This window comes from Lathyrus oleraceus, chromosome 6 (genome assembly GCF_024323335.1).
Source record: "Lathyrus oleraceus cultivar Zhongwan6 chromosome 6, CAAS_Psat_ZW6_1.0, whole genome shotgun sequence".
Classification (NCBI taxonomy): domain Eukaryota; kingdom Viridiplantae; phylum Streptophyta; class Magnoliopsida; order Fabales; family Fabaceae; genus Lathyrus; species Lathyrus oleraceus.
The window spans coordinates 320,136,683-320,208,771 of NC_066584.1; the positions used below are offsets into that span (position 1 = coordinate 320,136,683).

At 36.6% G+C, this 72,089-nt stretch overlaps 4 protein-coding genes and 1 pseudogene across 6 annotated transcripts; 3 read left to right on the forward strand and 2 right to left on the reverse strand.

Moving 5' to 3' along the window:
* Positions 1-4,129: 4,129 nt before the first annotated feature.
* LOC127097904 (guanosine deaminase) lies at positions 4,130-5,432 on the forward strand. Of its 2 annotated transcripts, none has more exons than XM_051036388.1 (4): positions 4,130-4,270; positions 4,571-4,761; positions 4,885-4,989; positions 5,085-5,432. In XM_051036388.1, the coding sequence occupies exons 1-4, from the start codon at positions 4,240-4,242 to the stop codon at positions 5,271-5,273; spliced, it is 516 nt and encodes a 171-aa protein (XP_050892345.1). In that variant the 5' UTR covers positions 4,130-4,239; the 3' UTR covers positions 5,274-5,432. The 2 variants fall into 2 exon arrangements, with proteins under 2 accessions (XP_050892345.1, XP_050892346.1); XM_051036389.1 differs by having other exon boundaries at positions 4,161-4,270; positions 4,577-4,761.
* Positions 5,433-5,472: 40 nt separating this feature from the next.
* On the reverse strand, positions 5,473-6,510 carry LOC127095443 (probable transcription factor At5g28040). Its single transcript, XM_051034130.1, has one exon. It carries the CDS (start codon positions 6,508-6,510, stop codon positions 5,473-5,475), a length of 1,038 nt encoding a protein of 345 aa, XP_050890087.1.
* Positions 6,511-16,167: 9,657 nt separating this feature from the next.
* On the forward strand, positions 16,168-17,637 carry LOC127097903 (probable transcription factor At5g28040). Its single transcript, XM_051036387.1, has one exon. It carries the CDS (start codon positions 16,282-16,284, stop codon positions 17,479-17,481), a length of 1,200 nt encoding a protein of 399 aa, XP_050892344.1. The 5' UTR covers positions 16,168-16,281; the 3' UTR covers positions 17,482-17,637.
* A 681-nt stretch (positions 17,638-18,318) lies between these two features.
* On the reverse strand, positions 18,319-32,079 carry LOC127097902 (5'-3' exoribonuclease 4). 2 transcript variants are annotated; one of them, XM_051036386.1, is made up of 22 exons: positions 31,702-32,079; positions 31,366-31,468; positions 30,456-30,532; positions 30,181-30,372; positions 29,876-29,995; positions 29,711-29,773; positions 29,448-29,594; positions 29,194-29,358; positions 28,918-28,995; positions 28,625-28,711; positions 28,429-28,509; positions 28,094-28,189; positions 27,149-27,219; positions 25,442-25,570; positions 25,214-25,290; positions 25,083-25,123; positions 24,916-24,990; positions 20,625-20,776; positions 20,418-20,522; positions 20,264-20,339; positions 19,949-20,031; positions 18,319-19,603 (listed from the first exon to the last, which is right to left on the reverse strand). In XM_051036386.1, exons 1-22 carry the CDS (start codon positions 31,906-31,908, stop codon positions 18,988-18,990), a joined length of 2,841 nt encoding a protein of 946 aa, XP_050892343.1. In that variant the 5' UTR covers positions 31,909-32,079; the 3' UTR covers positions 18,319-18,987. The 2 variants fall into 2 exon arrangements, with proteins under 2 accessions (XP_050892343.1, XP_050892342.1); XM_051036385.1 differs by having other exon boundaries at positions 20,625-20,782.
* Positions 32,080-57,656: 25,577 nt separating this feature from the next.
* On the forward strand, positions 57,657-57,756 carry LOC127099068 (uncharacterized; annotated as a pseudogene).
* The last annotated feature ends 14,333 nt before the right edge of the window (positions 57,757-72,089 follow it).

Sequence of the window (72,089 nt, forward strand, 5' to 3'; positions counted from 1 at the left end):
TTCAACATTGTAGTACAACAACTTAGTATGGTCCGTAGTGAAGCTGACCATTTTGTGTTTTATCGTCACTCATCCCAAGAGTGCATTTATCTTATTGTGTATGTAAATGATATTATCATAACTGGTAGTGATCAACATGGGATACTCCATTATTTTTTGGGTATTGAGGTAGCCAATCTGAAGATGGTTTGGTGATTTCTCAGCAAAAATATGCTATGAGTATTTTGGAAGAAACAAGTTTGTTGAACGCTAAACCAGTTGATACTCCTGTAGATCAAAGTGTCAAACTCCCACCTAAGGGGAGCCTCTTTTTGACTTTGAAAGGTATATGAGATTGGTTGGAAAGTTGAATTATTTCACAATCACTCGTCCGAACATTTCTTTTGCAATTAGTATGGTAAACCAGTTCTTAAATTCTTTTTCTCAAGAAGACATGTACAATGTTGTCCAGATTCTGAGATACATCAAATGTACTCCAGGAAAAGGTCTCGTGTATGAAGATAAAAGACATATCAAATAGTTGGATACTCTGATGCTAGTTGGACAGGGTCATCCATGGATAGACGATCCACCTCTGGGTATTGTGTACTTGTTAGAGGAAACCTTATATCCTAGAAAAGTAAGAAACAAAATGTAATCGCAAGATCAAGTGTCGAGGCTGAGTATAAGGTTATGGCAATGGCAACATGTGAACTCATTTGGTTAAAACAGTTGCAAAAGGAACTTCAAATTGAAGAAGAAAGACCAATGACACTTGTTTGTGATAATCAAGCTGCATTGCACATTGATTCAAATCCACTCTTTCATGAGAGGACCAAAAATATTGAGATAGACTGTCACTTTGTTAGATAAAAGATTGAATCAGGTGATATCGTCACAAACTTTGTCAACTCTAATGATAAATTGACAGAAATGTTTACAAAATCCTTGCGAAGTTCCATAACTAATTATATATGTGACAAGTTTGGTACATCTGACTTAAATGCTCAAGCTTGAGGAAGAATGTTGATATGTGTATATATATAATGTTAAGAATACTTGTATATAGAATAGTCCCACATAGACTATATCATATAATTAACTGTAATCTCTCTATATATAATAGTCTCCGTAGTGCTTTTGAAAATACACAATTTTGAATTCAAATGCTACTTAGTCTTCACATTTAAACACCATTAATGCAATTAATGAAGCAAACTCTGTTCTTGAACATTTTGGACATCATTCTAGAAGGCCTACCTCAAGAATTAGAGTCCAATATATCCTTAATCAATGGAAAATTTGGTTCAATATCCATTGAAGAAGTTGAGATATTGCTTCTGTAAGAACAAAAATTGTTCTACAACAGATTCCTTGATTTTGATGATAACAAAGGATGAAACCAAAAATGGCACCCTAACGAAAAGTTTCTAAGTGTGCATGATTCTAAAGAAAGAAGGAAGAAATATGATGATGTCATCAGATACAAAACCAGATCAGATACAAAATATCAAATGATCAGAAGCATCTGAAGTAGAAACAAGTTATAGAAAGTCTAACTCTGAGCATAACAGCAAAGTATCAGAAGCATCTGGACAAGTAGTAAGCTCTAGAAGTTTTGACTCTGAACAAAGGTTTGTCTAACTTCAGAAGCTCTTGGCACTATCTGAAGAATCCATCAGAACTCACAAGAAATTAACATCAGAAGCAAGATTCCAAGATTCTCAAATACTTGAAGACTCTGATCATGGAATTGCTAATCATGAAGGAGTAACGTTTAAGTCAAGAAAAGATTTGCAAATGGATTTCCTAATTGAGAAAGAGACGTTAATCTCCAACTTCAATAAAGAAAATACTACTTGTGGTAAGTAGTCATTTCAAGAAGAAAAAGTCATCCTGCAGAAGCTATTTATGTGATGGCGTAACTTCATCTCAATATCCACCAGTTTCAACTACTACCTCACTGATCTATATAAAGGATTGCAAATCAACATTCAGCAATACTACACATACAAGGAAAAATCATACTGAAACATCAACACAAGAAAACCTTCTTGCTCTCTAAGATCTTCACGAAGCTTTTGCTTATAACGTGAAAAACTCTTGTTCTTAACACTGTAATATTTGCTTTCTTAGAAGCACTCTAGATTACATAAATCTTTCATTTATTGTTTGTTAATTTCCTCAAGTGACTTAGTGTAGTCTGTAAACTTGAGAGGACTAAGAGATTTTTCTCTTAGGCGTTGTTTGTAATCTTTCAAGATTAGTGGATTAAGTCCTTGTTGAAGGCGAAATCACCTTGGCCGGGTGGACTGGAGTAGCTTTGTGTTATAAGCGAACCAGTATAAAATCCTTGTGTGATTTTCATTTTGAAAAGCGCTTATTTTTCCAAACAATTCAAACCCCCCCTTTCTTGTTTTTCTCACCTTCAGCTTCTTTGCCATGTAGCACGTCTAGATCATTTTCTTAAAAAACCATAATTTATTCGATGTTCTGATTGAGAGCTAGCATTCGACCAGGTCGAAGTAGCTAGTCGAAGTTGTAGTAGTCAGCTGTATTCAATAGAGTCAAATACAATATATAATAGTCTAGAAATGTAACTTGTAATTTTGTATTTAAAATTTTGTACATTTTGGGCTTGGGTCAATTTGTATAGTTTGGGCCTAGACTTTAGTTGCCTATATAAAGGGCTTTGTATGATGTAAACATATAACTTCACTCAATCATAATTTTCATAATTCAGTTTTATCTCTTTTCTCTCTTCTTCTTCAATGTCTTTAGTCTTTCTTGAAAATATTTGTTCCAATAATTTGATATCAAGGAGTCCGGTTCCGTTTCAGAGAGAATCTATAATGGAAAACGGAACAACAACATCAATATATTTTCCAGCAAATCTATCGATTTTCAAAGAGGAGAACTATGAACGGTGGGTTGCGCATATGAAGGTCATCTTTAGATTTCAAGATGTGTATGAAATTATGAACAATGAAGTACAAACATTGGAAGTGAATGCAGATGATGCTCGATAAGTTGCACACAAGGAACTAAGAAAGAAAGATGGAAAAGATCTGTTCTTGATTCACCATTGTGTGGATTCTAATGTGTTTGAGAAGATTATCGAAGAAGAAGCGACGAAAGGAGCATGGGACAAGTTGAAAAGCTTGTACGACGAAGATGAAAAACTAAAAAGAGTGAAGTTTCAGACGTTAAGAAAGCAATTCGAGATGACTCAAATAAAGGTAGATGAATTAGTCCCATGATATCTTTCATGTGTGGTACTGCTAATGAATCAGATGAAGTCGTGTGATGAATCAATCAATAATTTGCACAATATTGAGAAAGTATTGAGATCTCTGACTGCAAAGTTTGATTATATAATAGTGTCAATTGAAGAGTCCGAGAACCTAGCTGAGATGAAGTTATAAGAACTTTAAGCTTCATTAGAGGATCATAAGATGAGGCTAGAGCAGAGGAACTCAAAAAGGGAGAAGGTGATTGAACATGCACTACAAGCAAGAATCATTGAGAAATTTGAAAAAAAGAAGGGTAAGAATCTTGCTAATGATGAGAAATCAAGCAAAAACTCAAAGAACCATTCTGATTCAGTCAAGAAAGGCACGGGCAACAAGTATTCTGGAAAGAAAGTTGACATGAAGGAGGTGCAGTGTTACAACTGTCAAAAATTTGGTCACTATGCTCGAGACTATTGAAAAAAGAAGGAAACACGAGCAAAACATAATGATAAAGTGTAGTATGTACATGTTGAATATGCCCCAACCCATTTGCTCTCTTACAATATCTAAATCCAGATTGAAGTCCGGAGACTTTGCCTTCAAACATCACCCATAATAGATTTTCATATTTTAACAATATGGAATCTAGATGCTTTTTCGGTTCAAATTGTAAAAAAAAAAAATCTTTTTATGATAACCAAATACACGCCAATCAAATCACTTATAATATTTTCTTAAACACATTTGATTTGAAAAGGAGGCCACAATAATGAAAAGAATTATCATATGGATAGTTTGATATGACACAAGAAACTCCTAATCAATTTAAAATAGCACCCCACATGGTTTTTAGCTGAATTTAACATGGTTTTGAGCTGAATTTTTTAATGAAATATTCAATAATTGATCGTTTATACAATTTAAATAATCAACACGTGGTTTTGCTTCGTATAACACAGCTGAACAATGTTAATACTATTTCAACAAAAAGTCAATAACAGGTTTAGTTTCTTATACAATCGTCATCATGGAGCATGATCCTTCTGCTATATCTAAGGGTTGATCAATTTCTTCATATATTTATCCGTTTTGGTCAATGATGTTATTCAAAATCTAACCATCTTCACTTATCTTCCTTATTACTGTATTCCACTATTTCTTATTTGTATTATTATGGAGGCAAAACAGATCTTACTTTGATTATGGATAAAATAAAACCAGATTGAATGATCATGTTTTTCTCTTTATTGTGTCTTACTTTATTTGTTCTTATACTTGTTTATTACTATAATGATGCCTTTTGTTGGTTTTTTTCTATAGTTGAAAACAAAATATGATTGACTGTTAAATGATCATAGCTGCAGAAGATAGAGATAACAAGTTCCTAACAAAAGCTGTTGAAGAAGCATATAAAGGTGTTGAATGCGGTGATGGACGCCCATTTGGTGCAGTCATTGTTCAAAATGATGAACTTGTTGTTAGCTGTCATAATATGGTTTTGAGAAACAAAGATCCTACTGCTCATGCTGAGGTTATTGCCATAAGAGAGGTCGAATTCATTTTTATCTTTTTCTCTTGTTGCTCGATGTTTTGTGTGTCAGTGTTGTGTCTGGTGTCAGGGCTTCATAGAATCTATGCGTGATGTTATATAATTGGAAGCTATTATCTGCAGGCTTGTCAAAAGCTGGATCAAACTTACCTTCCTGAATGTGAAATCTACGCGTCTTGTGAGCCTTGTCCAATGTGTTTTGGTGCAATTCATCTTTCAAAAATTAAGGCAAGCCTTCAACCTCTCTCTCATTTTCTTCACATCACACATTTCTCTAACCTCTTTTAAATTGATCTCATTTTTGTTTCATTCACATCAAGCAGAGATTGGTTTATGGAGCCAAAGCAGAAGCCGCGGTAGCTATCGGATTCGATTGTTTTATCGCTGAAGCACAGAAGGACACTAGTTCTCATCAGAAGCCTCAGTTGGAGATCAAAAAGATAGATGGTACTGCTGCTGTAATTGCGGAACAAGTATTTGAGAAGACAAAGGGCAAGTATGCTCTCTACTGATTGCAATAAAGATGCATTTGCTATTGCTATGGCATTACAAAATGATCATTGATATGTTTCTGATTCATGTAATATATAACACAAGATTGTACAATTTGGAACTACTCTACTATTTTTTCTCGCAACTAATCGATAGTCGAAACCTGTGTATTGAAGAAATCACAAGGTGTTTGTGGACATCTTAAGAGTAAAACCTGAGTCAACCTAAGCTAGACCTCAAATCCTCCAACCTAGATTTGATCTGACCCTGCAACAACTCCAACCGATTCAAATACACTTCTAGCTCCAAAATCCTTTGTTTTAACCATTGCTCATCCCTCGCTTCCTCGGTGGATAACAACATTGGCAACACGTCGAGTGGCTCTACCGGAGCATCATCCAATAGTTCCTTCAGCAATGGTGAGAAACATGACCTCATGGTTTCCTCAATGAATCCATGTATACTACTAGTAGCATCACCATTGTCTGATGCAAGCCTTGCGCGCTTGTGCGCCCTTTTCTCCGTTTCTTCGCAATTGTCAACATGTTCACCCTTCATCTTAATGTCGTCAATTAGATCAGGACTGTCAGGAACTGGTCTTGATTCATCAACTTCCAAAACATCATGGTCTGTGTCATTGCCCCAAATCTTGCGGGAAATTTCGAAAATGGCTTGTTCATGGGAGCTTTTGAAAGAAACCTGAACCTCTTTGCCTTTATCCAAAACCATCTTGTGTTTTCTTTTTAACCTACGTAGCTTCTCAACAATCTGGTTCCTATTGAAATCCGTACTGAATTTTGGCATAACTTGATCATAGAACGAAGCTACATGGTTTTGAAGAGTGGTGCTTGTTCTTCCTTGTTGCTTGATGTAATCCAGATATCCTTTCAACAGTTCTATCTCATCTTGCTTTGTCCATATCCTCTGATATTGTCTCACCCCACCAGAATACTTGTTGTGTTGTCGTTTCGAGCGTGTTTCTTTAGTAGTGGTGGCAGTGTTTGTGTAATCTGTAGGGGCCGGCAAGGCCACGGTCACATCGGGGGAGGCATCAGAAATGGCAAGTCCAATGGGAATGGTGTGATCATCCACATCGTCCATTTGGTCTTCAACATTGTCGTTGTGAAAGTTTTCGTAGTCTGATTCGTCATTGCTAATGTCGAGATTTTCATGTTCGTCGTCGTCTTCTTCTTCAGATGATGATGAGGAGGAAGAAGATGAGGTTGACAAAATCCAAGAAACCAATGGTGAGAACATTGTTGAGGAGAGAACATACTTTCCCTTTTCGACGTATTAGAATATTGAACAAACCGTTTGTTCGTTGATGGTAGTTATGCATTTACTATGATTAGAATACTTATCGATGATTTCCGCAATTATAAATGGATTAAAAGAGCTTAATTAGTTCGACAATATCGGTCGTTGATTTTAGGTAGTCTTTTGTTTATTTAGAAATCTGTTGGTAAAAGAATATGACATGTGCGAGATACGAAGTGAAGTGAGTATAGGTATTCAATCCATATAACTCGTTTTCCGCATTTAGTGTTTAGTTGTGATTTGAACTAGATTACATCCCGTTGAGATTTTAGTTGTGAGAAACCAAAGAAAATGTCTGAAGCCAATTTGGAACCAGACAGAAAACAATACTCTACTTAGTCCTTATTAAATGAAAAAAAAAATCATTTTTTAAATATATTGAATCATTAATCTATTTAAACTACAGATGGAACAAATACATTATTCAATATATCTAAAAAGTTGACTTTTCTTATCATAAAAATCACAAATATGTTAGAATTTTAAACAACACGAACCTTCTAAGATTTTTAGAAAAACACTATGATAAAGGTGAAATTTGGAAAATCTATAGAAAAATTGATAGGTTGGAGATTTTAATTGTTGAAGCTGCATAAGCTTTTGGAAGCTAAAGTTTTCAGAAGCTGCACGAATTTTAAGAAGTTGAAATTTGTAGAAGTTGCATTTAGAAGTTGAACACCATAGCTTACTCTAGTCTTGCAACATCATATTCCACCTAAGCTAAAGTTTGTTAAAGTTAGTTAGAATTTGTTAGATCTTAAGCTTCTATATAACCACTTGTTGTAACTAACTTGATCAATGAATGAATGAGATTTTGCTTCCATCTATCTCTTTTCTTTGTTTTTATTCGTCTTCATCATGATTTGTGAAAACTTCATGATAGTATCAGAGCTCTTTTGAGCTCTGTTGCGCATCACTTGCTTCCAATGGTTCGTGGTGGTGTCAATATTGGAGCCAACACCATTGTCGATGCTCCGATTCAAGATCCATTGCAGCAATCTAGCAACGTGTAATATGTTCATCTTTCAAATGAACCTTCTTCTGTTTCGATTAACCTTGTGTTAACACATTCAAATTATCATGCATGGGCGAGATCCATGTGACGTGCGTTAGAAGAAAACAACAAATTTAATTTTGTTGATGGTTCCATTCCAGTTCCAGAGGAATTTGATCCAAGTTTTTAAGCTCGGAATCGCTGCAACATGTTAGTACACCCTGGGATTATGGATTCAGCTGAAGAATTCATAGCACAAAGTATCATTTTTCTTGAAAACGCCATTGATGTTTGGAATGAACTCAAGGAGCGTTTTTCACAAGTTCATTACACTCGTTTCTCTGAATTACAATGTGAAATCTTTGCTTTGAAGCAAGATTTACGATCAATTTCTGAGTATTTTACAATTTTGAAGGTTCTTTAGGAAGAACTTGAAGCCTATTTTTCTAGTCCTATATGGCCGTGCCCGCATCTTTATGTATACAACACAAATTTAAGTAATGCTAAGTAACAACATGAAGTTACACGCTCAATTCGATTTCTTATTGACTTGAATGACTCGTTTGATATGGTTCACTCTCAAGTCTTGTTGATGAATCATTTACCTATCATCAACAAGATATTTACTATAGTGATGCAACATGAACGACATACCAAAGTCTTGATTTCTGATGAATCCAAGATTCTCATTAAAGTTGTTGATTACAAGAAGTCTCAAGGCAGAGAGTGTGGCAATGGTTTCTCATCATTTGGAAATAAGAAAGTGTGCACACATTGTGAGAAAAATGGACACACAACTTATACATGCTATAAGAAGCATGACTTTCCTCCTTAGTTTGGAAAAAACAATATTGCAGCTAATAATTCTCCACTTGAAGAGAAAGATGATGTTGATGATTCAAAAGATTATAAAGGAAGTGATTCTTACACTTTCACCAAAGATCAATATGATCAAATTGTGAATTTGTTACATTCATTAAGCTCCCTTTGAAATTCAAATGCATCCTCTAGCAATGTGAACATGACATCTTATGCTAATCCTCATGTTACATCAGATATTTCCAGAATTTGTCATTCTTTAAATCATGTTAACATTAGATCATAGATTGTGGACTCTATTTCTACTAATCATATATGTTCATCCATGAATTTTTTTTATTCATATCAATATATAACACATGTTAGCATTAGATTACCTAATGGTAATATGGAAATGAAAAAATATTCTGGAACTATTATTTTCTCACTAGGTTTCACAGTGCACAATGTTCTGTTTGTACCCGAGTTTAATCTGAATTTATTGTACATTCCAAAATTATGTTTTCACAACACACAAAGTGCTAAATTCAGGAAAAGAATAGCTTGATGATGATTGCTTCGGCTGATTTCGTTGAAGCATTGTATTATCTTACCATCACACAAGCCTAACATCAAGCCAATATTACCACATCACAAGTTCCACCTCAATCTACATTTATTCTCAAGGCAGATTTGTAGCATTTCAGACTAGGTCATTTATCAAATACGAGACTCAGTAGTTTACGTAAACACATGCCTTTTGTAACTATAAACAAGAATTTTGTTTGTGACATATGCCATTATGCAAAACATAGAAAAAACTCTTTTCAACTTAGTGAAAATAAAGCTACTCAATGTTATGAGTTGATCCATTTTGACATTTTGGATCCATTGTTTATTCCATCTATACATGGCCACAAATATTTCATAACTTCTCTTGAGTCTTACAGTAAATTTACTTGGATAATTCTTTGTAAAACAAAATTTGAAGTTACTCATCTTGTTTAAAGATTCATATTTATGATTGAAAACCAATATAACTGCAAAGTTAAATTTGTTAGACCCTGAGTTTTTCATGCCTGAAGTTTATTCTTCCAAAGGCATTAAACATCAAACTAGTTTTTTTGAAACTCCCCAACAAAATAGGAGAGTTAAGAGAAAACATCAACACATTTTAAATGTAGGAAAAGCCTTACTTTTTCAGTCTAAGTTACCTAAACACTTTTGGTCCTATGTTATTCTTCATGCTATCCACCTCACAAATCGCATATCTAGTCTTTTACTTCAGGACAAATCACCCTTCTTTAATAGATTTTGACCTGAACCTCACTTAACTAAGTTAAAATATTTTGGATCCCTTTGTTATGTTACCTCCTTACAAAACCATAGAACCAAACTATATTCAAGAGCTTGAAATGGTGTTTTCTTTGGATACAAGCAAAATGTTAAAGGTGTTGTATTTCTTGACTTAAATACCAAATCCATTTTTGTCTATAGACATGTTATACACCATGATCATGTTCTTCCTTATTCTAACCCAAACCTACCTTTCAATTGGACATATCACCATGATCATAATGTTCATATTGACCATGTCATAATTTCTGTAACACCCTAATCCCGACTCAACATTTAATAAAATATTTCAAATAAAAATCACATATTAGAGTGTCACACATGCTTCACCAAAGCATAAAAGTCTCAAATACCAAATAGTCATGTAAAGTAAGCAGTGGAAATTAAATGAGTCTGACATAAAATCTCAACAAACAAACTCCAACATAAAAACAAAACATAACACAAATGGTCAAAGACATCTCATCCTCGGTGCTACATATCAGAGGGACTCCTATAAGACCCAATGATAAAATCTAAAAGAGGCGTCGATGCCATCCCATAAATTAGCAGCTACTCATGTACCTGATTGCATGTACTCCGGAGGAGCACATACGCCACAACAACAAACAGAGGGTGAGAATATATCTAACAAATATTAATAATGAAAATCAGCAAGACGGGATAGCATTAACGAATATAACGACATTCTCATTCACACTCAAAGCACAATCAAACAGATCATAACGCAAGTGCAATGCAATTCCACCATCTCTATCTTAAATGCATGTGATACCAAAATCATTGGGATCAGAGGTATTGTTGACTTCTCGACAAGTGTACCGATAATGTCGCAGTAATAAAAAGATATTGATTCCACATGGACTACAATTTAGCATGAAAATAGTTGTGCAATTATAAAAAGTAACGTTTAGGGGGTTTTGAATTTGAATTCGAGAAAATAAAAGTTGTTCTTAATTAATAAGAAAGCAGTCAGGTTTTGTTTAGGATCCCTTATTTCTCCCATGTTGATATCTAATGCATTACATGAATGAGAATGTTATTATATTTCCATGGAGAATTAACACAAGCATTATACCCAATCCCTTGAGGTATAGCTAACTAATTACCACTCGGGGACTCCTATCCATAATCAACCGGTGTAAGTGAAATTAGGCAATGCACATAACACTAATTCATCTGGCACTACCCGGGGTCTTCTATCCTTATTCAACCAGCGTAAGTACAACAATTGCCCTAGTTCTAACACATAGACTAATGTTCATTATTCCTATGTGCCCAGATCAGATTAAAAAAGCATCTCATATAAAAAGTATTAAGCAAAATAAGCAATTGAATAGAAATATAACTTCAATTATTCATGGAATGACAAATTAAACATTTGTCTCAACATGTTCAAAATAAGTTCATTAAACAAAACCTAACTTAGAGATGTTTAACTACTCATAATGATACAATCAAATACCAATTGATTAGATGAAGATTGCATCTGAAAATCCTTGAAGAACTGGCCTCCAATGGCTTCCAATGCTCTCAATATCGCGCTCTTGGTGATCTTTACCGTCACTTTCAGTCTCAAAATGCATAACCCTTGAAAAGATGCCAAAAACTCCCTTTTATATCAGTCAAGTCAGTCCATAATGCGTCAGAATAGGCCCATAAAATGACTCATCGCACGCGTGATAATTTGTATCATGCGTGCAATGTTGACTTTGCTTTTTTATCATGCTCGCGATGTTGCACGTGATTATTCTAGTAGATGCATGTTTTTGCTCATTTTCTCCATCTGATTTTCACTAAGTCCTTATTTCTTCATACTTAGTCATTTGTGCATCTTTTTTTGGCCTTTATTCTTCATTTTTTCTCCTCTTTAACTTGTTTTGATTCATTTCTTCAACTGAAAACATGCAATGACAGAGTGTTAACACAATTAACTTGTCTGCACTGCTAATTCCAAACAGAAAACAAGTTGCACACTAACAATTGAACATCACCATATGAAATTTTCTTTACCTGACCATAATTCTAGCTTCCAACTTCAATCCGGAAAATTCAGAAAACATCCTCAACCTTTGACAAGTACTCAACATGTCTCTCATCTCACCATTACTCGCTTAATTGATAGGGAAATCTCTTAATTAACATCTAAAATAGTTTATACTTAGTTTGATCATATTATAATAGAATTTTTCAAAGTAATAAAAACACACATATGAGGACTTTTTTTGGTTGTATCTTGGCTTATGTTCGGATAGGACATTTTTTGGAAAGTAGGTTTAAACCTATGGAGTTAGGTGTCTAGTTCTTCTTTTGTTATCATCCCATTCATTTCCTTATTAATGGTACTAAAGATATTTCTATTATGGTCCTCAATATTCATTTTGCATTCTTTTTCTCTTCTTTTTTTGAAGAAATTATTTTTAACTCCTTACTTTCACAAAATTTGAATTTTTAACCATTTTTTCTCTAGTACCCCAACCCCAAACTTAAACTTTGCTCACTTCCAAGAGTAACCCCAAACTTTTTTTTCATACAACTTTAGAACTAAAAATTTCTACCTAACTCCAAAGAGAGGGTGGAAAGATGAAATCTTTCAAGTCATATGGCTACTAAATACAACTAAGACACTGAAAGAAAGGTCAAACTTAAAGTGGTTAACAATGGACATATCCTATTACTACATGGTGGTTAAAAGGCTCAGAGTTCAAAGCAAACAACTGTCTTGGTGTGTGTCAATCAAACTAGATAAATTTAATCAAAAATAGTTCAAGCCTGATAAAACAATAATGCATGGATACACTCAATAAAAGGAATACTAAATAATAGAATTCATTTGTCTCAAACCTTACTAGTTGAGGTATCTGAAGGTTAAGTACAAGTCTCTTTATTCTTTTTTCATCCCTTGCCTTTAATTTGTAAGTCGCTTTCCTGATGATTAAGTTTCCTCGAATGGTACTTTTGGTTCATTTGTTCAATGCTACAAGTGCAATTTTTGTAAATCTGAAAGAAACAACAGTTGTAAACTCATTAATTAAAAGCAAACATTACTGAATTAATAAAATGGGAAAAAGTACTTATAAGTGCTATTAATCTTCGTTAGATATACATTCAAAAATAAAAAGAAACTTCTAAAAATAAAGAAAACTAGTTATATGTCTTTTCATATGTTATCATTGCAGAAAAGATCATGCATGTCATTCATGGTGTTGTTGAAGTCTCAAGTGTGACGGGTCCATTATGCTCGCATGTGCTATATTGTCCTTGCTTGCTCTTGATCTTGATTAGTAAAGTAATTCTCCATCTCTTCAGCGGTTACAAAGCATGCTCTTAAATTTTAAGCAGGCTTGCGGTCTTTTTGCTGGTTATAGAATTCTCTGAATACATGAGCGAATATCAGGGGTTCAACATACAAAGTGGGTGAAACTTATGTTATCCAACGTGTAACCTCCACTGCATGAGCTTCCATTCTTCTCTGAAACTTTGATACCTTTCAAGTATTTCCTTATACCACTAACCATTACACATTATGACATAGTTTGTAGAGTTGTGAAATACTTGAAAGGTTCATTTGGGAAAGGTTTATTGTTCAAAAGAGATTCAAATTAAGCTTCTTGGATTTTCAGATACTCATTGGGTTTGATGTTTGGATACTAGATGATCTACTTCGGGATATTATTTCTTCATTGGTTCTTCCTTGATTTCTTAGAAAGCTAAGAAACAAAAAAATTGTTTCTCGTAGCTCTTCTGAAGTTGAATATCGGGCACTATCTTTTGCAAGTTGTGAACTTCAATGGCTTATTTATTTGTTACATGATCTAAGATTCCAATATAGTAAATCACTTGTAATATATTGTGATAACCAAAGTGTAATCTATATTGTAGCTAATCTAGGTTTTCACAATCGCACAAAGCATTTGGAGATTGATTGTCATTTCGTGAGAGACAAGTTACTGCAGGGAGTATTCAAATTTATATTTGTCAAATCCCAAGCCCAGCTTGCTGAATTCTTCACAAAGCCACTGCCACCCAAAATATTCAATTACTTCATTTCCAATCTTAACATGTTTGATTTGTATCATGTTAAGCTTGAAGGAGGGTGTTCAAGTTGCATAAGTTTTCAGAAGCTGAAGCTTTTAGAAGTTGCATTCAAAAGTTGCATTTAGAATCTAAACACCATAACTTAGTGTAGTCTTTCCATATCACATTCCACCTAAGCTAAAGTTTGTTATAGTTAGTTAGAAGTTGTTAGATACTAAGCTTTTATATAATCACTTATTGTAACTAACTTGATCAATGAAGGAATGAGATTTTGCTTTTATCTATTTTTATTAATCTTCATCATGATTTGGGAAACTCCATGAAATAGATTGGGGAAAGACTGGACCAAACAAAGGGAGAATGTATTAGAGTTAACAGTTTGATAGAAAAAAAGATGAATTCATTGTTGATTGTGAATGGTTAACTAGCTATTACAAGTGAGATACTCATATAATATATAGCCAAAGATAAGAACTCTAAAAGTTAGTTACAACTAACTAACTAATTATGTTAATGGAATTGTCACACAAAACATTTGTATGAATCATATGTGTGTATCACACAACGCCTCAATCCAAACAAGATTACCAAGAAATATCCTTTTTTTTATAAATTTGATGTAATTGTACAGCTAGAACTCATATTAACATCAATCCAAACAAGATTACCAAGAAATCATATTCAATTTACTTGAAGAAGTTAGAGACTTTGCACACATAACTAAATATGTTGTGTGCCTCAGGATTGCGAATGAGTTGACACAAAGGTTAATTAAACATGGAAATTTCAATAAGGGATACATGGTCTTACAAAAGTACGAGGAGGTAGGGAAAGAAAGATCACACAAGAAACTAATAGTCAGTGGAAAAATGTCAACCAGATTAGTTGTGTACTTGAAAAATGAGTATATCGATTAGAAGATATGATTCAAAACATATTTTGGAGGTCGTGAAATGCTACACATCTCAAATTTTATTTCAATTAAAATTACATATTTCATGAACATAATAATTTTGTTCTTCTTAGGCTTCCCTTATCTCCAAACCAAACAAAGTTTATGGTCTCGGAGTTTTTTGAGAGGCAATGTGATTTTTCATTAGTGATCAAATTATTATCTAACATGCATCGCCCTTTTTCTATCTTAAAAACGCGCACGCAAGTTCAATACTCATATCACTCACTTGATATTTGATATCGGAGTGTTGAACCTAAGAATCAATTTATCATTTCTAGATTTTTTTTCATTATGCATCTAGAGAAGCAATGAAGGTAGGAAAAGAAGAAGAGGTTGTAACAATACGATCAATGAGACAATGTACACATCACATGTTCAGGTGATTCGTAAGTATATACATGAACGATATTAAAACAGATATTATACTTCTATCCTAATTAATGTTGTTATTCTCATATATCGCTAAATCAATTTAGATTTTATTTTTCTTCAATACTTTATTCTTATATATTTTCATAAAAGTCTATGTGTAATATTAGGAATGTTCATGTTTGAATTATTCACATTAGAATCCATGATGAATTTATAACCATTTATCACAACCTGTTTGTTTGTACAAAATTGATTATAAAATCGGTTATACCCATAACCAAATTTCATAATCGACTATGGATTTTATAATTAATTTTAAAGTTAATTATAGATTTTATAATTAATTTTAAAGTTAATAATTGATTTTCTAGTTAAAATTGATTTCGGATGTAAAATTAAATTTTTAAAAATGAATTTTATACATAAAAATGATTTTTTTTACCACAATCACCTGAAAATAAATTGTGAAAAGTTATACTAAATACATAGTGAAAGGCAGAGTAAAATGCGTCAAATAAATAGTGATGAATATTCTATAAAAAAAACCTATATATCAAATAAATAGATAAGGATATAGATAATCTGCACTAATTTATAATTTCATTTTTATTGAATAAAAAAATTAAAATTTTCTTCACGAAAGACTTACAATTTTTATATAGAGGGTGAAGCAAAAAATTTAATGCACCAATTTAAATTTAATAGGAAAAGGGAGTGAAATACAATTGGATGTTTATCTATAGATTAGTCATTAAATTTTTTCACAATATTGCATTTTTATTTATAGATTAGTCATTAATTTTTTATACAATTGGTTGTTTATTTATAGATTTGATTAGTCATTAATTTTTTTATAATAATACTTTATAAGAAGAATATAAATAAATTAATTAAAATTAGAAGAGATCTTATTAAATCAATCAATAAATAAATTAAAATAGAAAAAAATCTTATTTTTCTTTTTCTTTCTTTGATGAAGAAAGAAATCTTATTAAATCTATCCATAAATAAAAATAGAGTGGGCCAAGTTATTTGGCCCATTACCTAAAGCCCTAATTCCCCACACACTCCACATTCTCATACATACTTGTTCTTATTCCCAACAACTGAAACGACTCCATCTAAAAAACAAACCCCGTGACCGTCACCACCGGTCACGCTCGCCCTAACTAACTCCTCTTCTCTTTTCCCCACTCTCATGGCATTCTTCCAGAACCGCGTCGTTTTCCCGAAAGAGGAATATCCAGAGATCTTAGAGGAATACGAGTTGGAGGAAGAGGAGGAGGAAGAAGAAGACGACTACGTTTTAGAACCACACGAGTATCTCACCAACAACGAAACTGAACAATCTCATTCAACCTCCTCCGCCATCCCTACCGTCATATTAGCCTTGCCTAACGCCGCAACTGCTGTCGCTGAATCGCCTGAGCCAAAACGGCAGCGAATTGAGCAGGTGGAGGAGAAGAAGTCCATGGAGGATTCGCGGAAATTGTTTCAGCGTCTCTGGACTGACGAGGATGAGATCGTAATTTTGCAAGGGTTTCTGGATTACAACGCGAATCGAGGATCGGCTTATCATAACGACTCTGCGTCGTTCTATGATCAGATTAAGTCGAAGCTTCAGCTCGATTTCAACAAGAGCCAGCTTGTTGATAAACTGCGAAGGTTGAAGAAAAAGTATCGAAACCTTCTCCAGAAATTCGATTCTGGCAAGGAGTTTTTCTTCAAAACCGCTCATGAACAAGCTACCTTCGAAATTTCACACAAAATCTGGAACATTGCAACTCCAATTGGGATTCCTGTTGAAGACGACGGCGAAATAAACCCCAACCCTAACCCAAACGCTAACCCTAACCCTAGCCCAAATTCAGGTCATACTACGCCGGTGAAGAATGAGCCGGTTATTGAGAAGAAAAGGAAGGGATCGCGAACCGCAGCGGAGGAGAGGCAGCAGCTACGCAAGTTGAACGATAATTCAGCAATGAACAAAGATAATCATAATAATTCTACTAACAACAATAGTAGCAATGCTGAAGATGAAAGTGGTGATAAGAGTAACAGTAGGCATAACGTGCCTGTATTGATTGAAGAGACTGTGAAGAGTTGTTTGACTCCATTCTTGAAGGAGTTATCAAGTACTAGTAACATGGGGAGTCCGTTTGGTTTTGGAGGGAGAGGGCTTGGGGGTGGAGGTTTTTCATTGAATCCAATGCCATTTAGTTTTCTGAATTTCGGGAATGGGGATAAGGTGGGAGATGAAAAGTGGAAGAATCAACAGATTTTGGAGCTGGAAGTGTATTCTAAGCGTTTGGAGCTGGTGCAGGATGAGATCAAGGTTGCTTTGGAGGAGTTGAGGTCAAATTCTGGAGCTGGAGCTGGAGGAAGCAGAAAATTTTAACCATTTGATAAGTTAATAGCATATCTAGACAGCTAGTAATTTTCTTTTCACAGTTTTGGTTTTCTTTTGTTTGGAAATACAGCTTTGGCTTTTCATAATGATTGCAATTGCATAGAAACAGTTCAATAATATATGTTTTATTTTTTTACTGCTCTACTCTGCTGGTGAATTTTATTGTAAATTTACAGAGAATTGGCTTTTGATAATGGTTGGAATTGCATAGAATTCACCTTGCACTTGTAAATTTACAGAGAATTCACCATGCACTTGTTTAAAACAACATTTTAGTTTTTATGTGTTTGAAAGTTTGCAACTGTGAATGAATAAAACCTATGAAACCAGACACCTACAATGGCGTGTCTTGACAGACACATTTGATAGTTTATCAGTGTCTGTTCAATTTATTTATTTTTAAAAAATTTATGCATTTGGAGTTCTGTTTGTCTTTGAATGAAACTCGAGGGCAAGTTTGGTTAATTTCCAGAATGGCTTTGCGTTTTGTACTTTCTGAGTTTTTATTAATTATTTTAATTATGGTTTTGCTGCACAATTCTTGTTTCTTAACATATGTTATTTCAGTTAGTTTATTCAATATCAATTCTTTTGGAATATAATAATAGAACTGTGTTAACTGAAATTAACTTTTCTGACACTTTGTCAATTATTTCAATATCAAGTTTTCTAATACCTTCTCTACTTTTTAATTTTACTACTTTTACAGATTTAAAAAAATATACACAAATACATGAATTTAAAAAAGAAACAAAGGGACACATTATGTTTCCCCAATTTTAATGTTCAAATATAATTTCCGGTAATAATATAATCTACAACAAATTAAACCAAACAAGCCTGAATTCCCTCAATACAAGGGAAATAACAAATGTGTCAAACACGGTTTTTGTCAGCCTTTTTTCTCTTTCTTACATTCAATGCATAATACAGACGCTGGGTATGACAATCCCAGATAAATATCTAACAATACCCACCAGGCATATCAAATTCTATTCACATCAATGTACAAGTTAACTTGTAAAGAAAAGCTACACAGCCCAGTGAGACACAGAATATTACATCCTAGTTTCATATTGTGGAACCAAACAACAACTACACTGATTCCTAGCCCACGATTTGATACTCTCCACCAGCCTACACCAGTTCCATGCTAATCCAAGAAAATTGCAAATCTTGTAGCTTTTGCATCTAATCAAAGCCTGGACCACTGTCGGATGAGGAACCATGTCAAATCGAGGCAAAACAGAGTAGCACCTTCACTGCATCTAATAATTATCATATAAAACTATAAACATCATTGTTCTGTCAAATGAATGACTTCACATTATCATTATGTGCCCCTTCCATCGAATATGGAACTAAGATGGCCATAAAGAGAGCATAGCTAAAATTCAAGGAACAGGTTGAGAGAAAGCATAGCTCTAATTTGAGGAATGAGCAGAGAGAAAAGAAGGCACGTCAAACACTATACAAGTAAAACCCACAACAAACCTATTGATTCCCACTGTCTGGAGGTTCTTGGGGCAACCGTGTTTTAACTTGGTAAACCTTCTTCACCGGTTTATCCCGGGGTACTGCCCCATATGTAGCTTCTTGATGCCTAGTATATATTCCATTTATAGGTGCTTTAGCATTCCACTTTGGAGGTGGTGTTGGAGGACCTGCGTTCTGCACATATCGGGGTTCAAAATTGGTTGCTGGTCGAGAAATTGACGGCCTCGATGGTCTAGGTCTCGACCCTTCCTCCATTGTTAGAGAAGAAAATCCATTGTTCACATTTTGGAGTTGTTCTTGATACCGTGACCTATCTTGTATTCTAAAATTTTGCCTGTCTATGTGCCCACCATTAGATGAGACTGGATATCTATGCCTAGTCATTACACCATGGTGATTATATTCTTCATTATAACTGTTTGTGTTCTCGCCATAATATGTTCCATATCCAGATGGTCCAGTTGATTGGAACCTGTTCACTGTATGGCGAACTGGAGGTTGCTCTGTCCGTACATGAGATGTATTATTCCATTTAATGTTAAGGGTGTTCTTGACAAGACGATGAGCTGCTTCTCCTAATTGAAATCCAGTAATTGCTCCAGGTAACTGTGGCCTGTCACATGCATCACATACACAAAGGTAAGGGCATATTTCATGCATCTAGAAATTCATATGAATAACTTGAAAGCTATTCAGAACTTTTCAATCTCCTCAACATTGATTTCTCCAAATTTTGCATGAATAAATTACTTGAACAAAAAACTTAATCACAGATTACTTCTCCTCAATTATGGCAACAGATGACATTGACTTATGTTAGCACCATTATCATATGGAACATTAAACTTAGCCACCATGTATGTCATAGTTAGTCTTTTGTAATTTTGAAGCCTAGACAGCTAAAACTTGAAAATTATACTAGTGCGACTAGACATCCTCATAGTTCTATTTTTCTCACCTTTCCCTGCCTTGCTGTCCCCGACCAGCATTGTCTTCATGCCATAGCATAGGAAAAGGTTTGATATCAGTGTCTTTTACTAACTGCAAAAAAATATATATATATCAAAGTGGAGTCTGTATAATATAACTGATCACGGAAGGAAGAGAAGGAATCATCATTTATATTTTGAGTGAAACATAATATAAGCCAACACATAAATGATACCATCCATGTCAACTATCTTAGCCTAGTTATTTCCGCAATCAGGTAAATGGATAATTAACACGAACAGAACTGCATACACTGGATGAAGTGTGGTCAGCATATACAAACCTTTTTGGGTATCACTACACCATCCGGAGGTTTTGGGATGTGTCCATGCTTAGAAGGATTAAGATATGTAATATTTCTGAAATTCAAAAAACACTCAATGAGTCCTCCACCAAAGATTGTAAAATACTATGCTAGTATAGAAGAAATTACTTACAAGACTTGATTACTCTCAATATCTGGCAATCCATCAATGGGAGACAATACAATAGAGGTCAAAACATTCCTCTCACATGCCCAAAGATATCCGTTCATCCCACCACTGCAACAAATAACAGAGATAACAAAACAAGCATATAAACCTATTAATATCTACGGGTATTCATGATTTATGAGTGATGATTATTCACATTCATTCACCAACCTAGCATTTGCTTTAATCGGTGAAACACATCTTTCATGAGTAGGTAATTGGCCATAAACTTGGTAATACAATAAAATATGTGAAGCCAAATCATGTGCACGGTTGACATAAAGCAAATCAAGCATCACACTATTCCGAAGTTGTTCGTCCTCCTGCATCTAACAAAGCAAAAATTCAGCACAAAGACACGGCAAAGAATCTTGAACTCTTTTGCTTTTAAACATGAACAACACTTCAATGCATCTCACAGTTATTGATGGGTTCTTATATGAATATGTGAGTGACAATGAATTTATGAATAGAATAGTGAAAGAATGCCGTAATTGTATTATTGCGGATGAACAATTACACAGAAATAGCAATGAAGAAAATAACAAACTAATAGAGAATATCTATCAGCCCCTAAGCACACCGTGCTTCCCTCACCAAGATGGTGATCCTTAACCCTAATAGAATAATTAGATACCTACTTCCCTCCCTTCCTTTCCTATTTTATAGACACAAACTTAATTGATTATTATCTTCCCTATTTTATCGTAACAAACTCCTATAGTTATTATAATCAACTCCCATAATTATAGTAACAAACTCCCATAATTATTATAATCAACTCCCATAATTATAGTAACAGACTCCTATAATTATTGCCTCTATTCTTTTACTCCTTGACCCCTTCTTCTAGTATAGACCCTCCATACTTTCGGTCTAGGTCCATAGTTAAGGCCCACCTCGTCATCCATATCTCTATCAACACCTCCCTCCTTAAAACCAGCCTTGTCCTCAAGGCTAAATTCAGGAAATTGTCCCCTCAGATAAGCATCATCTTCCCAAGTCACATCATCCAAAGACTTATTCTTCCATTGAATGAGACTCTGCGGAACAGTCACACCTGCCTGTACTGTCAGCCTTGTACCCAACACCTTGTCAGGATAGATGTCATCATTACCAACAACCTGTAGTTCTTTAGGAAGTTCTCCTTGAACCTGATAATTGCCAACTGCCTTTTTACGCAAAGACACATGAAATACAGGGTGTATCTTGGACTGAGCCGGTAACTCCAATTTGTAAGCCACCTCTCCAATCTTCTGAAGAACCTTAAAAGGTCCATAAAAGCGAGCAACTAATTTTTGATTGATGCGTTTGACCACAGATTGCTGCCTATGAGGCCTTAACTTCAAAAAGACCCATTCACCAACCTCAAACTTCAAATCCCTTCTTTTGCTGTCAGCGTACTTCTTCATGTGTTGTTGAGCTCTAAGCAAATGCGCCTTCAATTGTTTCAAGGCTTCATCTCTCTCACTGAGTTCAAGAGCCACAGCTGCCAGTTTAGTTTCATTACTTAAAAATCTCAGCAAGTTAGGAGGTTGTCTGCCATAAACTACTTCAAAAGGGGACTTCCCAATAGAAACATGGTAAGTGGTGTTATACCAAAATTCAGCCCATGGGATCCAATATGACCATGTCTTAGGTTGTTCTGAAGCAAAACATCTCAGGTAACTTTCCAGACACCTATTTATGACCTCTGTTTGCCCATCAGTTTCAGGGTGATAGGCAGAACTCATCTTCAAATTTGTACCCTGTAGCTTCAATAGTTCACTCCAAAAATGACTCATAAAACTTGGATCCCTATCACTGATGATGGAAGAAGGAATACCATGCATCCTGATTATTTCTTTAACAAATAGTTCAGCAATAGATTTCGCACTATAAGGATGTTTGAGCAAAATGAAATGGCTATACTTAGACAATCTGTCTACAACTACCAATACTGCTTCAAATCCTTTAGACTTAGGCAAGCCAGTAATAAAATCAAGAGATAAATCTTCCCATATGGCATTGGGAATGGGCAAGGGCTGTAGGAAACCTCCAGGTGTGGTGGCTGCATATTTTTGTCTTTGGCAGACATCACATGCTCTGACAAATTCTCTGACACTTTTCTGCATGCCAACCCAGTAAAGGTTAGTTGCAATCCGCCTGTATGTTCTCGGAAATCCAGAATGGCCTCCCATGGGTGTGCTATGAAATTCTTTTAACAACAAGGGAATAGAGGGTGAATTAGCTGAGATTACCAACCTGCCTTGGTAAAATAGAATTCCCTGTTGCACATAGTAACCTGGCCTGGCATCAGGTTTTGTAGTCACTTCTTGAATAATTTGTTGAATGTTTGCATCTTGTGACACTTCCTGTAATAGCTGCTTCCCTTCTAGCCATTTAGGAGAAGATACTAACACATTCAGCTCCATCTCATCATGACATCTAGACAAAGCATCGGCATCTTTGTTCTCTAGCCCAGGTTTATACTTGACCTCAAACTGGTATCCCAACAATTTAGAAAGCCAACATTGTTGGTCAGGAGAGGAAACTCTTTGTTGTAGGAAATGTTTGAGGCTCTTGTGATCAGTATAAACCACAAATGATCTGCCCAGAAGGTAATGCCTCCCATGCTGAATAGACAACACTAAAGCCATCAATTCTTTTTCATACACTGATTTTGCAAGGTTCCCATCAGACAGAGCTTTACTGAAAAAAGCTATGGGTTTCCTATTTTGCATCAACACAGCTCCTAACCCCCTACCTGCAGCATCACATTCCACTTCAAAAGGCAAGGAAAAATTAGGACGCATCAAAACAGGTGAAGTAGTCATGACATGCTTCAATTTTTCAAAAGCCGTCACTGTTTCTCGATGCTTCAGAGTGCGAACACGCCTTCTAATTGGAGATTTCAATCCACTCATGAAATAACCTAAATATTGCTCCTCCGGCAATCTCCCCACTTGTGATGACAATAACTCAAACGCCTCAACATATTCTTCCACGTTGCCAGTTTGACGCAAGGTGGATAACTCCTCAAATGGATTTTCTAATCGACGACCGCCGTAACGCGCGATCAACGATTTCTTTAATTTCTCCCAGGATAGATCGTCCTCTGTTTCCATGAGTAAGTTGAACCAATGGATTGTTGCACCCTCCATGCTCAGTCGAGCCAATTTCACCCGCATCGAATCCGATGTATTTTGAACATCGAAGTAAATTTCAGCTCGTGTGATCCACGCCACCGGATCACCCCCTTCGAACAAAGGAAGTTTCACCTTCTTCCCAGCAAGACGTGATTCGCTCTGTGATAAATCATCCACAGATGGCTCTGGTTCCGGTGTTCTCTTACCAATCTGTTTGCTTAATTCAGTTAATAGCACACTCTGTTGTTGCATCTGCAGAGCCAGCTCCTGCAGAGTCGTTGTTACATTCTCCATCTGTTTCTCCAAAGCTTCAACCCGGTCTCCCAGCTTAGGTTGCCTTGGCATCTACAATCTCTGTTGGTAGGGTTTTTCGATCCGGCAGGTCGGACCAATTGATGGGTTCTTATATGAATATGTGAGTGACAATGAATTTATGAATAGAATAGTGAAAGAATGCCGTAATTGTATTATTGCGGATGAACAATTACACAGAAATAGCAATGAAGAAAATAACAAACTGATAGAGAATATCTATCAGCCCCTAAGCACACCGTGCTTCCCTCACCAAGATGGTGATCCTTAACCCTAATAGAATAATTAGATACCTACTTCCCTCCCTTCCTTTCCTATTTTATAGACACAAACTTAATTGATTATTATCTTCCCTATTTTATCGTAACAAACTCCTATAGTTATTATAATCAACTCCCATAATTATAGTAACAAACTCCCATAATTATTATAATCAACTCCCATAATTATAGTAACAGACTCCTATAATTATTGCCTCTATTCTTTTACTCCTTGACCCCTTCTTCTAGTATAGACCCTCCATACTTTCGGTCTAGGTCCATAGTTAAGGCCCACCTCGTCATCCATATCTCTATCAGTTATCCATTTGAAACATCTATTGAAGAGTAAAAAAGATCCAAAACAAAAGCTTCCAGCAAATGGCAACAATAATATAACAAAGGATTAATTAACACTTAGAAAATCTATCTATTTTAAAATGGTTGCAACTCATCAATATTCAACAATTCCTACTTAAATAGTTGCAGCTGCATTCCTCCTGCAAGGTTCTGGGCACAACTTAATGCAACTCACTTTATGATTCAAGAGTTTACAATAAACAATTAATCTCTGGAAAGAAACAACTCTGATTCGTTTGCAGAATCCTAAGTTCTGCATAATTCTAAACATTAGAATATTCCTGGGGGACTCCAAAAGAATTGGCAGGCTTAGTTTTACAGCTTATTCTTCTATAAATTTGAAGGACAAGTCATTATTATAGCCCGTATCAAAACCCTACCCTTCCACGCACAAACAAAACCTACCGTTAACGTGTCTTCAAGCTTCCTTGTGGCGGCAAGTAATTTCTTCTCGTCAATAAATGGCAATTTGGCAACACCCTGAAAGGAATCCACAAAATTAGTTTAAAAAATCAAGCTTAACCCTTGGGTAATTCAAAAACAATTTGAATACATAAAAAGTGATATAATACCTGCCATGCAAATTTTTTCCCACTCATATCAATCTCGAAATCTGTCAAAAAGGTATCAATGTAATACCAGAATAAGAAAATATGTAAAATATCGCAGAATACAAAGTTAATGAACAAGTTATCTATCTTACCAGCAGGGTAGAAGTGGAAAATTGGTGATGAAGGATTGGTCATCAAATCCCTATATTTTTCAGGCAGTGCATTTGAACTGTAACAAAATTAGAAAGCATCAGCAGATCACATAAATCAAAACAGTAAAGATCTAAGGACGTTCATTTGAACTGTAACAAAATTAGAAAGCATCAGCAGATCACAGAAAGCAAAACAGTAAAGATCTAAGGACGTGAGAGAGGAAGAACCTTGAAGCAGGTAGGACTCCCATAAGCTGATCAAATGGTTTGAATGGCTCTCCCGGCGAAAAAATTATTTCTAGATTAGGGAGATCTTTAAGATCGGAAGCAAAAGGAGCATAATGATACGGGTAGTACCTGGAAAAAACAATAAAAGACAATTAGAGAGAAATGGACAAGGTCATGTGTGAAAATTCAGCTAAAACGTCGGAGGCACTCCTAGAAATTCACATCAATTATCAAAAAACAACTCAGACATTAAGACTATAGCTCAGTCATCAAAGCAATCCAGTATATATCACTTGTTGTCAAATTCGAGATCCCATCTAAGATAGTTTGGGCATAGGAAAATAGTACATCGCAAGATCCCAACGAAGAGACAAAACCATATTTATTTATGTATTATAAATGTTGTGTATGTTCTTTATTAGTTTGGTGGGTCTTGATTTTTTAATTTAATTTCCTTTATTTTGTTATTAATATAATAAAAATTAGACCCAACAAAAAAAGGGGGAATAGAAAAGACATTTGGGCTCAATGGCCCAATTTCCACATGAGAAACCCTAAAGTAAGACTACACTCTCCTCTAATCCTAGCTGCCCATTTTGTCTCTCTCAGCATCTTTTCTGTTCATCTTCTCTACCAAGCCATCCCTACTCTGCCTCTCTCGATCCCATCTTATCTGTCAAGTCTCTTCTGAGTTTTTTTCTCTTCAATACGCCATCTTCCAATGGGTCAAAAAACCAACGCTTCCGGCGCGGGAAAGAGCCTCTTCCCTATGCTTTCACAGTCTCCTCGCCCCGTCGGCCACGCCACCATATGCGGAATTTTCTACCGTGCCACCACGTTGCAGGAAGATCAATGCGTAAGATCGTGTGCTTTCGGAGTTTTGGTGTGATCTTGACAGCCATGGTCTATAATTATGTTTGGAAGTAGCACTGAAGTTCCCACACAATAGAAAGATACTGGACCTGGAATGCGCACCATGCCATTTATCAAGTCCCGCTTAATAATTTAATACAATTATGAGAAAATAATGAATCCATTATTTTAATCATCTTGTCATCCTTCTAATGAAGGATTTTGATAGGATTGAAATCAGAATGATCACAGAAGAAGTATCGTGACTGAAGAATGAATTGCATTGCTCTCACGAATGAAAAGATGACAGAATAGCAGCTAACTCCATAAATCTCAACTAACTCCTTTTTCTGTTTAGTTCCTCCTTTTAATAGCATTGGTCCCAAATCTCTACCAAACCAACTAACTAGCTATTGACAGTTGTAATTACAATAATTTCAGTAACCTCCCTCCTTATTCCAACTCCTTTTCTGCTTCCTCTTTCCATAAACCTATCCAATAGGAGGCACTATTCTATCACATTCTAATATTCAAATCGTCCTAATTCATGTCTATCCATTATTAATATCTTTAAGCAAAGAAATAATCATTAAGACAATCAAACATTCAGTTTAACAGCTTTCAAGACCAACAAAAAAGGTATGAGTGGTTGGACTTGACCTTATGAGAGCAACTGTGGGATAACTTTGTCGTTTTCTGAGTTTAAAAGTGGAGTTGTCCACAAAAACTTGTTGGCTGCTATGTTACTAACAGCATATCATGTCAAGCATGTAAACTTACCAATCTACCAAATCAATCATGAAAAAAGTATCATATGTCCCAGAGCTAAAAAATAAAAATAAAAAAATCACTAACCATTTCCATGAGCATACACCATTATAATAATACTGGCAAACCCAACAAAGGCCTTCCACATATTTCAAAACCTACAAGAACAGCAGAGACAGTAATTTAAAATATTATTTTCCAATAGCAAGAAATTAATGAGAATGAGCAGGATAATTGTCAAAAGGAAGATAACTATTCAAAATCAACAAGTTCATCTGCCAATAATAAGAATTTGCATGAAGCATAACCCGAATCCTACATTCGATTTTGAGAAATATATATCCAGCAAAAAAGTTATTGGTTCCAAGATTGAACTTCATTTACACCAGTAATCTACAGATAACCCATACAATGGCAACATATTCACATGAACAGACTTACTTCTCTCCTTTGAACAAAGGTTGGGAGCAATAACACGATTTCAAGACCATCTAACATGTGTCACTGTCAAAGATACCAGTTTAGAAGGGGGGGATTATGCTTGTAGATTACCATTTTAACAGAATAAACGAGAAAATGTGACGGAAATTACGTACACGCGCACACATGCATTTCATGAATCATCTACCCAAAAAACCCGGGCTTTTAGCTGAAGAAACATGAATGATTTTTATCTTATATGTATAACACAGTCCCCCGTGAAATAGCTCTTTGGACTTTAAGCGTGAACACGCAGAAACACACCTATCTTTTACTGAAATTCAGCTTTTTATTTGAAGAATGAGGCGGCAAGGTTCAAACTCCAGACCTCTTGGTCATGGATGTTTTGTTACCGTAGTATGAAACAGCTACTCAAAAAACTGAAGTTATTAGATGAAAACATAAGATTTACCAATGGTTTAACTCTTAATATAATATCTCTAACAAAATATTAGGGTAAGTCCAATATATGAGCATGCAATGTGATCCAAGAACAGCAAATAATTTGACAAGGTTGATTATTTGTAAGTAAGAAAATATGATAGAACTTACTACATCTTTCTTAATTTTATCAATCTCCTCCAGACTTGATACACCAAACTTTTCAACATAATACCTTTCTTTGTATCCAGGCTGCCCTAACTTGACCTGAGAAAATAAGAAACATGCAGTTCATTATGAAAACTCTGCCAGGATTTCTAGATTGCTTATATCACAGACAAGTTACCCCATGTGCATGTTTGGGAACACCGGTAGAATTACTTTGGCAATCATGAAAAGTTATTCTGGTGGAGTTCCAAAACATGCTGCCGGAAGTCAACAATATAATAACTAAATTTAGCCATGAAAATACTAAGAATGTTCGGGCAATAAATATGATACCGAACCTTATCGGAAAGTGAGGGTCGTGGCTCTTGAAGCATTACTCCTCTTGCCCTAGCTCTCATCTCTTCATTATTTTCTGCCATCTATAAATACAGTAACAAAAAATAAATATCAGGAAGCAACCTACAATACAATATCGTATGAAACTAGCACAGTGCATGCATATCAGTTCACAAAATTAATTAGAAAGCAAAATACCTGCTGAATTCGAACTCGTTTCTGAAAGATTTGATCTTCATGAACAGCGACAGATTGGATAAAGTATTCCACTCTATCTAAGAAAACCTGGGAGGCATAAAGATATTCACAATGCAACACCCGTTGAAAAGAAGAAATTCCAAATTGACGATTTAAGAGTTATATACAAAAACACGATATAAGCAACTGAAGAAGTCAATAGATAATTGATGGAGAGGACTGTAAAAGAAGATATCACAACCTAATGACATTTTGATGAATAAAAAGATGAACACGGGATATAAAAAGATTACCTCGCCCGCATAAGTAAGATAGCCACCCATGGCAGTAAACTCCTTTCTATATAGATGCATCAGTAAATTTATAGCTCCCTGGAATAGTAGAAAGTGTATTAACAAGTAAAACAACGACACTAAGGTAGGAAGATAAATAAGCAGTGGAATAAAAAGGAATAACCAAACCATGTTAAGATCCTACATCAAATACATGGTAATAAAAAGCAAATAGCAATGTCATCTTTTCTGTTTCAAGTACAGGTTAGTGTAACAGGGTGCCTTCCAGATGCTTACCTCCCTGATCTCTAATGTTGGCATATGAGGAAGAAAGTCGTTGCCGACAAAGAAGCATAGAAATACAAAATCATCCACTACTCGTTCAAAGTCAATCTCAAAAGGAGGGTTGGGAATCTCCAATTCATATTGCAAATATTCACGAAGCACCCAGATATTAAGAAACTGTGAATACTACGAATTAGTTTAAAGTTAAAAAGAAAAAGAAAGTAAAATGAAGATTCAGATCAACATGCAGGATTTCAATCTCCAACCTGATATTTCTTCTTGTGAATTGGTTTATCATCAGCAGGACTCCCGTCCTCAGTTTTAGTTTCTGGCTTACCGTGACAATCAGCTGCATAATGGCCAACTTGGCCACACACAAAACACTTGTCCTGTTGTCCAGGTAAAGTAATTACCTGTCCATCAAGCAATTAATCATTTGATACTGTGAAAAATATTTCCAACAGATACTATCTATTGATATCAATGAGATAACAGTATCAGCCGAGCAAATCACGCATTAGAAACTAACCTCCCTCAATATTGAGAAGTGAACCTCATGAGTAGCTAAGGAGAGCATAATCAAATCAGCATCCTGGTTTAAAGATCATAAAATATCATGCAAAAATCAAAGAAAGGATAAAAGCACCCTAGACAGATAAAATGAAAACTTAAATTAGGTCAAAACAAAACGTACCAAACCATACAAACAATGGCGAGTATTCGGATTGAAACCAGGAACATTACGTTGTAACCGGATGTATTCCATTATTTTATGTTCTCCCTCACCAGGAACATTTGAATCAGAAAGTATAACCTTCAAATAATTAATCATCCAATGCAGCCCATAAATAAATATTTAGAGAAAGGGCATCCTGAAAGCCAGATGTATAAGGGAGAAGAAAATAGATGGGATTACTCCAGAAGAAAGGAATCATCCCATCTTGAAGGGATCAAGCGGCAATAAAGAATTAATAGGATGTGGTTTCAATTGTTTAGCACCTTTATATTTTTCCAGGCAGGGTTGAGGTTCAATCTAGTCTGTACATAAGACTGAAGAGCCACTGACAGAGCTGCCATAAATTTAGTACCAGGGGTAATGACATTTGAGTCTGAAGTCTCGGGCTTATCTTTGGAAGACAAAAGTGTTCCCTCACTGATGGATTCTTTCCTCAGCCTTTCCTCTTCCGCTTCCTATAATGTTTAAAAATAACTCAGTAACTTCATCAGGAAAAAGTAGGAGAACCTTGAAAGAATGAGCATATTAACATTCTTACAGACTCGGCTGCATCTTTTGCAGCTCGGAAGCGCCGAGAACGTTGCTGATTCATTTTTGCTCGTGGTGCAACACCATCTGCAAATTTCAATGTAAGGAAACAGGAGACAAAAGCTGGCAGGGCAAGAATAATAAATGTAAACAAAAAAAACATGAAGATGGACAGAGAGATTGTGTGCTATGGAACTAAGACTTTTTAAGGACAAAACATTGCAGCCTTCGAAAAATTGGATGTGTAAGTTTTTTTTTAATAAATACTCACGAGTCTTATTATAGAAAGATTTACACTAAATTTGAAATGTTCAAATCAAACTTCAAACCATATAGTGGTGGGTTTAGTTGGAAGAAAAAAAAATTAAGAGAAGAATGCAAAGCAAGACGACAAGACATCCTCACAAAAAAGCAAACAGAAGGTTTTTGGAACCAAATTGCTGGATGTTGGTAAATCCACCTCTTTAATGCAATGTTTTAAAAACCAGACCAAACTGGTTGAACCGGGAACCAGCCAACTTACAGGTTGGTTTCATCTCTATTGTACTACAGTCTGGTTGGACCGAATTGGTTCAACCGAATTGAATTGTACTCAAACAGCGGTTGGTTTAACTGGTATTTTGTTTTCTTAACACTTATTTATTTATTTATCTATCATTTGATTCAACTGCGGCTGAACAAGTTAAACCAATTGAACCATGACCCAGAGGTCTCATCACACCGACCTGATCTCTGGTCTAGTTTTCAAAACATTGCTTCAATGTGATTTCTAGGTTATAACATGAAGTCCTAACTTCTAACACAGTAGGGTTTAGCAACAGAAATAAGACAAGTCCACAATGAGTGATGTTAATATGTTACGGAACAAAGAAAATAAGAAAATACCACTACTACTACTTAATAGTACATAGTAAACATACCAGTTGCAAGGAAGAGAAGCTTCCTCGGACGAACCAACAAAAAGAGATGGTCAACGTAATCAAATATCAATTTAAACACTTCATCATAAGTAGCTGGCGCTGGCTGCATTTATAAGATTTATGAATCATAATAAGTGCATACAATTTTACAACTAATTTGTATACTTAAGAAGCTCAAACTAATTAAATTCCAAAACAACAAAAGCCCAGAAATTCACTTCAGATCACTTTATAATAACACCTAAACTTAATTAAATCAAGAAGGGGGTGGCAGAACTTAAAACGATTAGTTGAAATTAAGAAGAAAAAAGTGAAGAGAAGAATGTTACTGCATACTTTGCCATCAGGGTGAAAACAAGGATGAATGATGCCGTTCATGTCCAAGTACAAGTTGTCGAACTCCATTCCGTTGGGATTTGGCGTGGACGCGTCAATAGGCAAAGGAACGCCGTCGTCGGTGACGGTTGGTTCCTCTTCGACTACATCGGCGATCGAGAGTGGGTAACGGTCGGCGAGCCACCGGTAAAAAGCTGGGACTCCCATAACTTGGAGGGGTTTGGGAACGGTGAATTAGGGGAAGAGTGTGTTCGTGAAGAGTTGTTGTAGATGGACGGAAATTCCTTTCTAGTGCTGTTTCATTCAATTTGGATGCACGGTTCCATCACAGTCACACTAATTGCCTCGGCGAAGGTAACAACATCAAATTTTCATGTATTTTTTTTTTCATTTTTTTTTTAACTAACCATGTCTTAAATGAATGTCATTATCAAAAAATTTGAGCATTCATTTTTTCAAAAAAAAAATTTTAATAATTTATTTTTTAGATTATTTTTCAAACTATCATACTTTGAAAAGTTGGCGTCAGATGAATCGGCGTCACCTCTCTAAATTAAAGAGGAGGTGTCAATTGGATTGACTTGTGCATTTAGTGTTGTCAATCCAATTGGCGTTTGTGTGTTAGGTTATAAAAGAGGCGTCAACTAGTCTGATACTTATGTGTGTTTCGTAAAAAAAATTGAAAAACAATGTACATTTTAGATAAAAGTTGAAATCATACCAATTGATATTAATATTAGTATACGTTTACATACGTTAACCAAAAAGACTAATGTCGTTGACCGAGATGACCTAATCGATCTTCGGTCCCACATCCCCTAGCTACCCGAACGCGTTGCCCTAACTCACGTTGTTGATTCATCTCAGGTGTTTGAGTATTTGAGAGCCCATGAATATCACCACCTGCAGAAGATTGCCTAAGATATTCAGACAAATCCACGTAGTCATGTGTATGCAATGAAGCGCTACCGTCATAGTTGAGTTCGAGACCCATGTCAGAGTAGTTGGGTTGTGTTTGAGTTATTTGATGGTGATCAGGACGATTGAAGAGCGACATTGGTGTGAATGATGCATCGAGGAAAGGTTAAAATGATTGTTGTGGTGTTTGGTAGTTATATGGTTGTTGCATGTTTTGGTTTTGTGATGTTTGGGCTTATTGGCTATAGTAGGAGGAGGGAAGGTTGGTGTTAAATGATCGCTGAGTGTTTTGGCTAAGGTGACTATGGTAAGATGATGTGTTAGGTGCATAACGATATTGGGTGTCTTAATGATGATCTACTTGTTGGTGGTGGTACGGGGTATGCTCTTGGTATTGTGGTTGGGTGTTTGGCATGTAAGGATCGTAGTTTTGTTTGTTTATGGACCGAAAATTTTGATGGATATGGGATTATGAGTAATCGGTCTGGAAATGTTGTTAGGGGTTAGATGTTGAACCTTCTTATGTGTAAGTTATCTGGCGTGGGCCGTATAGGTACATATCCTCGGCGAGGAACTCAAATCCAACTGATCTGTACCAAGTCATATAATTACGAGTTGGTTTTTCTTTGGTTGGAATCACATTGTCAGTTAAGACATGGTCATGTCAGTGCTTCCATTTTCGACACTCAGATCTAGTGAAGCTTTGCCAAGGGTTAAAGTTCCATTGGTCGTTAATTTTTCGTATATGTCATTCTACGAGGTTTGTCGGGGATCTGGGATGTGTTGAAGCATACCGAACTGCAACTTAACACGATCACTATAGTGCATCTCCATAGTGATGAATCTTATGATCGGTGTGCATGCAGTCCAAACGGCTGCATCTTGTTCGTTGATTTCATGGTCATGGTCCAAGTTTAGATATGGACGCCAAATGAACTGAAATGTGAATAAATGTTAGATTATAAATTTATTAGAAGAAATTAACAAAATTATTACGAATTAATTAGGTTAATGACAATACATATATTGGTCGAAGGTGATCCAAGAGATTGCGATACTGGGTAATATAGTGTCTAGGACATATGTTGTAACTCATACCATGTGTCGACCATCTGCACCATAAAAGTAAATATATTATTTAGAGATAATAATCGATAAAGTAAGTAAATATAATCCATTGTTAAGAACTTACTTTTGTGCATATGGGAATGTGAACGAGTTGTGGTTGACAGGCGCTAAGGATGGTAGTCTAGACCAACCTCGTGCTTGGGGCAAAACAGCACATCCAGAAAATGTAGATGTCTCTTTGTGTGCATTTTTACACAAAGAGCTATAAAGATAAGTCAAACAAGCGGACCCCCAACTGTAACTTCTTATTTTATCTACATGTCTTAGTAAAAGTAAATACACAACATGCATACTAGAACCACTACCTTCGGGAAATAAAAATAAACTAATTAAAAGCATAATATAACACCTAGTTTTTACTATTTGAGCGTCTTCGGTAAAATTTTCATCTAACTGTAAGTTGTTGTAATAAGCCTTAAGACGTGAAATGAGTATACCTTGACCTCTTGAGTTATCATCTAACAAGTCAGCATCCAATAGGTCCATGCAAATTGAATTTTCATATTTGGTTTTACCATTTATCATGTTACCCTCGATAGGCAGTCCCAATAACTTGTAGACATCTTTTAACGTCACGACACAATCACTTGTTGGAAACCAGAATGTGTGTGTCTCGGGACGCCATCTTTCACATAATGCAAGAATAAATTTAGTATCAACCGACCAAGACATGATTTTACTTACATGTCTAAAACCGCGCGAGTTCGATATAAGGTTGAATCAACGCGTCCATTACAACAAATTCGTGGACACGAGTTCGAAACCTAGAAACATCCAAAAAAATAAACAACAAAATAAGTTACTTTATAAAAAAAATGTGTTAGAAAAATATGAAAATAAGTAAACGCTTACATAAGCTGTTATGTTTGCAACTGTGCCTCTATGTGATTCACCCATAGTGAGCAGAGACATCTTGTCGTAATTTTATAGTTGAAATAGTGGTTGTTGCGGATGAAAAAGTGTTTGTTGCAGAGTTAGAAGTGATTGTTGTTGATGCAGAAATTGTGAGTTGCATGGCTATTTATAGTGAGATACATGCATAAGTGTGCATGCATGTAAAATTGAGCATGCAAGCTAGCGTTAATTAGATTGGCATGCACATGTATTTGTTAGGTGCTAGTGCCATATGAATTGGCGATTCCTAGGTCGTGGTAGGTTGCATGCATGGTCTTTTCACTAGGCTGCATGGCTATTGCTTGCAACGCAAAATATCGAGACTTGCACACACAAGGCGTCATATGGACTGGCACCCATGTTCAAAAATTGCAAGCAGACGCCAAATGGAATGGCGCTAGCTCTTGCATGCATGTCGATGTTTACAAGGTCATTACAGTCACGAATGTTTATAACGAAAGCTTCTTAGTGCTAGCAATGGAGGAATAATGGCCTTCATATGAAGGGGACATAGTTTGGCACAACGATGAGATGCAAAGAAAGAAAAAAGGACGACCAAACTGCACGCGTATTAGAACAGAAATGGATACGGCTGATAAAATGATAAGATTATGTAGTATATGTCGTCAACCCGAACACAATAAGAAAAAATATCTCAATCTAGGAGCAACCTCTGCATCATAATTTAGTACCTCCTTTCAATTTTTGTAACCTTTGATTTTGATTTATTAATAACTTTTTGTTACAACAAGGTTAACAACAAACATCACTCTAACTTAAACACACTTAAAACTGAACAGGTCTAAATAAACAACACAAACAACAAATATCAAAACAGATGAAAATACTTAACCACAATATTTAAAAGCAACATTTCCAACTAATTACAACAATCAAACTGATGTCATCTGGTCCAAACATCATTTCCCTATCATCCTTATCATTTTTTACTCGCACTCAACCATGTATGCCATCGAGTCTCTCAATACTTATAATTTTTCCCCTTCATGTATGTTTCTATCTAACCAACGAACCAACTCCCTCTTTAGTTGCTTGAAACGGCAGATGTTCCAAAACATCATTTCCATCGGAGATTTGTCTCTCGAATAAATCTCTTTTCCATAGCGGCGACAAAGACGAAACATATTTGCAATATAATGAAAAGAGATGTGGAAAAATTAATCACCCAACACACCTATTTATAAAAAAAAAAATTACACAATACACGGAGACGTCAGACCAATTGGCGTCTCCTCTCACTTTATACACATGGGCGTCAATTGGATTGACAGCACCATATGTTGTAGTCAATTCAATTGGCGCCCCTCTTTAAAATTAAGGATATGCGTCAATTGATCCGGCACCCACGCCTTAACATTTTTTTAAACAGGGGTAGTTTAGGAAATATACATTAATCAATAAAGTAAAAAAATAGAATAAATATTTTAAATAATGTTTTTTTAAATAACCAATGTTTTCAACTAAAATACCAAAATAACCAAATTTTCAAAAAATATACCAAAATAGTCACCTTTTTTAACTGATGTGTCAGTTCAACCGGCGCATCCAACTAAGGTAGAGAGGAGGCTCTCAGAGCTATGGTGCATGCATGCAAAGTCAATGCATGTAGTCGCCACATGCATTGGCGCATGCATGCCTTTATGCCACATGCATTGACGCATGCATACACTACATAGTGTATGCGCCAATGCATGTGGCACATGCTCCTTTCACTTTAAAAAAATGTTAAAATTATAATTAATTAAATGAAATAATAAAAATAAAAATTATATTATATTATAATGAAAAATTACATAGAATTGACAAGAAATTAAATGACCCGCACAATTGAAATGCCTTTTGTTCCACATCCATGTGCGTTAGTTTGTCTTCGAGGTCTCCCACGATTTTCCTGAGGTGTTTGGGGTCTTTGAGTGCTGACATGATCCAATGTGGATTGTGTGAAGGTCTGGTGGAAGGTCCAGTGGTATTTGATAGATGTGTCATCATTTGTCCCCAATAGCTGAGGGGTTGTCACCAATGGCGCTTCCGTAATTGAGTTTGGTGTCCATCTTGTCGTAGTTGGGTCATTGTGGTTAGGTGAATTGTGGATGGTATGGTTGCCCAAATTGGGACATTGAATCGGAATGATTCCATTGGGTATCGACTCTTTGTTGATGCCAATCTCCCAAACACGTTGGAGGTTTTGGAATTTATTGTTGCATGCCGAACTGAAGATTTACACGGTCACTCTAGTGCATCTCCACAGTAGTGAACCAGATAATTGGTGTTTTTGTTGTCCAAACTGCATCATTATCATGGTTAACCTGACAATTAAGACCCAGATATGGCATCCAGATAAACTGTACAAGAATATGACATGATTAGATTTTATATAACTTGATAATTTTTTTAAAATTAAAAGTAGATTTGTGTAGTAGTATTACATCGTCTGGTCCAATGTGGTATAATAGATTGTGATAGACTACTACAACGTGTTTTAGACACCCATTGTAGTTTATCCCTTTAACTAACCACCTAGATCAAAAACATTTGAAAAATATTATTCATATTTAGTTGTAATATAAAGTCTAATAAATTAGATGGTAAAGTTCTAAACTTACTTTGTTGTAAAGGGGAATATTAATGGCTTCTCATTTATTGGGGCGAGTGACGACATTTTTGATCAACCTCATGTTTGTAGCAAATACGCGCATGAATAAAACATACAAGTATTTTTTTGGCATTTTTTACACAAAACACTATATAGATGGGCCAAAATAGTTGAACCCCAACTATATATGCTTACCTTATTTATGTTTCGTAACAATGGTAAATACATAATATTTACCGTATTACCAGTACTTTCAGGAAATAAAAAATTACCGAATATAATCATAATATGACACCAAGCTTTGATTATTTTTTCATACTCGTTAGATTCTTCGGTCAATGTTATTATCGCATAATATTGTTTGAGATATTTTAAGTTAATACCCTGACCCCTAGCTTGACCATAAGTCTCTCCCGTAGTTATGTCGTTACACAAAGGGGCACCCAACAATGCATTGCATATATAGTCATCTTGTTAACTCTACCATTTACGGTCTTATCATTGATACGTAGACCCAACAACATGTAGACTTCCTCAAGTGTGACGGTACACTCACCGAAAGGAAGGTGAAATGTATGGATCTCGGGTCTCCATCTCTCCAACAAAGAAAAAATAAATTTATAGTCAACCGAGTATGAGACTATGTTAAGGAGATTGGCAAAACCGCATTCTCGAATATATGGTTCTATCAAAGGATCGTGGGGTACATATTCATGTACACGACATCGAACTCGTTTTGGGTCCTAATAAAACATAAGTAAGAAATAAAGTAAGAAGAAGCAATAAACAATAGAAACATAAATAAGAAATAAGTAAGAAGAAGTAATGACATATAAATATCGCGATATTGTTGATTGTTCCTCGATGTTCTTCACCCATAGTCAATAGAGACATAATGTTATAGAGGTTGAGTGTTGTTAAGGTTGAGTATTGTAGGGGTTGAGTGTTATAAAGGTTGAGTATTGCAGAGGTTGAGTGTTGTAAAGGTTGAGTGTTGTAGAGGTTGATTGTTAGTGTTGCAGATGTTGAGTGTTATGAGTTCATGCCTTATTTATAGATGAAATAGGTAGCATGTGAATTCAGCATGTGAAGCATGGGATAGGGCGCATGGATTGGTGTAGGCGCCTAGGCAAGTGACACATTCCTTGTTTAAGACATGCATGGTTATAGGCGCCAAGGTTAGTGACGCATGCATGCCTTTTTATCCATGCAATGTATAGGCGTTAAGGCAAGTGGCACATGCCTTGCTTTATGCGCCATTTATAAGAGTGTCTAACTTGGATTATTAGGGCATAAACATCTTCTTCGTAGGCGCATGCTTTGGCTAGTCTTGGATTATTAGGGCAGAGAATCATGCAGGTGCATGCTTTGCATTGTCTTGTCTCTGCATGGATTATTTGCATTGTATTGTCTTGTCTTTACAAATTATTTGTGTGATCAATACATACACTGTCTCCCCTATTTAACTGCGGGTGAATGACAGATCAATGCATTCACCATCAAACACTAAACTTACATTTTAAAAAATGTCTTCATCACCACATTACATGATCAGTGCCCATACCGATGGTGAAATATTTGAGCATCAATTATTCAATTTTTGTTTTCGCAACACATAAGTAACTCAGTTTACAATAAATCAACGATAAAAATTTTCAAATTTGAAATAAAGAATAGGAAAGAAATTTCAGTGTAGTCAGGTGGGCCAAATCATCTATAAAAATCCGGTGTGGTTTGCAGATAACCAAGTAAAGTTTTATCAGTTGAAGATTCGAGATGATGACGATGTTCATCATATGTTTGTCAGTCATGAACAATTTGGGTACAATGATATAGAATTATATATATTACCACAACAACAACAAGTGTCTCAATTCGTTGATCAACCACAAGTGTTTTGTGAAACTGATGACAACGAACAAGCTAGAGTCAATGTTATTGATGAGGAAGAAGAAGAAGTCGAGTTATTGGTTGATTCAATGGTGAATGATGAAGAAGAAGAGGAGTCATTGCCAGCTAGTCATGTATATTGTCCATCTTAACACATGACAAACTTGAATTTGGGTGCCGATAAACCTTCAACAAATATACTTTACAATCCTTATGTGCAAGTTCAAGGATCATTGAAAGAAGGAGACACATTTCTCACAAAAGAAGACTGTGTAAAAGCCATTAAAAAGTATCACATAAAACTATCAGTTGATTACAGAGTCATTCCGGCATGTTCAAAGGTTCAAAGGGATCCATCCTACTTACTATCTGGCGTTTACAAAGTCATAAGCTTATCAAATGTTTACAAAATTAGCTTTTCAATGGTTGCAAAAGAGGATTACTAACCTGAATATCAAGGGGACATTCTCTGGCACAACGAAGTAATGCGAAGAAAGAAAAATGGCCATCCAAACAGCACCTGTATTCGAACCGAAATGGATATGACGAACAAAATGGTTTGATTATGTAGTTCATATCGCCAACCCGGTCACAATCGTACTAACTATCTCAGTGTTGGAACAAGCACACCAAGATAATTTTAATTGCACCTCTTTTGCTTTATATAAAAAATATTATTTATTTCATATCATTACAAACAAATACAACTATTTCAACACACAAGAAACACATAAACAACAACACAACAAACTACAACAAATAAAATACCATTACTATAACTAAGCGGTTACAATCATGAAAACAATTTTAAACATATTATACATCATCCTGTGAACGTCTATGCCAGTCTTAATATCCATTCATACACGCATTTCTCCATTTTGGTTGAACGTGGACTCAAGCCATTGAATTCGTTTAATCCTTTCACCATCTGCAATTTCTCAATCTAACCAACGGTTCAACATCCGATTAAGACGTTCAAACGATTCTATATTCCAAAGTTGAATCTTTATCGGAGGTTGCACTGCTGAAAAGATTAAATCGACATTTCTCTTGTGAATGTATTCAGACATGGTTAAAGGATACAAAATTGAAGGAGATTGAAGTAAGATGAAAGAAAATGGAAGGAGGGTAAGAAGTTGTCTGGAAAAATACGGGAGATGCGCATGGTATTTATAAATGAAACTATGAATGCATGCGTCAATGCTCTAGACGCCACACACACATGGCACAAGTAGACACGTGCATGCGTCAGATGCATGGGCGCACACACTCAAACACACATGCATATGCCATCTCCAATGGTGCTTGAGTTCAATGCTATTAGGAGCATGCACCAGCTCCAATGACGTCTCCATTGAATGGTTATTGGATGCACCAATTTAACTCGCGCATCCGTAGGGGAAAATGGTTATTTTGGTAATTATTTTGAAAATTGGCTATTTTGGTATTTAAATTGAAAAAAATGGTTATTTAAAAAAAATTGTTTGATCAAATCATCATCAAGATCAATCATCCATTTTGGTGGATTAGAGTTTTCACCCCATCAACACTCAAGATCCATTGAGTTTGATGAGACCTATGATCAAAACAATCATGATCCAAGGCCAACAGAAGTCCACAAAGGTCAAACAAATATAAAATGCAATGAAAATGAAATAAAATAAATTGAAATATTTTTAAAATGAATTTTAAAATGGAAATAAATAGGAAAATTCATAAAGTCCTTTAAAACACCAAATAAAAGGCCAAGAAAACTATGGAAGGCTGGAAATAAAATAAGAAGCATATAATAAATTTTTCAGAATTTTAAAATGGAGAAAAGTATTTTTAAACCAATTAAAACAAAGGAGAAAAAGATAAATTTCATGAAAATAGAAAATTAATAAAATAAAATATCAAAAAATGAAAATCAGAAGAAGAAAAATAAAAGAGAATTTTAGAAATGATTTTGGGATTTTTTTGGATGTAAAATGAATTTTCTATGAATTTTAAAATAAAAAGAAATTAAAAAGAAAAAAGAAAAAGAAATAAAAATCAGAAAAAACACAGAGCGTTGAATCTAACCTCATTAATTGAAGTGGCAGATCCAACACTCATAAGACTAGGGCGCATGATGGAATTTAGCTGAAATGAAACACAAGATTGCATTTAAATTGAACCAATCAGAACATTTCAATTGTCCAACATGTTTGGCCAAACTCAGACGCCCTGAAACACTCCGATCATCTTCCTCGATGATCCCTCACCGAAGTTTCGTCATTTGGTAAATTCAGAACACGAGACCACCATCAATGTGACCGCCTCCTCATCATGAATTCAACCTCATGCTCCAAATTCATTTATCTAAATTGAGTATGAGGAATTTTAGAGAAGTTTCATAAGCAAGTAAGGCATGAAAAATAAAATTAAATGATGAATACAAACAATCAACACTAGATAAATTAGAGGAAAGCATCAGAGAGTAAATGACTACATTGTGGCAACTTGTTTGAGTTCAAATGATGTTTAGAACTACCTTGTCCAAATAGGGATAAGGAGTTGATGAAGTTCGATCTGGTTAGAGAACTCCATGAGGTCTCAGAGTCGGAGAATCGTTGCAAAAGCTTTAGAGGAGGCCGAAGATGCTAATGGAATCAACAAATTGGGTTCAATCAAGCTGGAGTTCAAAATACGATAGTTGAATTTTTCTGGAAAATTTCATATTGAATCAAGGATTTCTTGGCTCTCAAAAGCTTGGAAATGAATGCAATAGCTTCCTCCATTTATGAGGAATATGTTTGGATTCAAATACGTGTGGAATCAAGCTTAATTCGTGTAAAACCAATTTCATCATGAAGCGAGAAAAGTGTGACTAGCAATCCATCAAAACTCAGCCAAACCATGTGTTTTAAGGGTCAATTAACTTTTGGATACTTGGTTAAACATGTTTATGTCCAAAACGCGTGTTAATTTTGCTTGTAATTGAGAATTAGTGAAGTTCAAATTCGGACCATGGCGATTTCTCCAGTTTCAAGTTATCATGTTCAGCTCAATGAGGCATCTTGCTCATGAGGCTTTTTGATCCCATTCTTCTTGCATTGTGTTGGCATCATATCAAAGATTACAATATGCCAAGAAAGGTTGCATTTGGATGCTTGAGCATAAAGTGATGTCATGTTGAAGTTGACATGAAAAAACTGGTCATGTAACTTAGAAAATTTTGAGTATCCAATGGCTGAAAATGACCTGTAATGTCTCAATGAATTCCATGCCCTTCCAAGCATATTTTGACTTTGATCCTTGAAGCAAACTTGTAGAGTGCATCATAAATGATATTGTGAAAAAAGAATCAGCCTCAAATGTTAAGGATTGGAGAAGTTATAAATCTTTAAAGTTGAGAAAAAGTCACTTGAAAATATGTCAAATTTCACTAAGTTCACAAATGACTTATAATGTATCCAAACTTTTGATGATCCTCAAAGCATAATTGGATATTGTCATGTAAAGAGAAGTTGTAGAAAATGATGAGAAGAGTCATATTCAAAAATAAGAATTCAAAAATATTGAGAATTGAATGAGTCGTGATCCTTGGGACTTTGACTTCAAATGTTGACTTTTGGTCAAACCATCTTGGAATAAGCTTGTGCACTTCAACTTTTCTTGAATTTTAAGGTATATGGATGATCATATGAACTTAAAATAAAGTGTTTTTGAATGTACTTTGGTTATATTGCTTAAAGTTTGAGGTAACCTGTTGAGGAAGGTATGGAAATAAACACATGAGCCTTTGACTTTTCTTGAGAAGTAAGCCGCAAGACTTTGAGATGCTCTTGATCCAAATGAGATTGAAAGGTGCTTGAGAATTTTAGAGATCATTCTTGAGAGATAAACCTCTTGAGAACCAATGTTTTACCATATTTTGTTAAGGAATCAAAACAAACCTTAGCTGAGGAGCCATGCTTGATGCTCTTGATGGAAAAACCCTACCTTGCACAATAGACTTAAAGAAAACATATTTTTGATATTTTGACTAGTATTAAGATAAGTAATGAACATATAAACACAAAAGGTAAAATACTAACAAAGAGGTGCTAGATGATCCCTGCAAAAGGCAAACCCCAAAGATGAGAGGGAGAGGACCAATATGTAATCTTGTTTGTATGCAAGGATGAAAATTGTACGTGGGATCTTAGGGTTAAAAATTAGGGTATGACAATATGCAAATGATGACGCTATGCAAACTAAGAGTTTATAGAGGTTGTTGTATGGAGGTTTTGATTCCTCAACACCTATAACTCGACCAAGTATTCTACAATAGATGCTTTCAGGGGAGAATCCACCAAGCTTGACAATTATAACTAACAAGGGGTCATTCCATAGGTTTGAGCGGTTGTGCTTCATAGAGATTCATGTTGTAGTGATTCAGGAGTGTTTTTGAAACCTTGAGACTTTCGGGAAAACAAATGATTTCCTTTTAATCATCACATATGTCAAAACAAATTTATGTTTTTCCATTATGTTTAAAAAATATTTTTAAATTCAATATTACATTATTAACAAACAAATGACATTTTTCAAAACAAAGAAAAAACAGAGAAAAACAAGAATGACAGTAATTGATAGGCAAAATTTGTATTTATTCAGGAATGGTAGTATGCAAATGGTGTATCTCCATGGAATGTTATAATTTTGAAAATGGCAATGGAAAAGGGTTTACATTGAATCATAATAACCATTATTAGCCTTAATAACCATGATGCCACAAAACCTTCCTTATGAAGGGAGCAACTGGATTGATCTTTCCACTTTTGGCTCTTTTGTATCGACCCGTTTTGTCTGATGTAGTTTTTGGCTTTTGTCCCTAACTTTTGCCTGGACCGCCCTTTCGAGTTTTCAGTCCATCGGGACACTCTTTTTTTCTCTTAAGTCGACCTTTTAGGTTTTCAACTTAGCGAGCTATCATTTTTATTTATACCTAACTTTTTCTGGATCGGCCTTTCGGGTTTTCAGTCCACCGGGATACTCATTTTTGCCTAAGCCTCCCTTTTAGGTTTTTAACTTAGTGAGTTTTTGTTGGGCGTAGTATTTTTTACTGTATCAGAGTTCATGGGGTGTGTGAGTTCTTCGCCATCCATAGTTTTAAGAATCAGGGCACCTTCAGAGAAGAGTTTCTTTAAAATATGCGGGCCTTCATAATTAGGAGTCCACCTCCTGTGTGAATCCTTGTGTGTAGGAAAAATCTTCTTGAGCACGAGATCTCCTTCTCTGAATTCCCGAAGACGATCTTTCTTGTCGAACACCCACTTGAGCCATTTCTGGTATTATTGTCTATGGCACAGAGAGGTCATACACTTCTCATCGATGAGGTTCAGTTGGTCAAATCTGTTTTGGATCCATTCAGCTTTTTCTAGCTTGGTCTTCATCAATATTCTCATTGAGGGTATCTTTACTTCAAATTGGGAGAATAACTTATATCCCATACACCAAGGAGTATGTGTGAAGCTAGCAGAAATATACCCGAATGTATCGCACACTCGAACATACAACAGAGTCACCGTCGAACTTTATTTATTCCCGAAGGAAAAGGAAAACATTGATAAAACCCGAGGGAAAGAGATATGTTAGGTAAGGAAGTCGGTTATGTAAGGGGAAGGTATTAGCACCCCAAACATCCATGGTACTCCATTTGAACCGTTTTGATTATTCTCGCTTGAATATGTGTGATCTAAAGAATACTCGCAAAACAATGGGAAAAGAAAAGAAATAGATAAAGTGCTCGGTGAGGATTGGGCCCCTCATGCCTACGTATCCTCATAGTGCAATGAGCAATTCAGAGCTTCGTAGTTCAAATAACTAGTGGTGAGAGATGAAAAGAAGTGTGATAATAAGTATGGTATGAACCAAAGGATAATTTTGCTTTGAACTCCAAAAAGGGGTGAAATATGAACCCAATAGTAAAATGGTTCTTACCAGCACATGGGCTAGCATGGCTGCCACTATAGGGTAATACCGAAAATATGAAGAAGTAAGTGTTTGGGACTGGTCCAAACATCTCTTGGTTTATAAGGTGACACAAGACGGAACACAAAGAGGTAGTGTATTTGGCTCAAAGAATACTGGTATATCACATGAAGTGGCTGAAGGTAGAATTTGAACGCCGCATGGAAATGAGTGGAGGAATGCCCTACGACAGGAATAATAAATGAGTATGCTCATGGAGGATTCGAACCCTCGTGCATACATATTATTATCGTGTAATGAGAAAATCAGAGCAATCGTAGTTCAACCTACTACGACTGAAAACAAAGGGATATTTGATAGAATTGTCCAGAGGCAAAGCAAATTGCTTAACAAAGTAAGGATGTGGCATTAATAAATGATGGTAATCAACCAAAGGGACAAATGAGATAAATCCAAAGTCTAAACTCCATTGGGCAAGATAGTTGAATGCCATAGTTTGAACTAAGTACAAGGCAAGGAACATATTCTCGGAGTCTGAACTCAATAAGGGCAAAGAAGATATAATACCAAGGTCTGAACTTCAAGTCAATGTAAAAGGTTGTCGGAGTCTAAAATCCATGGCCAAGATGTATAAGCGTGCCATAGTCTGAACTATATAAGGCAAAGGAACTGATTGATTTGAATGCCAAAGTCTGAACTCCTTAAGGGCAAAAGAGTATGATGCCAGAGTCTGAACTGTAAGGCAATGAAAGAGGTAGCCAGAGTTTGGACTCTATGGGCTGGGTGAATGAATGCGAAAGTCTGAACTGTAAGGCATAATGATATGTAAAAGTCTGTACTATATAGACAAAATCAAAGTGGCCAGAGTCTGAACTCAAAGGGGCAAAGATGCTAAGATCTGTATCTTATAGGCAAGGAATAAAAGATGCCACAGTCTGAACTGTATAGGCGAGATGCCAAGGTTTATACCTCATAGGCAAAGAATAAAGTCGGAGTCTGAACTCCATGGGCTAAAGGAGTTGCTAAGTTCTGCACCTTGAGGCAAAGGATAAAGCCGGAGTCTGAACTCCATAGGTTAAAAGAAGTTGCCATGGTTTGCACCTTGAGGGCAAGCAACAAGGTATGTCGTAGTCTGAACTGATGGATAGTGCATGAAGCAATTGATTAAGAAATGGGTATGTGACCCCAAGATAATGATCCCAAGAAATGTATGAACATCCAGGAGGTGAGTCTGATACTGAATGGTGTTTTACTATTGAAGTGTTGAATGATTGAGGTTCGCTTGAAGAAAAAGACTTGTCAATTACATAATTTGAATTGCACTAAAGTCTATAAACAAAGGTGAATACCTTGAGCAACTGGGTCATTCGTCCCATACCCAAGGATATTCTAGACAAGGATATGAATTCTACAGTCTCATTATTCTTTGTTTCTTAAGGCTCATAGCGTGCAACTCAAATCAAAATTAACAAGCTACTGACAAAAGGCCCTTTGTGTTGATCCTATTGATATTGTGCCATTTGTTGTATGATCACTCGACTGGGTGAGTCGAGAATGGGATACAAACTGCAAGTGCACAGTTCTATCGCGTAGTTTTAAAAGATATCGATCCCACAGGGACTTATGAATCGATATACCGTTATCTAAGGTTACTACGTAAATCTAAGGTGAAAATGTTTGATTGTTTGGGAAAAACTAAGAGCTAAACTAATATCTAGATTAAATATTAATAAGACGGATATCGGTATGTAGTTCGTCAAAACTAGGGAATCAAGTCTTTGTCGGTTTCTTAGTTGTAAAATGAATCGTTTCGGTTAACTTTATTGGTTAAAGGTTCTATCTCAAACTCTCGCTCTGTTGAATAAACCATGATTTTATATTAATGTTGTTGTCACTTATAATTAAGTCAAAAACCATATTTTGAAAACGATAAAGTTGCGGAAACTCTTTTTAAGAAAATACTGACCGTTTTAAACACCCTTATCTCAAACTCTCGCTCTGTTGACTTAGGTTATATAATTAAATCCAAATGCTTAACTCTCGTCCTCACATTCAATCTTTAAAAATACTTTTTGGAAAAGGTCAGAATTTAATTAACTCTAAAACTTGCTCTCGCCCTGATCTAGAACTAATGCCTAACTTACACTGTCCAGTTAAAATCTCAAACTCTCGCTCTATTGATTTTAACTTCTTTATGTCTTTTACTTTTGTAAAAAATCTTGTTATTAAACCTGTAAGTTGAGACCGTAAAAAGATTGATTTTGATTTTAAGTTTAGATAGACCGACTCAGTCTTGATCCCTTATTCTGCTTACTTTACATACCGATACCTAGGCAAATTAGCCAGACATGCTAAATGAATAAGAATTTATATCATGCATAAACAGACTCATTCCAGGCAGATAATATAGGTAAATAATAAAACAAAATATTAAACAATGATTAAAGAACCTGAATGCGTAATACAATGGTCTTGAACACTCCACCACAAGCCGGTAGGATTTGTTCTTGGATTCTTCAATTAAACAGTAAATTAAATCAAGGAAATAAAACTGGAATATAACGTAAGGTTAAATCCAGTATAAAGTTGCACAATAGTTTCCGGTGTAGAAACTATTGTGCGAAAAAAAAAATATCTAAAAGTTAAAATTGGAAAGGTAAATTTTGCAAGGGGAAAAAGAACGTAAAGCTTGCAAAAGAAATAAATAAAATAAACAGTGCTAAGTGCTGGAAAGGAAAAATAAGCAAAAGGCGTGAAAAGAAAATTTGGCAGAGCTTCGGCGTGTGTAGACGGCAGAGAGAGGAGACTTCTTTTAGGTTTTAAGGTAGCTATTTATAGTAGTGCTACTAACTGCCTTTTTCTTTTCCACGAGTCTTCAGCATAGCTAAATACATGGCTTGGGAATAGGACACGAAGTCCTCAACGTTACTTCCATTCTTCTGAGAGCGTAACTTGCGCCAAAAAGCTAGTGGACTGGTGTGACGCTCGTCACACCATGTGTGACGTCCGTCACAAGGCTACTTCGCGTGACGCTCGTCACAACCCTTGTGACGCCCGTCACAGGGGCAACGTGCGCTTTCTTTGGGCTGGGCTTGGTCTTTGTCATTTGTTCCCTTTTTATTTCTTTTTATTCCTTTTTACACCTCCTTTTCTTCCCTTTTTCACTTTTGCTTCAAAATGGGTACCTGATGTAAATAGAAAAGAAATACTGCATAATATCTGATAAAATGGGATAAATTAAAGTAAATGATAATATAATCTAATTGAATTAAGTCTTAAAATGTGATATAATTTCGTGTTATCAAACTCCCCCATACTTAAATCTTTGCTTGTCCTCAAGCAAAATTCAGTATAGAACTTGTTAAAAGTTTTAGCCAGATGAAGTTTCAAAGCACACATCAATTCGTACTAGGTTGCAAAAGGATTTTTGTTTAGGAGGACTTGAGTTTAATCTTGACATCAACAGCTACCGTTACAACTTAGATAACCCTACCCTATGCAAATCAGTTCAAGTACCCTATGATAGCTATCCTGGTTCCTTTAGTCTTATTTTACCCGTTTTCATTCTAGCGAAATCACATTAAGCCCTTTATCTTTTCGCGCACATAGTGGAGTAACCGGTTAGTGATTATGATCCGCTTTTAGCTAGAAGTTCTGGTACATAAGTCGGATAACTTCATTATTCGGTCCATTGCAAATTGCGGGGGATCGAACCTTAGTCCGCCCTACCAAGTTCAGTACCAGATTCCTACTGAACCAACTCATAATGGATCTTTCGTATTGTGCTTTTGCATGATCTGCAACCTTTAGATTAAATGATCTGGTAAGGATCACCTAATTTAATTAGTGCATTTCTTGATATATTTATATATTTTAGGTTACTTTGGGGATCATTCACTTATATTCATCGGCTCTCCACGTAGTTTGCTATTAAGATGGTGCTGACTTCTGTATAAACTACTTGGGGTTGCCACAGAACTAAAAGTTCAAGGAATCGGTATAATAGGTACTTTATCCTGATCTAACATGTTGTGGTTCTCAGAGTGTTGTTACGGTAATGATTTTGTTTTGATCTCACTCAAGTTTTATAGAGTAAGCAACCTTTATACTTATTGGGTGTGTTAAAATTTTTTTAGTTATGGCTCAAGAAAATTGAGGGGAATAGATAATAAGAATTTTTCACACTAGGGACTTGACTTAAAATAAATATATATTATAATAATAATTTTTTTTTTTTTTTCATAATAAGAAAGGGAAATAACAATGAAAGGGAAAATAACATACTTGAAAAATGGTAGTAGGAAGAATATTGTTTCCCCCCCATACTTAAACTAAACATTGTCCTCAATGTTTTAAGGGAAAGAAGTACAAAATGGAAAAGCAAAGAAAATAACAACTAAGGTTGCCTTCCGCCTCTGGTTCTTGGACCTGGTGATCTTTGACGTATGTCTAAGTTGTCGAACCTGCTGAACAATTCAGTAAACCGCTGGTCGGTTATGGCATTCCGGGCGTCCTGTTGCTGTTGCATTTGACGCATCATCTGCATCATCTCTGTATTCTGTGCCTGCATTCCATCGATAGCATCCATAATGTCGTCGTTGGTCGCAGGCCTTCTTCGTCGACGACGTTGGGAGGATGGGCCGGCTGCATTTCTGGAAGGGTTGAGCGGGGCTGAATGTTGTGTAGGAGGATGATCACCTTGTTCCATTTCTTCAAACTCATCTGTTTGTGGGTTTGTTTGTAAAGGCTCGGTGGTTTCAGGAGCGTTTAGATCGTAGAGGTGGCGGTCGGGGTTTGTGACATCAGTTAGGGCGATGTTTGGTAGAACAACGCTTGGGACAGCCTGGTTGTTCACCATAAGATAATATCCTCCGCCGACTCTGTTTTTAATCAGGCGGCTGGAGCGGCAATAGCTGATATCCATAGACAGGGGAGGTAGGGATTCTAAAGTTTGGAGTCTATCCCCTAGGTGTAGGCCAAGTGCTATGGAGGTTATTAATCCACCAATTATAAAGGGTTGCCGGCCTCTAGCACATAAGGTGCGGATATGATGAAAGAGAAAAGAGGCGGCGTTTACCTGAGTATCCGGTTCGAAGACGCATTGGAGGAAAAATAGCTCCTTTGAGTTGACCTTGCTGTTGTTTGGTCTTCCAAAATTGTGTTTTGCAAGATGCGGATGAAGTACCGGATAGTGGGGTTATGTATATGGGAGAGAAGGAGTTCTTCCCAGTTGTAGGTATCTATACCGGTAATTTTCTTAAAAAGGCCAAAAACGCCAACTGTGTTCCAGTTTGAGTTTGGAGGGATTCTGGGGTGTACCTGACCTTCTATGGGAAATTGTAACATGGTACTCAATTGGTTTTGGGTTAAGGAGTACTCAGTGTTGAACATGCGGAAGGTTGCGGTACCGGTTAAAAATTCGTCTTCACCGGCGGGAGTGGTGTAGTCGTATGAACTTAAGAATTCTAAGGTTAGGGATGGGTAGGTGGGTTGATTATGAGTGCAAAGGAAGGTTAAGTCGGCTAGGCGGAGCATCCATTCGATACCTTGGAGTAATCCTAATTGTTGTAAACAAGTTAAATCGGGGTACCTGGTGGAAGCGACGCCTCGCTGTTGGAAACGTTCGAATTGCTCTTGCTGGTAGTTGTCATCTCCGGATCGGAAGATGATATTTCCGAAATTTTGATTTCCCGCCATTGTGATGAATTTTTGAAGGGGTGATTTGGAAAGAAATGTATTTGATATGAGAGAATTGTTTTGTGGTGAATGAAGGAAGTTTTGGTAGGTATTTATAGGAGAAGGATTGGAAGATAGAAAGAAAAAGTGGTTGAAGAGTAATTAAGTGTGGTAAATGAAAAATGAATGGGGAATGTAAAAAAATTAAAGTGTAACGTTCGTCTCCAACGGCTCCCTAACGCTCACATGTCTGAGGGGCGTTACGCTCGTCACAAGGCTGTGACGTTCGTAACAGGCGTTTTGCGTGCCGTTCGTCATGGAGTGTGTGACGCTCGTCACACAGTCCTTTTTGGCAAGGCTTCAGTAGCGCTTCACAGAATTACTTTGGTAGCGTTTTCATTTTGCTTATGATCATTTTTAGTCTGCAATTTTAATGTATTGTGCACGCTTACTTGCTTTGTATAATAATAATAATAGGTAACAACAGTAGAGCATAATAGCCATTGCATAATAAAATTAACTAAACAACTTCAATAAGAATGATCATAATGTATTACAGGGAAGGAAAACAATGAAATGAAATAGAAATAAACATGAATTCAAACAACATTAATGAAAAATCTAGCCTAAAACTAAATAACTTAGAAAGAAATAACTAAATTCCATCTGTCTTCGGATCTCTGGCCGGAGGAGCAAAAGAGTTAACCTGATGCCGTAACATACGTAACTGACTTGCCATGCTGCTCATGTATTCTAGGATTTCAAGTCTCAAGTTATGGAAATCTTCCCTGAGGGCGTCTTGTTCTGACATCAAGGCTTCAATGACGGTTTTAATATCTGTTCCTGGCATATGATGTCGGAGATCAGGCATGACTGATTCTTCGGTCAGGGCAGGCTGAGGGGGAGGATCAATATCATAGTAGCCGGAAGGTGTCTGAGGGTCAGATTCAGCAAGAGAGGTATGGTCAACATAGTGCTCATAGTCATCACAAATCTCATAATCCTGGATGGATTCAGTGGATCCAGCAGGAGTTGGGGTTTCATTCAGATTATAGAGCCAGTTCCTTTGGTTGTGAACACTAGTTCTAGGATCGGGCATGGTGAATAGGCAGAGAACCTGGTTATCAATAATAAGCTCGAACTCATCAGTCCCTATGTTTGCTATAAACATAGTGTTGAAGAGGAAAGGTATACTCATAGTAGTAATGCCACAAAAAGGGCTAAGGTCAAGCATAGGCTGACGTAATCCAATAGCATTACCTATCATAGTGATCAAACCGCCTATTCTAATGGGTGCTCGCTCATCCTGGATAAGGTGGTCCAAATTAGCTAACATAAAAGTAGCACCGTTTACTGGACGGTTCTGGGAAGCACAAAATATGATGAAGAGTTCATCACGTGAAACTGAAGTACTATTTGGCTTCTTCCCAAATAAAGTGTGGGTCAGGATCTTATGGAAATAGCGAAAAGCCGGGTTATGTATGTTTCCAGAGAGAAACTCATGTTCCTCGGGCTCATCATTTCCAGTCAGCTTACCCCAAAATGTTCAAGCTCTCTATATTCAAAAAGTTCTTCCTGGCTTACAGTGAATGTATCAAAGGAGGTAGGAAAACCCAAAAGGTTGGTGAAGTCTCTAATATTAAATTGGTACTCCATATTGAACATTCTGAACTGGATAAAACCTCTGCTAATTCCTTTTCCATGGCTAGGTAGATAGATTAATGAACTAAGGAATTCTAGTGTGAGTCTCCGGTAGGTGGTGAAATGTCTCAGGATAGGGGAGGTCTCCCATCCTATCTGATTCAGCAAAAACAGGACACTCTGTCTCAGTCCAAGGGCAGTCATAGCCCAATCATCAGCATATAAACTAGGTAGCATCTCTCTAGCGGCTAGTTCTTCAAACTTTCGTTTCTGAGCCATTCCTCTGAACTTGATACCCATACGATCAGAATGTCCCATCTGGTTAGTGTTAGCTAGAGAAAAGAAACATGAGTTTAAGTCAGGATTTGGCCAAATGCCGAAAGAAGAAAAGAATTATTATATATATATATATATTTTTTTCTTTTTGAATAAATCAATAATGAATACTAAATAGAAATTAAAAGAAATAATTAAGAGAAAAATAGGGAATTGATAATAATATTAGAATAATAAAATAACAAATTAATTTGTGGGTTGTCTCCCACTAAGCGCTTTGTTTAAATGTCGCAAGCTCGAAAAAAAAACTGTTAAATATAGTCTATGAGTCCTGGGGGCGTTTCGTCTAAGTGTAGAATTTGCGAATCCTCGTTGGTTTCCGCATAGTGATAATGTTTCAGACGTTGCCCGTTTACGGTGAACGGTTCTGTAGATTGTCCTTTTATTTCTACCGCTCCACTGGGAAAGATTTTAGTGATATGAAAAGGTCCTGACCATCTGGATCGTAGTTTTCCCGGGAATAACTTTAGTCTAGAGTTAAATAAAAGTACTGCGTCGCCTTGCTTGAAGATTTTCCTTGATATACGCTTGTCATGCCATTGTTTTGTTCTTTCTTTATAGATTCTGGCATTTTCATAGGCGTCTCTTCTGAGTTCCTCTAATTCGTTTATGTCAAGGATTCTCTTTTCACCGGCGGCTTTATAATTCAAATTTAAATTTCTTATAGCCCAATAGGCTTTATGTTCTAATTCTACCGGGAGGTGACAGGATTTTCCATAAATGAGCTTAAATGGGGTCGTCCCTATGGGAGTTTTATAAGCAGTTCGGTATGCCCACAAAGCTTCTGGTAATTTCAATGACCAATCTTTCCTTGAAGTGGCGACCGTTTTTTCTAGTATTTGCTTGATTTCTCTGTTAGATACTTCCACTTGTCCACTGGTTTGAGGGTGGTAAGGTGTTGCTATCCTATGTCTCACTCCATATTTAAGTAGTAGTTTTTCGAGTACCTTGGATATAAAGTGTGATCCACCATCACTGACTACTATTCTTGGGATGCCAAATCTCGGAAATATTATATTTTTAAAGAGTCTAGTTACTACTCGGGTGTCATTTGTTGGAGAAGCTATAGCTTCGATCCATTTTGATACGTAGTCAACTGCCACGAGTATGTATTTGTTACCAAAAGAGGATAGGAAAGGTCCCATGAAGTCTATCCCCCACACGTCAAAAATCTCTACTTCCAAAATGCCTTTTTGTGGCATCTCGTCACGTCTAGATATGTTTCCCGTGCGTTGACATCTGTCACACTCCTTAATGGCCGCATGTACGTCCTTCCATATAGTTGGCCAATAAAAGCCAGCTTGTAGGATTTTAGAGCAGGTTTTGGATGTACTTGTGTGACCACCATAAGGCGCAGAGTGACAGTGTTGGATTATATTTTCTACCTCTTCTTCGGGTATACATCGACGGAAAATACCATCGGGGCCTCTTTTGAAAAGTAAGGGATCATCCCAGTAATAATGTTTTATGTCGTGGAAGAATCGTTTCTTCTGCTGGTAAGATAAAGTAGGTGGAACTATTCCGGCAGCTAAATAATTGACTAGATCAGCGTACCATGGTATGACAGATATAGCTAAGGTGGTTTCTATTTGCATGTCGGAGTTGTTCTCTTCCAAAGTAGCTATGAGTTTATCATACGAGAAATCATCATTAATGGATGTTCTTTCTGGTTCAAGGTTCTCAAGTCTAGAGAGGTGGTCTGCTACTACGTTTTCAGTTCCTTTCTTGTCCTTGATTTCTAAGTCGAATTCTTGTAGTAACAAGATCCATCTTAGGAGTCTAGGTTTAGCATCCTTTTTTGTTAAAAGGTACCTGATAGCAGCGTGATCAGTGTAAACTATTATTTTGGCTCCTACCAGGTAAGAACGAAATTTATCTAGCGCAAATACCACTGCTAGGAGTTCTTTCTCGGTTGTGGCATAATTCATCTGTGCTTCATCCAGGGTTCTGCTAGCGTAATATATAACGTGAAGCTTTTTATCCTTTCTTTGTCCTAAAACAGCACCTACAGCATAATCACTGGCATCGCACATTATTTCGAATGGTTCATTCCAGTCTGGTGTCTGCATAATGGGTGCGGAGATCAATGCTTGTTTAAGAGTTTGAAATGCTTTTAAACAGTTATCGTCGAATATGAATTCAACATCTTTCATCAACAGTCCAGTTAAGGGTTTAGTTATCTTAGAGAAGTCTTTGATGAATCGTCGGTAAAAACCGGCGTGTCCTAAAAAGCTTCGTACTTCTCTCACAGTTCTTGGGGGTTGAAGATTTTCGATTACCTCTATTTTGGCTTTGTCTACTTCAATTCCTCTGTTCGAGATGATGTGTCCTAAAACAATGCCTTCTTGTACCATAAAGTGGCACTTTTCCCAATTAAGTACTAAGTTTACTTTTACACATCGCTCCAGAACTCTTTCCAGGTTTTCAAGGCATTCTTCGAAACTTTGTCCGTATACAGAAAAGTCATCCATAAATACTTCCATGATGTTTTCGAGAAAGTCGGCGAATATTGCCATCATGCATCTTTGAAAAGTAGCAGGGGCATTACACAGACCAAACGGCATTCGCCTATAAGCGAAGGTACCAAAAGGGCATGTGAATGTCGTCTTTTCTTGGTCATCAGGGTGAATTGGTATTTGAAAGAAGCCTGAATAACCGTCTAAATAACAGAAATGTGAATGTTTAGCTAATCGTTCTAACATCTGGTCAATGAATGGTAAAGGGAAATGATCTTTTCGGGTTGCTTTGTTTAGTTTCCTATAATCAATGCACATTCTCCATCCCGATTCGATTCGTTTAGTTATAGTTTCTCCTTTTTCGTTTTCAATAACGGTTATGCCTCCTTTCTTTCTTTACTACCTCACTTAGGATCGGATTTAGTCTTCTCTGGTGTTCCCTAGAGGTTTTACAGTCTTCTTCTAACATGATGCGGTGCATACAAATAGAAGGGCTTATTCCTTTGAGATCGGTGATGTGGTATCCTAGTGCGGTTGGATATTTTCTTAAGATATGTAGGAGTTTTTCTGTTTCGAGTCTTCCTAGATCTGCATTAACTATCACAGGTCGTTCAAGTTCTAAGTCTAGGAATTCATATCTCAGATTTTTGGGAAGTGTTTTCAAATCAGGGGTTGGTTTGTTAAGACACTGCGTAGGATCTGGTGTTATTGCTAGGCATTGTTTAGATTTGTCCTCTAAAAGATAGTCTGATGATTTGTCTTCTCCTGACTCTGCTTCTTTTATGCATTCATCGATGATATCCATGAAATAACATGTATCTTCTATTGCAGGTGCTTTCAAGAATTGGGAAAGAATGAATTCAATTTTCTCTTCACCTACTTCGAAGGTGAGTCGTCCTCGTTTTACGTCTATGATTGCACCGGCAGTTGCTAAGAATGGTCTTCCTAGTATAATAGGTGTCGTATCATCTTCTCTAATGTCCATAATTGTGAAGTCAGTGGGAATGTAAAACTGACCTATGCGTACGGGAACGTTTTCAAGGATTCCTACAGGATATTTGATGGAACGATCTGCTAATTGCACAGACATCTTGGTCGGTCTTAATTCTCCCATTTCCAGTTTCTTACATATGGATAAAGGCATAACGCTAATTCCGGATCCTAAATCGCATAAGGCTTTGTCGATGACAAATTTTCCTATGTGACAGGGTATAGAGAAACTACCCGGATCCTTGAGTTTAGGGGGCATGTTTTGGATTATAGCGCTACATTCGGCAGGGAGTGTAACGGTTTCGCTATCCTCAAGTTTCCTCTTATTAGAAAGAATTTCTTTTAAGAATTTAGCATATGAGGGCATCTGCGTGATAGCTTCGGTAAACGGAATTGTAACGTTTAATTGTTTAAGGAGATCAACAAATTTTCTAAATTGGCCTACATCTTTGGTTTTAACAAGCCTTTGAGGGTAAGGTATAGGTGGTTTGTAAGGTGGTGGAGGTACATAAGGTTCCTTCTTTTCTAGGGTTTCCTTATTACTCTCTTCCTTTTCCTTAGGTTCACTTTCCTCAGTAGATTTCTTAGGGTTTTGGTTTTCTATCCTTGGGTCAGACGGTCCTTCCACTTCCGTTCCACTTCTTAATATAATTGCATGAGCTTGGCTTCTCGGATTGGGTTGGGGCTGTCCAGGGAATGTACCAGTTGGTGCAGCAGTAGGTGCTTGTTGTTGAGCTACTTGAGATATTTGCGTTTCCAGCATTTTGTTATGGGTAGCCAGGGCATCTACTTTGCTTGCTAGTTGTTTAAGTTGTTCGCCAGTGTGTATGTTCTGGTTTAAGAAATCTTTATTGGTTTGTTGTTGGGAAGCTATAAAGTTTTCCATCATGATTTCCAAGTTGGATTTTCTAGGGGTATTATTGTTAGGATTCTGTTTCTGATATCCCGGAGGTATAGATGGGGCTTGATTTGGAGACTGTCCAGGTGCGTATAAAGCATTATTACTCTTATATGAGAAGTTTGGATGGTTCTTCCAATTTGGGTTATAGGTATTCGAATAGGGGCTTCCTTGAGCATAGTTTACTTGCTCTGTTTGGATTCCAGTCAAGAGTTGACATTCCGCAGGAGTGTGGCCTTGGATTCCACAGACCTCGCAATTCTGAGTTATAGCAACCACGGCTGCTGGAGGTGATACGTTTAAACTTTCAATTTTCTGGACTAAAGCATCCACTTTTGCATTGACGTGATCAAGGTTACTTATCTCGTACATGCCAGTTTTCGGTTGAGGTTTCTCCACATTCGTTCGTTCGGTTCCCCACTGATAGTGGTTTTGGGCCATGCTCTCGATAAGCTGGTAAGCATCAGCATAAGGTTTGTTCATTAGTGCACCACCTGCAGCGGCGTCTATTGTTAACCTTGTATTGTATAAGAGACCATTATAAAATGTGTGAATTACTAACCAGTCTTCTAAACCATGGTGTGGGCAAAGTCTCATCATGTCTTTGTATCTTTCCCATGCTTCGAAAAGAGACTCGTTGTCTTTCTGTTTAAATCCGTTTATCTGGGCTCTTAACATAGCTGTTTTGCTTGGCGGAAAATATCGGGCAAGAAAAACTTTCTTCAACTCGTTCCATGTGGTGACTGAGTTGGAAGGAAGAGATTGAAGCCATCTTCTAGCGCTATCTCTTAATGAGAAAGGAAAAAGACGAAGTCGAATTGCCTCTGAAGTGACACCATTAGCTTTAACAGTATCAGCGTATTGGACAAATACGGATAAATGAAGGTTTGGATCTTCGGTAAGATTTCCAGAGAATTGGTTCTGTTGCACAGCCTGCAACAACGAAGGTTTAAGTTCAAAGTTGTTTGCTTCGATTGCGGGCGGAGCAATACTTGAATGCGGTTCATCTTGCGATGGAGCGGCGTAATCTCTAAGAGCACGAGCTGGTTCTGCCATCTCGGTTAAAGAAGGAAAAATGTTTTTGAAATCTGGAAGGTTTATAGGAGGGAGATTGTTTTCAGCACGATATTCCCGAATTCGTCGTAAGACTCGGAGATATAGTTCGATATCGTTGATTCGTAAATAGAGCGGTTCGCCTTGAGAGCGAGTGCGTGGCATACAAATCAACGAAAGAAAGAAAATAGAAGAAAAAGAAACCTTAGTCTCTACAGCGTAACGGAAGAGTTACGATATCGATTGAATAAAAGTCCCCGGCAACGGCGCCAAAAACTTGATCACTCGATTGGGTGAGTCGAGAATGGGATACAAACTGCAAGTGCACAGTTCTATCGCGTAGTTTTAAAAGATATCGATCCCACAGGGACTTATGAATCGATATACCGTTATCTAAGGTTACTACGTAAATCTAAGGTGAAAATGTTTGATTGTTTGGGAAAAACTAAGAGCTAAACTAATATCTAGATTAAATATTAATAAGACGGATATCGGTATGTAGTTCGTCAAAACTAGGGAATCAAGTCTTTGTCGGTTTCTTAGTTGTAAAATGAATCGTTTCGGTTAACTTTATTGGTTAAAGGTTCTATCTCAAACTCTCGCTCTGTTGAATAAACCATGATTTTATATTAATGTTGTTGTCACTTATAATTAAGTCAAAAACCATATTTTGAAAACGATAAAGTTGCGGAAACTCTTTTTAAGAAAATACTGACCGTTTTAAACACCCTTATCTCAAACTCTCGCTCTGTTGACTTAGGTTATATAATTAAATCCAAATGCTTAACTCTCGTCCTCACATTCAATCTTTAAAATACTTTTTGGAAAAGGTCAGAATTTAATTAACTCTAAAACTTGCTCTCGCCCTGATCTAGAACTAATGCCTAACTTACACTGTCCAGTTAAAATCTCAAACTCTCGCTCTATTGATTTTAACTTCTTTATGTCTTTTACTTTTGTAAAAAATCTTGTTATTAAACCTGTAAGTTGAGACCGTAAAAAGATTGATTTTGATTTTAAGTTTAGATAGACCGACTCAGTCTTGATCCCTTATTCTGCTTACTTTACATACCGATACCTAGGCAAATTAGCCAGACATGCTAAATGAATAAGAATTTATATCATGCATAAACAGACTCATTCCAGGCAGATAATATAGGTAAATAATAAAACAAAATATTAAACAATGATTAAAGAACCTGAATGCGTAATACAATGGTCTTGAACACTCCACCACAAGCCGGTAGGATTTGTTCTTGGATTCTTCAATTAAACAGTAAATTAAATCAAGGAAATAAAACTGGAATATAACGTAAGGTTAAATCCAGTATAAAGTTGCACAATAGTTTCCGGTGTAGAAACTATTGTGCGAAAAAAAAAATATCTAAAAGTTAAAATTGGAAAGGTAAATTTTGCAAGGGGAAAAAGAACGTAAAGCTTGCAAAAGAAATAAATAAAATAAACAGTGCTAAGTGCTGGAAAGGAAAAATAAGCAAAAGGCGTGAAAAGAAAATTTGGCAGAGCTTCGGCGTGTGTAGACGGCAGAGAGAGGAGACTTCTTTTAGGTTTTAAGGTAGCTATTTATAGTAGTGCTACTAACTGCCTTTTTCTTTTCCACGAGTCTTCAACATAGCTAAATACATGGCTTGGGAATAGGACACGAAGTCCTCAACGTTACTTCCATTCTTCTGAGAGCGTAACTTGCGCCAAAAAGCTAGTGGACTGGTGTGACGCTCGTCACACCATGTGTGACGTCCGTCACAAGGCTACTTCGCGTGACGCTCGTCACAACCCTTGTGACGCCCGTCACAGGGGCAACGTGCGCTTTCTTTGGGCTGGGCTTGGTCTTTGTCATTTGTTCCCTTTTTATTTCTTTTTATTCCTTTTTACACCTCCTTTTCTTCCCTTTTTCACTTTTGCTTCAAAATGGGTACCTGATGTAAATAGAAAAGAAATACTGCATAATATCTGATAAAATGGGATAAATTAAAGTAAATGATAATATAATCTAATTGAATTAAGTCTTAAAATGTGATATAATTTCGTGTTATCATTGTAGAAGAAGACTTGACAATCATGTAATTCAAATTGTGCTAAAGTCTATGAATAAAGGTGAATATGATGAACCGCGAGCCAAATGTCCCGCACCCAAAGATATTCAGAATGGAAGTAGGAAAGCATCAGTCTCATCCATTCTCTATTGCTTAAGGCTCGTGCCACACACTTTGAATTATGATTAATGAGTTATTGATGTAGTCTTTTTCTCATTGGATTAATGCTTTGTGAAGAGAGACTTACCAATCGTATGATTCGAATTGTGCCAAAGTCTATGAATAAATGTGATAACGATGAGCACTGGTCATTCGTCCCATACCCAAAGATATTCAGAATGGGGGTAAGAATTCTCCAGTCCCATTCCTTCTCTATTGCTTAAGGATCATTGTTGGAAGTAGTTTTAAGTGTCGGGTTTTTGTTATCGTCTCCATAGGGATTATGAGATATCGCCGCCGTTCGACAGTTGTTTTAATTCTTAACTCAAAGTAACAAGGGGGTTTTGGTTTTAGTCACGGTATCTTGCATAAAAGTGTAAGAAAATGCGGTAAAAGTTTTGGTTTTTCTATTTGAGAAAGATTGTCAAAGTTAGGGTTCGACGATCACTTTGCATGTATACGTTTGATCAACAAGACTCATAAACTCCTTTAGATGATAAACTATTTCACAAAGTCCTCCCAATGTGTTTATCTCTAACACACATTGTGAGTTTTCCCATTTTGATCCATTGTTTATCTCTAACACAATCTATCAAAATGACAACTTTTTGGTTCAACCTTATGGTGAACAAAATCATTCATTACTATCTCTAGCTAACAAACAAGATTGGATGAAAACCTAGGTAAAGAGTTGGTAAACATCTCTCGATCATAAACCAACACAAAGAGTTTTCAATAAAACAAAGTTTTCACCATATATTCATCATTAAAGAGTTTACAAATGAAGATCATCTCATATACACACAAAGCTTATGACCATCTACATCTAACCTTGACAAAATGAAGGACTTAGCTACTCATTTTCATGGTAGCTTGGTCAACAAGTTTCGGAAGAAGGTTGATCAACATCCGAGTCGAAGAATCGAGATTGGATGGGAATCCACATTCTTTTTGTAAAATATTGCTAAGAGAAGATCAAAGATGAAAAATGGGTTTCTAGGTTACAAAATATCTCTAGAACAATGCTGGAAAAATATCTACAAAATGCTAAGTACAGAGTATGGGAAGTATGGAAAGTATGGGTTCCAAAAAGTAGCCCTTGCTACTTATACTGCTGCTGAGCTGTCATGCTCGCTAGGCGAGCAGAATGGTTCGCCTAGCGAGCCCCAAAATAGGCCACCAGAAGTGCCTGCGTCCAGAGAAAATATCTTGGCCAGATTTCACCTGTTCGCTAAGCGAAGAAACCTTCGCTAGGCGAAGCCCACGCTTCCACCTTCGCTCCAGCGAGTTTAAGTGGTTTTGCTAATGAAATTGTTTGCTGGGAGCTCGCTAGGTGCTCGCCTAGCGAGTAAGTGTTGGCTGTGCTTTTGACCAAGTCTGGGCGTGCTCGCTATCACCTTCGCTGGCTGCTCGCCTAGCGAGTTTGCTAACTTTGCTACTGTAAAATTCTGGGAATGCTCGCTAGCAGCTCACTGGGTGCTCACCTAGCGAGCACTTCGCTACAGCACTCGCCTAGCGAGCATGCTGATGAATGCATTCTTTTCTTGGTCCCTTTGCCAACTTTCTTGTGCCTTCATTTTCTATTATTTCATGCCTAATTCCTGCACAATAACGCACAAATTAAAGGTAGCAAGATCGTTTATCATTGTATTGCAAATCATCAAAGCAATGACGGATTCGAACACTTTAGCAACAAAAAGGAGTGAAAGATGCCCACATTTGATAGCTAAAATAAGTACTTTTGGGCATCTAACAACCATACCACACACTTTGAATTATGATCGACAAGTGTTGATACCTTTGCAGTGCTTGAAAAGTAGTCCACTTTGCTAACTATGCTTAACTTGATGTTGACTTGAAGTCTTGATCTTGCATTTGAACTTTGAGGTCTTGAGCGTAATGAACTTGCTATATCAAGTGATCAATGGTCTTTTGATCACTTGAAATATGTTTGTGGTTTACAGCACGATTACAAAGGATTTGGTTGACCAAAGCGACCTTTGGTCAACACCAATCAGTGAGGTTAAAATAATAGTTGAAATTAGGCATAAAATGAACCTATTGAAATAATCATCTAAGTAAAATCAGGCAAATCTGATTAAGGCCATAAACTAGGGGAACACGTATTGAAATCATGATTTTTCTCTACCTTGGGGCAAAATAGTCATTATGCCAAAATTTGATTAATTAGGAAAATAGAATCGAAAACAACATTCAATCAAAACTAAATTAGGCCTAATTATATAATTAGGTAAAAACTAATTAGTTTAATTATCCTAATTACCCTGATCAAAACATGAGTAAATTAGAATTTACTAATTTCTAAAAATCTAATTAATATTTATTCCATAAAGAAAATGACAATTGAATTAATTAAGATTCTAATTAACCTAATTAAACACTTATCTTAATCAAACTAATTATCCTAATCTAATTACAATTATAATCATAATTATTAAAGAAAAACAAGAAAGTTAATAAAAAGGCTCCAAAAGAAGGTTCAGGCCCAAAACTAGGTTTTTTTTTGTTGCCAGCCACAAGAAGCTTGGGCCTGGTTCATGAATCAGAGGGAGGTGTTGGATATGGAAAGGGTACAACTAAGAGACACCCGTTTGGGCCTGGCTCAAGGACCAAATCGGACCCAACATTAATCATGAAATACGTTCAAGAAAAGCTGAAGAACAAAGTGATTCTCTCAAGCCCCAAACGCAGACTTGCGTTTTCCCTTTCATCACGTGTCCATCTGGAGTTCCATCTTCTTCCAATTGCCACGATTTCTAGCGGCACCACAATTCAAGCATTTTCGGCGGGAGCGAACATCATCCGGCGGTCGCACAATCCCTCTCCTTCGACCTAGATCCTTCAACTGCTTCCTATGGCCGCGCTTGCAACCTTCCGCCAACCATCGTACCGTATTCGCATCAACCCACACGTTCTAGAGAGCATTCGAAATCCGACGTCGTGGTTCTCCGAAATTTCGTACACCATTCCAACATCGCATCTTCATCGTCGTTCATAATCTCAATCGCATCTCAGTCTACCTCATTCATGTAGTCGCGCTCGAATTCATCAATGTCGCGTTTACGTATCAGGAAAACCACTGGAACTTCAAACACAACTAAATGCAGATTGAAGCGAGGGAGAGAAGACTTAACGCCATCGAAGCAGCGACGGAAATAGGTATGAATCCTCCTTCCTCACACTCCTTCGGCGTTCTTCTCCCATCCTGATTCTTCAAACTTCTTCTTACTTCTGTAAATTATGATGGCTGAGCTCTGAAGATTGCAGTGAGGTTGGAGAGAGCAATTTGAGATTGCTGGAATGTGAACTTTCGAAGGGTGAAGAAAAGATGGTGATTATGCATGAATTCTGGAATCATGAAAAGCTGAAAAAGTGGAGAACGAAGAAGCTCATGATTCTGCGAAAATCGTTTTTTTCCCTCTCTGATGAAGGAAGGTATGAAATATATAGAGAACTGTTATAACCGAAACGGGCAATGAAGATGGGGCAGGTTAGTTAGATTTCGGGCAGGATTAAATGTGAGTGAATTTTGGCTTTCAACTGAAAATGGTTAAGTCAGATCCAAAAATAATTTTTTTGAATTGCTAAATTGTGAGTTAGAGAAGTGGTTAGATGCTAAGTGAAATTAGGAATGTTAGTTAAGGTTTTGTTAGTGTTAATTGGATTGAGTCAGTTAACTGTTAGAGATTTCTGTTAGAAGTTCGATTTTCTGTTGAAGGTTGTTAGGAGATATTGAACGGTTAGTGTAGAACTCTGCTAGGCTGCAGTGAATGTTAGTTTGGAAATTGTTTTTGTGAAAACTGTTAAGGTTGGTTGCAATCGGTTAGTCACGGTTAGTTGAAGAAGAGTGGTGAAGTTAATTCAATTTCAATTTTTGTTAAGTTCAGTTAAAACTGGATTTGTTGTTTGTCATCATGAAAACGCAGGTGAATCTGCTGCACTCTGTCAACCGGTATGCAAGAATTATATTGGTATATATTGGTATTTTTGTTATGTTTTATGTTATGACGGTTTGTTAATGTCGGTGAGTGAAATTATAATCTTGATGCAAATTATGAGATGAATGTTTACACATTCAATTAATGATTTTTGGGATGCAATCTTAGTTAACTGAAGTTTGAGGTATTTGCGGTTAGTTGATTCGATTGTTTAAGCGACTATGAATGCTTTGTTAACCATTAGATGTAATGGACTTGGTTTGAAATGTAACTGTCATGAGATGTTGATGTACTACTTTAACTGTTTTCTTTGAAGAAACGTTACTATCTAATGATGAATTAATTTGGTGTGAGGTTTGTTAGAAAAAACTTAGTTAATTAGCTTAACTGAACCTATGGGATTGTATGCTAGTAATGCTAACGTGTTAGTGAAATTGGAAAAGTAATGAGTTATTATAACATGTTTGAAGGCTGTGGAATGTCAAATTAGTGAACTTGGAAATGCAATAGGATTGAATATTTCCATGTATGAATCAGTTCTGTTATTGGTGATTGAGTCATATGGTAAGTGGATTGGCTTGTTTCTTGGTTTTTATATGGTTTGTGTTGATTTGAATATGGGCTCACGTGTTGAGTTATTAATCTTGTAGGGCTTATGCATAAGGTGGGATGGCCTTGCATATGGAGTGGCTATTGGAAATGCCTAATTGCTATGGAATTTGGGATGCTTTGGCTTGGATTTAAACATGGCTTAGTTGCTCACATTATGTTATTGTACTAGCTTAATGTAAATGGAAGTGAAGTTATGATTATGGTTATGACTTGTGTTTTTGAAAAATGAATGAAAAATTTGTATGTCATGTAACGGTTATGCCTTGTATATGGAAACAATGGTTTTCGGTCTTGATTGGTTTGTAATGGGATGTATTTATACATGGTTACAATGTAATTTTGGATTGAAGTATTGTATGAAAATGTAAATTGGTTTAGTTTAATGGCTTATCTACTCGGAAATTGAATAGTTGAATGATGAAATTGAATATGTATATGTCATGAAAGGCCTTATATTTTTTTTTCTTCTAATTTTCTTGTGTAAGTGGTTTTGTATGGTTATGGATTTTATAATTATTCATGGTAATATAACCATACAAAACCACTTACATAAACAAACTACCAATACCTTGAACCACCATAGGGTTTCCAACCCTCCTTAAAGCAAGTCATAAGGTTTACCAATCTTAAGATCAATGATTAGGGTTTCAACCCAAACACAAAGTTCAATAAGCAAAATCTCTAACCATGGGCCCACCATTATGGTTTAAAAGTTAAGTCAGATACACAAAAGGTCAAACACAAGGTCCTATAGAAGCAAAACCAAGAATTAGGATTGAGATGCCCATATGAATATGCTGACATAGACTTCCAGGGTCAAGGCACCAAAGAATAAAGCAATCAGGGTTTCAACCCACATGATGAGCAATACCACAATCTTTAAGCCAAAATCCTGATTTTGGTCAACCACAAACCTTGAATCTATGATACTTGTTAGAAAATGTTAATCATGGATGAATGATGCACATGAATGAGACATGAATGAGTCTCAAGCCATAAGTCAGATGCAAAGCAAAAAGGGAAGGCAAATTTTAGGGCACGACAATTGGGTTTCCTCTGTTGAAGTGCGGGCTGAGGTTTGATATCCATGCAGTGTAAATGGTAGCATTTCATACTAATCCTTGTAGGTTTTCACCATCTTTTGCAGGATCTTCTTGTTGTTCTTATTAGCGACTTCAACAAAATAATTCATCTTCGAATGATATGGGGAAGAGTTATGATGCTCAATCTTGAAGATCTTGTATAACTCTTTCATTGTTTTGTTGTTCAGGTTCTCCCTATTGTCTATGATAATCTGACTTAGAACTCCATAGCGACAAATAATCTCTTTCTTGAGAAAATTAGCGACCACTTGCCTCGTTACATTAGTGTATGAAGCAACTTCTACCCATTTGATGAAGTGATCAATGACAACCATAATGAAGCGGTGAACATTGGAGCTTTAGGCTCGATGGAGCCAATCATGTCAATGCCCCACATAGAGAAAGGCCTAGGTGATGTTAAGACATTTCGCATCGTTGGAGGTACATGCACTTTGTCAACATCAATTTGACATTTGTGAGATTTTCTGGCATAATTGAAATAGTTATACTCCATGGCTAACGAGTAATAAGCAACCTTTAAGATCTTTTTGGCCATGGTGTGCCCATTAGCATTGGTTCCAAAGGATCCCTTATGAATCTCTTTAATCAACAGGTCTGCCTCGTGTCTATCCGTGCATCTGAGTAGGACCATGTTGTGGTTTCTCTTATAAAGCGCATAATTGTTCAGGAGAATTTGGATGCTAATTTCTTCAAAGTTCTCTTATCCATGGTTGTAGAATTCGCTAGATACTCCTAGTTTTTCAAATAGAATTTAATGTCATGAAACCAAGGTTTACCATTGGCTTCTTATTCGATCAATTGACAATAGGTTGGCTTGTCTCTTTGCTCTATTTTGATGAGTGGAGATTCATTGCGGAACCTGACCTGGTACATTAATGATAACATTTCCAGAGCATCAGCCACTTGATTTTCTGCACTTGATCTCGTTATGAAAGGAGTAAAACCACTACTTGGGTTCACCATAACAACTTCTACATCATGCCCTATGTAGTTGGACGAATCATCGAACGTGAGCTTCCATCGAGATCCTGATTCGGGTCCTTCGTCGGGGCATGGGATCTCATAATCTTTTATTGCCATAATATCTTCGTCTAGTTAGTCAAACTTTAACGGCTGATAGTCTTCGACTGGTCGGTGTGCAAGGTAATCAGATAACACACTTCCTTTGATACCTTTATGGGTTACATACTAGATATCATACTCAGACAAGAGCATATGGCAACGTGTAAGTCTTTCAGCTAAGGCAAGCTTTTCAAAGATGTACTCTATTAGATCAATTTTGGAGATCAACAAAGTAGTAGGACAAACCATATATTGCCGCAGGCGACGAGTGGCCCATGATAGAGCGTAACAAATTTTCTCTAAGAGTGAATATTTGGTTTCACAATCATTAAACTTTTTGCTCAAGTAAAAAATAACATGTTCTTTTCGTCGGGTTTCATCATGTTTCCCCAAAACGCATACCATTGATTCTTCAAGCACAGTCAGATACATAAAAAGTGGCTTCCCCTGAACAAGTGTGTCGCATGTAACACCCTTCTAAATACCCCAATTATTTAATTAAAACAACAACAATTAAATCATACATATCAGAGTAAATATTGCAACTCAAGGGTGTCACATAACAACTTCTTCACAAATTTCAACATAAAAGCAGTCATACTCAATTTTATTCAACATAAAAACTTCTTTAACAATACGCAGCGGATAAAATATTTCAACATCTGTAATTCATCAAAATTAACATTTATTCAACAATTCAACATCCCGTCCCGATGTTACATCTATCAGAGCATGACCCTCTAACCACACTAGACTTCAAGCACTAGCTTCTATTCGACTCACTGCTCGTTACCTGAAAAATATAACTGTAAGGGTGAGTTCCTCAATCGATATAACAAATATTATAAATCATCATGTTATGTTAAGTAACTTTACACGTTAATCACCCACATCATATCATGCATTCGGTAGCAGCATATTCAACTCAACATCATATTCAAACACAACGTAAATGCAACTCAAATGAGACTCGACTCTTCATGCATGTGGTACCATTTGGGGTAAAACTCCCAACTTAAAATCATTGCCAGTTTGGTGGGCATCAAGGCATAAGCCTTCAACTTTCAACTTAAAAATTTGCCAATCCAGGCCAACGTGGTGTGAGCAAAAGCCCCATAATTTTGCCAATCCAGGCCAACGTGGTGTGAGCAAAAGCCCCGACTCTATGCATATGAATGTATATGGCATGTACGACTTGCAACTTCAACAACATAATAACAACAGCAACACAACAGCTTTTTCAACAAAACAACTTAAAATCACGTTGGCTCATCAGCCTACAACTTAGTATTTTCAACAGAACAACTTATATTCAACTTTGGCTCATCAGCCTACAACTTAATGTTTTCCACAAAACAACTTATCAACATATTTGCATCAATATTTCACAACATAAACTCAATAATTTCGTTCATCACAATTTACTATGATAGGCTAGCTACCAATTGCATTGACAACATAAAAATCAACTGTTTTTCTTTACTGTAACAGTGTTAACCGGTTAACGCTATAGGTTAACCGGTTAACGCAGGAAAATTACACTTCCAGGCAAAACGCAACAGTGTTAACCGGTTAACGCTATAGGTTAACCGGTTAACGCAGGCAAAACTCAACATTTTCACAAATTTTAACAGTGTTAACCGGTTAACACCCTGGGTTAACCGGTTAACGCAGGCGAAACAGCAGTTCCTGCGCTAACACAAGGCAGAATGCAGAGTTTCCGCATTTTCCGCCGTTGGAGGACTTCCGGACCTCCGATTCAACTTCCGTAAAAAGCGATACGTTCAGAATTTCACGATACACTCAAATACAGATCCAATTTCAGCTTGAATTCAACTTAATCATCATAATATTTCAGCATCCACAATCCCAATTAGGGTCAAATTAACAGCTTATCACTACCCATTACATGTTAATCGATAATACCCATTAAACGACGATAAACCCCCCTTACCTGAGATAATCCGGCAAATCTCCAAGCTTTAGCTCTTCCGTTCCTCAACCGCGCTTTTCGGCTCTTTGCCCTTTTTCCTCTTCTCTGCAGCTTCTCAGAATTTCACGTGAAAACCTTTTCCAACAAATGAAAACCTTTTCTTTATTCCCACTTATATATTTTCCAAATATTATTATTCCAAAATAATAATAATAATAATCCAATTTATTTAATTAAATTAATAAATATATTATCAACTTAATTAAATAATTCTTTTTTCTTTATTTGGGGTGTTACAACTCTCCCCTACTAAAAGAGTTTTCGTCCTCGAAAACATACCTCAAACAAATAACTCTGGATAGGACTCTTTCATCTGACTCTCCAGTTCCCAAGTCACATTGCCACCCGCTGGTCCTCCCCAAGCTACCTTCACCAAGGCAATCTCTTTACCCCGCAACTGCTTCAACTCTCGATCTTCAATCCTCATAGGCGATGTTTCAACAGTCAGGTTATCTTTCACCTGTACATCATCTACTTGGACTACATGCGACGGATCATGAATGTACCTCCTCAACTGAGACACATGAAAAACCTCATGCAAATTCGCAAGTGACGGCGGTAAAGCGATACGATAGGCTACTTCTCCTATCCTCTCCAGAATCTGATAAGGACCAATAAATCGCGGTGTCAACTTCTTCGACTTCAAAGCTCGACCAACACCTGTTATCGGAGTAACACGAAGAAACACATGATCTCCCTCTTGGAACTCAAGTGACTTCCTCCTCTTATCATGATAACTCTTCTGACGACTCTGAGCAATTCTCATCTTTTCCTGAATCATCTTAATCTTTTCTGTAGTCTGTTGAACAATCTCCGGTCCAACCACAGCACTCTCACCGGACTCATACCAACATAACGGTGTCCGACATCTCCTACCATACAAAGCTTCAAACGGCGCCATACCAATGCTCGAATGAAAACTATTGTTGTAGGTAAACTCAATCAAAGGTAAATAACAATCCCAAGCACCTCCCTTTTCCAAAACGCAAGCTCTCAAAAGATCCTCTAGTGACTGAATCGTCCTCTCAGTCTGACCATCAGTCTGCGGATGATATGCAGAACTCAATCTCAGCTTAGTTCCCAAAGCCTTCTGCAAACCTTCCCAGAACTTCGATGTAAATCTAGGATCTCTGTCCGAAACAATACTCGACGGAATACCATGCAGACTTACAATCTTCTCAATATACAACTCAGCCAATTTCTCTAACGGATAATCCATTCTGATCGGAATAAAATGAGCCGATTTCGTCAATCTATCAACAATCACCCAAATGGCTTCAAAATTCTTACTTGTCCTCGGTAAACCAGAAACAAAATCCATACTGATACTATCCCACTTCCACTCTGGAATAGCCAACGGTTGCATTAGCCCAGACGGCTTCTGGTGCTCAATCTTTGACTTCTGACAAGTCAAACAAGAATAGACAAAACTTGCAATTTCTCTTTTCATTCCCGGCCACCAAAATAACTTTTTCAAATCATGATACATCTTCGTAGCTCCAGGGTGAATACTCAACCCACTACGATGTCCTTCTTCCAGAATACTCTTCTTAAGTTCGGTAACATCCGGAACGCACACCCGACTACCAAATCTCAAAACACCATTCTCATCAACTCTGAATTCGCCACCTTGACCTTGATTCACTAGAGTCAACTTATCAACCAAACGCATATCAGATTTCTGACCCTCTCTGATCTCATCCAGAATACCACTTGTTAACTTCAACATTCCCAATTTAACACTATTGTGAGTACTCTCACACACCAAACTCAAGTCTCTAAACTGCTCAATTAAATCCAATTCCTTAACCATTAGCATAGACATATGCAATGATTTCCGACTCAATGCATCCGCCACTACGTTTGCTTTACCCGGATGGTAATTCAAACCAAAGTCATAATCCTTCAGAAACTCTAACCATCTTCTCTGTCTCATATTCAGCTCTTTCTGATCAAACAAATACTTTAAACTCTTATGGTCACTGAAAACCTCAAATCTTGACCCATACAAGTAATGCCTCCATAACTTCAGAACAAATACCACGGCTGCCAACTCTAAATCGTGCGTCGGATAGTTCCTCTCATGAACCCTCAGCTGTCTTGAAGCATAAGCTATAACCTGCTTATTCTGCATCAACACGCCACCCAAACCCAACAATGAAGCATCGCAATAAACTTCAAATGATTCCGACGAACTCGGTAATATCAGAATAGGAGCACTAGTTAACCTTCTCTTTAACTCTTGGAAACCTCCTTCACATTTTGAATCCCAAATAAACGCTTGCCCCTTTCTAGTCAACATTGTCAACGGTAATGCCAACTTAGAAAATCCCTCAATGAACTTCCTATAATAACCAGCCAAACCAAGGAAACTTCGAATCTCAGCAACAGACTTCGGAGCTTCCCACTTAGATACCGCTTCTATCTTAGAAGGATCAACAGCAACACCACCTCTTGAAATCACATGACCAAGAAAACTAACCTCTTCCAACCAAAATTCACATTTAGAGAGTTTAGCAAATAACTTCTTTTCTCGTAGAACTTCTAAAACCACTCTCAAATGCTCAGCATGCTCTTCTTCAGATTTCGAATACACCAAAATGTCATCAATAAACACCACAACAAACTTGTCTAGGTACGGATGGAAAATCCTATTCATATACTCCATAAATACTCCAGGCGCATTAGTCACACCAAAAGGCATTACAGAATACTCATAATGTCCATACCTGGTTCTGAAAGCAGTCTTCTGAATATCCTCGGTTTTCACACGAATCTGATGATACCCAGATCTCAAATCTATTTTGCTGAACACACTTGCACCAACCAACTGATCCATCAAATCATCAATCCTCGGCAAAGGATACCGATTCTTGATCGTCACTTTATTCAGTTGCCTGTAGTCCACACACAACCTCATAGTACCTTCTTTCTTCTTAACCAACAACACCGGTGCACCCCACGGTGACACACTCGGACGAATAAATTTCTTATCCAACAGATCTTCCAACT

What these genes read in the sequence shown, in the direction of transcription:
- LOC127097904 (XM_051036388.1), top strand. Translation starts at nt 4,240, where the DNA reads ATGGAGCATGATCCTTCTGCTATATCTAAGG. An exon ending in TCCTTCTGCTATATCTAAGG is followed by an intron (nt 4,271 to 4,570) that starts GTTGATCAATTT and finishes AAATGATCATAG; the next exon opens with CTGCAGAAGATAGAGATAAC. An exon ending in AGGTTATTGCCATAAGAGAG is followed by an intron (nt 4,762 to 4,884) that starts GTCGAATTCATT and finishes TATTATCTGCAG; the next exon opens with GCTTGTCAAAAGCTGGATCA.
- LOC127095443 (XM_051034130.1), bottom strand. Translation starts at nt 6,510, where the DNA reads ATGTTCTCACCATTGGTTTCTTGGATTTTGTCAACCTCATCTTCTTCC.
- LOC127097903 (XM_051036387.1), top strand. Translation starts at nt 16,282, where the DNA reads ATGGCATTCTTCCAGAACCGCGTCGTTTTCCCGAAAGAGGAATATCCA.
- LOC127097902 (XM_051036385.1), bottom strand. Translation starts at nt 31,908, where the DNA reads ATGGGAGTCCCAGCTTTTTACCGGTGGCTCGCCGACCGTTACCCACTC. An exon ending in GGAAAAAATTTGCATGGCAG is followed by an intron (nt 24,991 to 25,082) that starts GTATTATATCAC and finishes GATTCCTTTCAG; the next exon opens with GGTGTTGCCAAATTGCCATT. An exon ending in AGCTTGAAGACACGTTAACG is followed by an intron (nt 20,783 to 24,915) that starts GTAGGTTTTGTT and finishes TTGCTTTGTTAG; the next exon opens with ATGCAGGAGGACGAACAACT.